The following is a 72,089-nucleotide window of genomic DNA, read 5'->3' as shown; positions in this document are numbered from 1 at the left end:
GCTGTCGCCCTTCGGGACGATGAGTCCGCCACGCTACGCGAAGAAACGCTGCGCTGTCTACGGATGCAAGAGCAACATGTGTGCAAAGTTTGTGTGCACGTTGAATTGTTATGCTACTTTTGATTTCTGTGTTATATATTTTGGGGTAATATCCTATTCAACTGCAATATTTCGCCAATAAAATACACCTTATTTATCAAATCTGTCTTTTTCGTCTTCCCGTTATCTTGCAGGCTTCCATTATGGAGCCGTCATGGTGATAAGAAAAAGAACGTGCAGCTATAAAAAAAAGTAAGAAGAGGCGCCCTGTCAAAAAATTTCATAATTTCGCGCCCATCGCGTTAAAACGTGACGTCATTTCCGCTTCCGGTTGTGACGTCATCTTTTTCTTTTTTTAAATTCTGTTTGTCCCCTCCTCACATAGATGGCGACTGTTGCAACAACTAGCCACCGGCTTGACACGTGGGCTTCTACGGAAGTTACGCTACCAGTTTACATATACCTTGCATGCAGTGTGCGCCCGGCGCAGCGACGGATAAGGGTGGTAGCTGTGAATCAGTAAATGCATTGTGCGCTTAACGATTTTAAGTTAGTCGTTTATTAAACGTTATTTTCCGAGTTTTGACACCAGCGGCTGCCTCCCGTCCTTGGCCAGACGGCCCGAACCCAACCAGCGCCCAATCTACTGCCACCAAAATAGGCCTGCCTGGCTACCCAGGCGGCGCTGCGAAAGCGGTGCTAAAAAGCGCCCCCTACGATAAGTTCGTTGGTTTCGAGTAGGCAGACTGGCGGCCGCATGCAGCACTAAGCTCAGATGCACAATGGAGCCGCCGCTGTCGGTTGTGCTGCGCTTTGGATTTCGGGCAATTTCTGGCGTGGCTGAGTTCTTCAGGCCAAGCAATCTGCGTAAAGGCAAGAAGCTCGTCAACGTCAAGTATGTTTACGACGTGTAGGAGATTGAAGGAACCGTTTCGGCGCGCTGCAACTCGCAAGTGCAGCGAATCTCATACGACGTTGAACTCGAGGTAAGTTCTACGAGGCATGCTTGCGCGATTAGCGACAGTGCATAAACGAAAAGATTGCTGTTAAGAAAACCAAAATGATGTGCATTACACGACGAAACGGAATTAAGAAAGGCCCAGTGACGAAGACTAGCCGCCGGCGGCCCGAATGAGCGCATTCGCGCCGTGTGCCATTTTCTGCCGCATTCAGTCACAAACACACTTTCGCGCGATGCACGGTCGTAATTTTAAACATTTGCTTCCAGGGAATTCGTCAAATTCTGTCACCATGAGCTGGCGGTCGAGGAGCGACGGGGCGCAATGTTTGTTGTGTGGCGAAGCTTCGCTTCGAAGGGGGACCTGGACCTCTCAAGTCCAGTTGAGGGGTCAGCTGGAAACGGCCGGCTGTAAGCTGCCGGAAAAATCGTAGGCACATAATTTCCAGGGTGATTCATGGCATCGTTTTTCTCGTTTCCCACGAAGTGCGGGCTGCATATCATCGTGTTCACCGTCGGCAGCCACGGCGTGCCGTCAGGACAGTACACAGGGAATATATAATTATATAGAACGCGTGCAAGAAAAGTAATCAGCACGTTACGCAGCAGACCGCGTTTTTCTCGCGCACTCACTTCACGCGTCGGATGGCACGTATCCAGCGGTTCCATCGCTCCACTTCGTACGGCTTTCAGGGGAACTGGTAGAATCGCGCATTAGGATCCTTACCCTCATGTTCGTGGCAATTAACCACGCAACATTAACGGCGGCGACCGCGCTTCGGGACCGCGCGCTGCTTAGAGCCATCGCCCGCCTGCTTTCGGCACGGTTTCTTGACGCACGGATCGCTTGTCAAACATGTCAGGCTTTGCAGGCATAGCGGACAAGTTCCTGCGTACGTTTAAGCATTTTTTAAGCAAGTGAAAACTGTGTAACTCACCGGTCGGCGTCCGTTTTTGACTACCCAACCAACTTCGGCGCACGCCACCAGGCTCCGCCACAGTACTCAAAACTCCAGCGCGTCAGCCCTATAGAGGCCGCACTGCACGTTCGATCACACTTGCCAGCTCCGCGTCATTTTTTTAGCTAAACTATGGAGCTCGAGAATCAGTTGTCAGATTAGCTCTGTATAAATTATGCACACTGTTTTAATTTTACTGTAATTTATGCCATCCCCTTTGTGTACCCTGCTCTGCAGAATCGCGGGAGGAGTTAGAAAACAAGAAAACCAGCAAAAGAGTGTCCATACCAAAAAATTAAATGGACAAGAACTCTGACGATGATAGGCCTCCCAGCAAAAAGCGAGACCATAAGGAGGTATGCAACCACCCTGACATGAACTTGACATGTGGATTTATAGGCATTGCCTTCTGAACTGGTTTTACCAACACACTTTTCCTGCTTTTCACCAGGCATCACAAAAGCGCAAAAATGCGCAAGCTCGTGCGAAATCTGATGCATATTCAAAAATGCTCGCCAAGCACGTAGCAGACACACAGAAGAAAGCCAAGGTTGATTCTCGTAACCAGTCAAGCTCCTGAAGCCCTGTAAGTGTGTTAGCTGTACATTGTATTAATTTCCTCTTGATAATGTTTGAATTATTCTAATTTTTCAGAGCCCGAAGAAACAATGCTGGAATAAGGATGCATCATCACCATCAAACGATGATGAATCTTTAGTCGCCCGATCAGAGCTTCGGAGAGAGATAGCTGATAAGAAAATGTGGCGAAAGAGAGCCGAGAGGCCGGAAGCACAAAATGACATTTTGCTTGAACAGGAGCAGTCATTGCAGCACTGCCTGGAAAGCAAAATATTTCAAGGTAAGGAAAATCATCTCAGCTTTAAATGTATAATCCTGCCAAGAGTGTGTAAAAGACATGCTATAAGAAATTGTAATGTATGCTTTGTCAACTATCATATTTATAGTGCGGTAATTATTGGCTATGCCTTAACTATAGCAATATAATTGAAATATATTCTTGCAGCAGAAGTCATTGAGAGTCGTGGCCATAGCATGCAAGGTAAGCTTTCCCCTTCTCAAGTTCAAAGGCTAAAACCACCATTTCTTAATTATCAAATATATGTCATACAAATGACTTGTTTTTATGATGAGTTGTGCATAACAGCTTTTATAATACTTCTAAACTTGCATCCTATATTGGAAGGAACATGGGCAGCAGATGTCCAAGAAAAAAACCATGGCAGGATAGGTGAGTTGTTTCAAGTGCCCTTAAGTTTTTTGGTTTCAAAGCAGATGCGGGACTACTCTTTAATAATTTAAAACTACTTCATTGCAGACAACCCCACTTTTGCCAGGAAAGGTATGTACATAGAAAACTGGGATTAAGCAGAAAGCTTCTTGCTTTTCTTTGTGGGACAGAACGATTTTGACAATATTAGGCAAAGTTTAACTAGTAATATGAAACCACTTTACTGCAGCAACCGTCTCACCAGCAGCAGCAGCACCTTTCTCATCAGTGGCAGCCACTGAGTGATAACTGTCACAGAAGGTGAGTGCTCTCAGCGTCTTTCATGTGAATCTAAAAACACGCCAAAGTAGTTTTCAGCTAGCTATTTGTAGCAATCTGTGCCTGTCACAAGGGGCACCTTGAATGGCAGTTTAGTTCATAACATTAGAAAGTTTCGCACCTTATAACCTCACAGGAGCTGTAATTTCGCCACTTTGCAAAACTCCTTGAATATCTTTTTATTGGCAGCAAGTGACGTACACTTAGTAATGTTTATGCAGTGCCATCGCCCATTTATGGTAGAATTAATTACTGACCTTTTGAATCTCGCAGGGAGACTGCAGAAATCTGCATGCTTACTTGAAAACTGGCATATGTACAAAAATGCATTAAAGTGCCCTGTCATGGCTTGTCAAGAGCCTGCCTTTCCACTTGTTGCTGTAGAGGCAGTAAAGACTAATTTTAAGAATGCAACGTGGTGACACTGAAGCAGTAGTGAGCAGCCGACTACAATACCATTGTTAATGCCTCCATCACAAAGTACCAATGCTTTCCACAAGGGGGTGCAAAATTACCATTTCTTGCCTCATTCTGTGCCAATATCAAATTATAATTTTTGAAGTTGCAAACAGCATGATCACTATCAAAATAACTTATTCATTTTATTTTCCGCCAACATCTCATGATACATTCAGGGTGGTTGTTTTGCATTTCAAGGCTCCCCCAGGTAATTGTAATCAATGCAAGAGGAACCATGTACTATGGTGTCCCCCTACTTGACTCACTGATGTTTCAATAGTTAAACCTTCTTTCAGGTTCAACCTTATCAACTCAGAGTTGCTACTTTTATTCAATTAGCATGCCCTTTGATATTACAGACGATCCACTGACGGACGATGGCTTGGAGGTGGACAAACCTCACTGCATAACAGGTATGTTTCTCCGTTTATTTTTTAACAATGAATTTATGTCATGTTTACACTGAAATACTCTTGATGCCAAGCCTGTCTTACATTACCTTTGTACAGATTTAAATGTGCTTTTATTCTATCTAGTGCCCGAGAGAGACTTTGTTCACCTTTCTGATGGATCGGTGAGTACCATACACACGATGTCCACACCACTATTGGTGTAGGGTTGTTGAAGAAATATTAGCATGCTAGTCTCTTAAACAGCCCATTAATTTATGGTTAACTGTGATACTAAAGCAAATGTAAACATACATCCAGATAAAACAGCACATAAGCATGAGAGTGCAGGAGTTGTATGTCGGTAGTTTTCATTTAAGTTATGGTTACACTGATTCTCCTGTAACTCAATTAGAATGTCTTTATGCATGCTTTATACATTTATTCAAGTGCTTTTTTTAAAGCCTTGCTGTATTTTCAGGCAATAAAACCACTGTATCGAACTGCACTTTCTGATAAGGCACCTTTTATGCTTAGCAGTATTTAATTTTGTTAGTGTGGATGTTCTTTTCTGTGGTTCTTTTTTCAGTTTCACCTGGCAAAAGGTGTCGTTATTACTGCAAGCCAGGCGGCAAAGGTACTCAAAAACAAGAAGGCTGCAATAGACTGCAAGGACACCGCCCAGGCCATCTGGGGCACGGAGCTCCTTTCAGAACGAAGTGTGTATGGGGTTGCTGCACCAAAGGCAAGAGCCACTGGGCAGTTGCCGAAGCAGCTCCTCACACCAACAAAGGCGGACGTTGTCACCGGTATTGCAGTTGAGAAGATGCGTCTAAAATTACATATAATGTGCCAAGTTCTGGCTTTCTTTACCCGCGGAATTGACCATGTTCATCAATTGTATTTTACAGCCACAGTCCGCCACTGGGGCACCATCAAGGGGGAAGACGTCTCTGCAGCAATTGCGAACATCACAAAAGTCCTCTCCGAGAAAATCCAAGATGCGCGCAAGTCGACGAAGCGGCTTGCTGCAATGAGCAAGACAAATAAATAAACTTCTTAACCAGCTCAATTGTCTTTGTTTAGCATCAGCGTGCATGCATGGTTGCTTGTGGGCACCTTGTATGGCACTGGTGCCAGCATTTCTACTAGTTCAAGCTGCAGCTGGTACCAACTGGTCCCAGTTGAGACTGGTACCAACTGGTCCCAGCAGAGAATGGTGCCAACTTGTCCCAGTCCCAACTGGGAATTTCACCATAAACCAGTTCAACGGGGACCAATTGGAATCAACTGGGACCACTTGGGCTATTTTCACCTGGGTAGCGTCCCCCTCAAGATCCACTGTTTGGCTGCCTACCACGAGTGAACATAAAGCGTGCATGGAGTACCATGCCTTCCTTCTGGCCCGCGGGGAGGAAGTCACCCCCAGAACACACATATACGCTTAGGGCCATTGTTCCCATTTTGGAAGACTTTATTTTGTAAACTGCTGATTCCAGTGAACTAATATTTATTTTCGGTGCACAACTCTACCATCTAGCCAGGCTGAAATAGCTTGTTTCATTTTTGCTGCGTCACATCTAGTAGCGGCGTTTAATATGTTAACAGTGCATTCAATCACTACTTTTTGCATATATACTTTTTTAGTTTTTTTGCCGACTGCGGATTTCCACAGTGTAGATTGCACGCACGTGCAACTAAAGCCTTCTCGGGACCTCAAGCCCCTATATAGGTGCAGGAAGGGCCTGTACTCGATAAATGTCCAGGCCATTTGCAGTGCAGGGGGTGTCGTAACCTAGATAACCTCAAAGTGCCCAGGAAACGCACACGACAGCTTTAGTTAGACAAACTGTGCCTTCTGTGAGAGTTTCGAGGGCAGAGAACTACCCGGTTGCTGGTTGATAGGTTTGTTTCCTCAATATGTATAAGTGAAAGTAAACACTAGTCAACGTGCACACCTTCAGAGCCTAAAATTGTTTTATCAGTGGTTGATTGTATTCTCACACAGTGATGTGATTTGATCAATTATTAGGAAGCAAGCTACTAGATAACTGGCAAAAGTCAGGAGTCTGGAGACTGAGCTTACAAATGTGACTAGGTACCAGTGGGACAGGAAAGCTTTTGATCTTCAACTAGCAGAAATACTTTGATTTCTCAATGAGCTCTTGAGCGTGTGAATTGTGAGCTTGTGACTCTAGAGCATGTATATAGAAAATGAGCGTAAGTAGAGAATTAATGGAATGAAAGTTCACTGATGTCGTAATGAAGAAATATAAGTGTGTATCCTGATGCTGAAGTGGGCAAAGGTTCCTGCCTTGAACTTGAGCAGAAATGAATGCATGTACACCTGGGCAAATTAAACTGATGTGGTAATGCAGTGCAACGCAAAACCTGAGAATTTGGTTAGATGATGACACAATTAGCATATGTGAACAACCGCATTAGTGATTAGAGCAGATAACATTGAAACCAGCGTTCTTATTTCATACTTATTCGTTCCAGCAACTCCGAAAAAAAGAAGGCTAAAAAACTGACACGTAAGCAAGTACCCATTTTGGACCAATTAGCTTATTGGGGTGTGCTGAAAGAGTACGAATTTTTTTATTCTTTCGTTTTATGTTAATCATGAAGTGTTCACATCATAGAACAAATTTTAGGGCATTAATTATTCACCTTATTTTGTGCAGAACTGCTCCAAGTCTACATGGGCGAGCCACCTGCCGAAGATGCCGCCAAACGGGTCAAGGCCGTCAGAAAGCACCTGTGCGAGAAACTTGTCGATATGCAAAGAAAAAGACAAATAAATGTGCCTTTCTTGCGCAAAATATACTGTGGTACTCTTTTTGTCCTTTACACTTTAGGTAACCCTGTTTCATGTATAGGTTGCGCTGTATTTGCCACAGTAGCAACCACCTAAAAACATCACCTCCATTACCGAAACTGTATGGTTCATCACAGCTTAATTCATTTCACATGACACGAGTGGAGTGGTGGACGAGAGAGACAGCTTAGCCAGTGCCAGCAGGCCAGTGCCAAGAGACCAACACCAACATGCCCAAATTATGTATTGCCTCAGACCAACAAGCTGTTGGAATTTTCAATAGGGACACACATTTGCATTGACCCAATCCAATTGAAATAGCTTTTACTGTTCTAATGCTTCTTTCTGCTACAGGTTCACCTTGGCCTAGGCTACAGAATGCCAGCACTCAAATGGCAATTTGTCATGAAAGCGGCTAGTGACGCCAAGTGCACCTTAAATGTAGCAAAGCATCTTTGGCCAGGTGCGGAAGCGTCCCAGCGAAGACCGACTGGTCAGGCTTGCCGGACCCTTGAGAACTCTATGGTAAAGGCACCGGCAACGTCAGAAAAGGTGGATGTCGTAAAGGGTGAGTGTAGCTTTTACTATTCTAACCTTTATGCTTCTTTTTGCTGCAGGTTCACCTTGGCCTAGGCTACAGAATGCCAGCACTCAAATGGCAATTTGTCATGAAAGCGGCTAGTGACGCCAAGTGCACCTTAAATGTAGCAAAGCATCTTTGGCCAGCTGCGGAAGCGTCCCAGCGAAGACCGACTGGTCAGGCTTGCCGGACCCTTGAGAACTCTATGGTAAAGGCACCGGCAACGTCAGAAAAGGTGGATGTCGTAAAGGGTGGGTGAAGTGACCTGCTTTCAGAAATGTGATTACATGCGTTAAGGTAACCTGGATGAGCTGTCAGCACTGACATACTACAGACGTTAAATAATGCTAGACAAATGATGAGTGGCTACTGCGTGCATCTTTTTCCTGCATGTGCATTTGCGTATTATGTCTTCTTTTTGTATGGAACAGGAGCACAGAAATAATTTGGGGTATTGTTGTATCGGCAAGAACTCCAAGTTCTTTCATATTAATTTGAATGAAATGCCCCCGAGAATGACATAGACAAATATGCCTCAATGTGGGCATCAATTGTCATGCAGCTTCAATAGCGCTCATTGTTTCAAAGGTGTGAATTATCAGTACCTCACTGTTTTTGAAGTGTCATGCACAGTTTACTTGCTTGATCATTTATTTATGCTACAGTTACTGCTGTCATTAAATAAACATATTGAAGACATCGATTTTCATTTAACAGCCTAATGACTGATAAAGCTTTCAGAATGCCTTTATAATGCTCGGTGTGGATATTATTTGCTGAATTATATTACGTGGGATTCACAGCTGTATGATTTTTTTTAACTTCCACTCTCAAATTTCTAATATGTGGCCTATGAGCATGATCTGCATACTGTGGCATACTTTCAGTAATTTAACGTTTGGCAAGGAAAAATGTTCGATTACAGGAAGGTCTTCGTACATAAGTGGCATGATAGCTGAGCTACTGTTCTGCTCAAGGCACCCAGTAGACTTTCGCATGTGTATTGGTGCCCAAAAAGCAGCGCGGGACATTGCACACTCGCTGCCTCTCTGTGGGGTCTAGAACAGAATGAATGTTAGCAGCTTCCTTTCTGCGCTGTTCGATTTAGTTTTATGGCAGAAAACGAACTTGACACAAACAGCATTGGCTGCAAGTGGTGAATTGGCCTGTTTTATTTTACAGTGTTTTTGCAGTTTCTAAAATCAGAAAGGGCTAGCTGGCTAAAGTTCAACAAAGAAGCAATGTAGGGTTCGAAAAGCATGCATACTGCCATTATTTGCAGCAAACAGAACTTGTAAATAGGGCTGTGCGAATAGCAAAATTTTGGGTGCGGAGTGCATTCGAATATTTGAACTGCACAAGGGGAGAAATTCGGCCTTGTTGGTAAGACATTAGGAAAATTTTGCAGCGCAAAAAAAACACAGGGACGAGAAGGGAGGACACACACGAGCGCACGTGTTGTGTCCTCCCTTCTCGTCCCTGTGTTTTTTTGCGCTGCAAAATTTTCCCAATTTTTCGAATATTTAAGTACGAGTGCAAATCGAATAAAATATTTTTCGAATACTTCTAGAATATTTTTCGAATACTTCGAAGTGAAATTGCAGAAAAAAGTTGAAGGGGATTCGTAAGCATATACTTATCAGATAGCAACATGAAAGTGTTTCTTTTCGCTAGGGGTGGTGTTTGATAGTTGTTTTATTAAGAATGAGGTAATGCAGAGGCCGAATTGTATTTATGTACATAATTCGGTGCCACCAAAGTGCTGCCGACAACATTTCACACGTGAAAGGCAAAGATGCTATTTTTCCAGCCTCTCTGCCTCTCTCAAGTTTTCGGAAGCCCATCTAATGCGGTGGACCAGGGTCTGCTCCTTTCAAGTCTGAAGTTCCAAATCTCCTTCGCAGACGTCAATATATTAAAACATCTGAAATTTTGGATGCTGAAAATTTTCGGCGTCCAATTTTTCGGACTTCCTGCCTAAATTCCAGGTCCAAAACAGCATTACTTGAGCTTCCATCTCTGCCACATCTATCATCTCCATGTTGTAACCAGCGTTTTCTTGAGTCAATACATTTGCAACCACAGCGGAGCGTGAAAGGCAGCTTTGCCGCAGTATGAGCGTGATGCGGTGAAGAATACTGAAAATCTGAAGGGGTCACTTTCAATCGGACGTTGACTGTATGTCTATGGGAAGTTCGAATAGTAAAATTCCCAGTACGAATTGAATAGCAAACACTATTAGAAAAATATGCGAAATTTCGAATATTCACACACCCCTCCTTGTAAACCAACCGTTTCAGAGCAGAATCTGGCAGATGTTTCGGGGAGCATATGCTGTTAGTATGTATTTGCTTCATATTCTAGAAAAACAACTTATTTTGTATTATTGTTTTGTTCTTTTAGCCTGCCTGCAAAAGTACAGCGACATCCAACCAATGGGAACGCCTGCGCCACCACCAGAGTGATCTGTGGCTTCCGTAAGGAAGTACTGGATGCGGCTTGTTTTGGAAAAATCGTGTCCGAGAAAAGCGAGTACTTCACGGCGGTAAGTTAACAGGCAGTTTCAAAGGATCCAAATGGTGCAATTTACCTGTATGCTGTATTACAGGTGCACAAAAAATGAAAAGCGGAGACGCCGCGCTTTTTCTGTAAGTACTACCGGATGACGCCAGAGACATTCGAGAAGCTACACAGCTTGGTCAAGTTTCGACGAGAATGATTGTCCAGAAAACCAATATCCTCATGATGTGTCTGAGGTGAGTAAGACTTCTCTCACCTTAATTCCTGCCTCTTCAATTATTAAGCACGCTTTTCAGGTATTTGACGGTTATGTCGCAGTGGTACCTTTCTGTTTTGGATATTGAAGGACACTCCTATGCATTTTAGTTGCATCACCGATGGTTTTGTTCTCTGTATGCTATTCTGAAAACGCCTTCACACTCACCCTGCGTCTGCCTTACACTAGCGGCTACCTACATGCAGTCGCTGCAGCCTGTTACTACGTCTCTTTCAGGCACCTGGCCTAAGGAATGTCCTTTCTCGATGTTGCCATGGCATTCCGCATAGGGATAGAGGCTACCAGATTAGCGATTCATTGTACGTACCACGTGATATCGGATGTCTCCACTGCCCATGAGCGCAGGTGAATGTTGTCAGAAATTACGACCATGTACATGAAAAGTGTCGCCTTTGTCATTTGGTGTAACGTGAAAAAAGATTGTGCAGTGTCGCCTTAAAGTTAAGAGCGTCATAGGATACTGGAGCACAACTTTTGCTCCAGTATCCCATACACAGCCAATAAACCATTTGGACAAGTAATGAAAATAATTGAACGAGTTCACTGAAAGAGCACACTGTTTTCTTTGTGATGTCTGCCTATAAGACGGCATACACCAACTACAGAACAGCCTTCTTTACTCTAACTAACGTCTACCCAAGTGAACCAAAAGTTTAGCAAATGCTAGTGCCTCGCGTCAATAAAGACATGTGGCAGCTCCCGCAAACTTTCTTTTTTCAGTTTGAGAGCCTGTATTCCATGATGTCATGCCACTACCGTTATTGCTATTTATGAATGTAATGCCGGCAATGTTTGGGTCAATGGAGGAGTGCTTGTAAATATTATAACAGAAGCAAACTACTGTCAAGAGGATTATATTTAATAAATTAATTCATATTGCTCGTAGCATTTGTCACACATACGATAAGGTTGAAAAGAGCGCCAAAAGTACGTTATGTTGTATCAAAGGACAGCACGTGTTCTAATCACACAGTTCCTTAGTGTTCATCAAAATATACACATGACCAAGGTGGTAATTGTCGTGTACACTCACGTTAACCGACACACGGCCACTCCAGGTGTCGTGCCTCGCTTGCTGGTCCTGCCCTAAGCACGCGCGCGAGGCGCATTCCTTTCTACTCTCGACCCCAACTCCTGCATCACGTGTTCCTCTTGTACGTTCGCTATAAGCGCCTCTCGTTCATTTCTAAAGAAAGCCAATAAACACAGTCTCCCACCAGCCGCTGTCTCACGTGGTTCCTGCGCCGCGGCGCTCCGATCTCCCAACACAACAGTGGCGACGAGAAGTGGAATTTATGCAATCTCTTGATCACATCAATTGTGGTGCATTCAGCAGTTCTGTAGTATAAGTATATAGGACAATGCAGTCATGTAGTGTACCACATGCACTGCATGTAGTTTCTAAGTTACTATGTAGCATAATATTTGTGTTATATTTCATGATTTTTTTTCCTTTTTATGTACCTCAAAATTAAACAATTTGTGGACTGGCATGCAAGCCGTGTGAAAACCAACTGCAGAGCCTCTTGGTGTGCGGTGAACCGTGGTGAAGCCTGTGCCTCGTCAGGGTTCTTATGAAGCGGGCTATTGGATCCAGTGTACTGTTGAGAATTCTCATTTTTGGATCCTGCAATGTGTGTTTGAATGACGATAAAAGTGTTTATCTGCTTTACTGTGTAGTCGGCTAAGTGCAGTGCGGCATTTTTCATTGACAGCATTTTGGCACGTTACTTGAGCGATTCAGAAGACGTACTGTAACTACGCACTTTATACGGTTCTTGCTTCACCACCGGTAAGCCTGCGCGGTTCTGGGTTTTTTTTTTATGAGCAGTTCTGAAAACTCTGTGCTCGGAAACGAAATGCACGTGTGAACAGTGGTGCTGTGTTGACATTTCGATGACTTTAAAAGAGACTGCAGCCGTGTGTCAGAAGATCAATAAGCAATGTTGATGACTGCGTATTATATAAGTAATTTCTAGTTTATAGCCTACCAAAGCTACAGTGAAACTTTGCGTGAAACAAGAATTTGACACCATGCTTCGACTTTTCTCTTTGAACACGTCGATTCTCCTGCTTCTAACGGCAACACTAACATCGTATTGTGCAGAACCCGAAGTGGCGCGCCGATACATACTGCTATACATGCAGGTGCTAAGGAAGCCTGCTTTGACTGTTCATTGTTTAAACCACGGAGTTCTACCTGGCAGTCACCACATATGAATGTCATGCTTCCGTCTGGAGAAAATGTACGTTCTGCCACGGACTTGCCTTGAATGATGTCGTACACCAACATATACGTTAGTGCAGGTTTTCAAGACTACATATCCTGTCCCTTTGCACGACACTGGGGCCTCAACTACAGTGGCCCACAGCTAATTGGTGGACATACAAATGCTGCTTGCTTTCCGTTTCTACACAAGTGACAGCTTCCAGTCTACAGCAGGAGACAAGGTTGGCATTATCAGAGTGTCGCGCATGGCACAAGTGATTGACGCCTTTAACTTGCTGGCTACAGAACACATTCGCTTACCAGCGACACTGACGGCTGCTAATGCTTCTGCCATTGGCGAGTTAAACTTGCGCGACTAATTTCATTGCTATTTATGCAGCACTATCAGGCTTGTAATGTCTTAAGGCCACCAGATGTAATGTTAACACTTCTTAAGCACCAGCAGGAAAAATATACCACTACCGATCTCCTGGCTGACGTGTGCGGACGCGCTCCTATTGGCTCCGTCGTTTTCAATGTTCTCAAGCGTTTTTGGTCACCAACCATTGAACTTTTATCATCACCGTATCGGCCTGAACACCAAGAACCCGTGGATACCCAGTCTTCGACTTGTCTGCCAGCGTCGAGCAGTCACCAAGTTAAGCCTGGGCACTCGCGCCAACTGAGCGCAGGTGTTCGCAACAGCTGCAGAACGCACAGTGCATTCCATCTCTTCGCCTTCGTGTAACCACTTGCGCCATGTCTATGCAAGTTGCGGTAGACGGAGAGGATGTTTCTCCTGAGGAACTTCAATCTCTTGGTCGGACCACGGCTGTTAATCGACGGAAAGTCAAAAGCGTACCCGACGCCACGGGCAAGGCGCCGAGCGCGAAGCCCGGCGTGGCGACGGTGTCGCAGCCTCGTCGGTTGCTCACGAACGTCAAAAAGCAAGACATAGCCATGTCAAGAATGCCACAGCTTTCGAAAGATCATTTGCGGGTGATTGTCCATCCACGCAATGGCCTCGACATGAGGCATGTTAGCCAAATCAAGTTTGCATGCGCCCTCGCCAAGGCGGCGAGTCTGGGCGAGGAAGAAATCGCCGAGGACATCGTTTGTCCCAACGTCATGCAAAACATTGCGGTGGTGAGCACTCCGACGGAGAAGAACGCCAGGGCGTATGCCAGCATATCCAGTGTTGCCTTGGGCAGTGTGGAGTAAGAAGTCAATGCATATATGGCTGCCCGGACGACACTTGCAAAGGGGTCATATGAGGGGCAGACCTCGACATCGACCCGGTGAAACTTCAGTGGCTGATTGTTGATGACAGGCACGCAACGGCTCTTGAAGCAAAGCGAATCAAAAACTCGAAAGCGATGGTGATTCTGTTCGACGGACTCAAAGTTCCCAATCATGTTATTTGAGGTGCGAGCATGTTTTGCTGCACATTGTTCAGAAGGCAGACCGACGTTTGCTACGCCCGTGGCAAGGTCGGACATCGCGCTGACGTATGTCCTACGCCAGGTGACGTCATATGCAGAGGATGCTGCAAGACATCCCCATTGGATGAACACGAGTGCCGATGTGCAAACTTTGCGGAGGCGCACACGTAACAGCAGACAGAAAATACAAGCAGCGCTTCCAGATCCCGTATGTTCTGCGTCACAGGAGAAAGGAGAGACAGAGGCGACTCCAATCTGGGTTTTCAGTGAGCCTACAGCGCGGAAGACTTCCCACCACTGCACACAGACAAGCCAGGGGGTACCAGTGCGACACAGCGCGGCCGATCCCGATCTAAGGGAAAGCGATCACGATCCAGAGGGCGATCAGCCTCCATGGCAAGATCCCTATCTAGGACTTCTTCGGTTCGCATCACAACGCAAGGGGCTGACAAGCGACCGTGGGCCACCAAGGCCAAGAAGACGTCACAGCCGCAGGTAAAGGGGGGTGCTGACTCGGAGCATGTTAGTTTCGAGCTAGTTAGTAGTATCCAAAAGGAGAATGCTACTCTCAGAAGCATTGCCGAACAGCTCAAGGCTGAAATAGCAGAAATCAAGGGAGCTAAGGTGGTGAAGGCCGCTCCTCCATCGCGGCCGTACGGGCCCGTCGAGAATATAGGGGAGTCGCCAATAGCTGAGGTTCCAATGGATACCCATTCTGAGGTTAGGCCGGCAAAGAGAAGGGCCAATACTGAGCACATCAGGAACGAGGAGCTCGATTTTCAGGTGCAAACCACAGATTCTTTGGCGGAGATTAAGGGGACTCTAGGCAACTGACCGAGGTGATGGCCTCTCTTGGCACTAGGACTTCCAAGCTTGAAAAAGGCTCAGCAAACTGAGAGCCAAGAAGGGCGTGAAATCGCTGGTTAAGCGTAGGGCTACTTCCTTGGGGGAGACTTATGGTAGCACCCAGGCCGGATCAGCCGACATCACCAATGATGGCTGTGAGTAACGGCATACTGAACTTCACGATTTGGCAATAGAACTGTTGGGGCTTCTCTCAAGAAAGGGCGGCCTTACAGCAGTTCCTCAGATCGAGAGCATCGCGACCGCAGATTATCGTATTGCAAGAGGTATTGACGGATAGTTTCTCTGTCGGGCTACACATCATACGTAAACAGAGGGCTGAAGGGTAGGGGGGGTCTCCACCCTGGTCTCTAACAAACACACTTTTATCGAGCATGACAAAGATAGGTAGGTGCACAAATGAATACCTTTTTGGTGAGGTTATCACGAGCAGCAAGCTCAAAAATAGCGTATTCATACTCAACGTGTACACTTCCCCTAGAGAGGGGCAGCATCGCTTCACTTCGTTGTTGGCTAAGGCATTTCTGTAGCAGGCAGGGCCAGGGCACCCATTGCTGTGGCCGGGGACTTTAATGCCCACCATCAGGCTTGGGGTTACCCACACACCACACACAAAGGCGTGAACCTCTGGCAGGCAGCGGCGTATCTTGGCCTCACGTTAATCCCCTATTCCAACTTTCCCACCAGGATTGGCAACTCTGTGTCACAGGATTCGACTCCGGATCTCACATTCGTGGGGTCGGCAGGGAAGTTTTCCTGGGCTAACTTGGAAGTAGAATTAGGGAGTGATCGTTATATTGTCAGTACAGAGTTGCAGGTAGGCAGGAAGCCTCCCAGGACATTCAAATACATAGACTGGGATCACTTCCGCAAGATCAGGGAGGAAATAGGAGGTGAATCATCGGAGAACTTCCAAGATTGGATGGCTAGCGTCAGAGGGGATGTAGAAGAACCGACCAAGTTGATACACACAGAGCTGGAGGTCAGTCAGATGGATAGCAGACTAGCACACTTAATAGAGGCCAATGATTTTCTGCTGTCTTGGTGGAAAACGCAGAAGCTCAATCGTAGGCTTAGAAAGAGGCTAGCCGTGCTAAACAAGGAAATTATGACACATTACCAAATACTCGAGAGACAGCAATGGCAGGAGGTGTGTAACATGGTGGATGGGCAGATGCGAATAGGTGGGAAATGGAACCTACTCACGCACCTGCTCCACGGAAATGAGACCAAAACCAGTAAGGATCGGGCGGTGGATAGAATTCTACATGAGGAAAGGCAGCACCAAGGGAATGACGAAATCGCCACGCGCTTGGCACGGAGGTATCTTCCCTCGGCGGACTGGGCCCCCGGGGCCTGCCTGGTGACGATACAAGGGCAAATCAGCCGTGCGCCTTGATAGGCCGTTTCAGGAGGCGGACGTTCAAGAAACACTACAAAAAATTGGGGGACCCTTAAGCTTCGCCTTTAAGAGTTGAACGCGATAGCGAAATACATGTAAACCGCTGTATATGTATTCATTTTGTACGATATGGTATTCTGTTTTGCTTGTTGATTTGCTCGCCATTGCACCGGACTGCTTGTTGTTACTGCCCTGTATAGTTTGGTCGTTGGATCCCGTCAAGCTACTTATGTAGCTTTTAACCCAACGCAACCATCCAGCATGTATATGCTGGAAAATAAAATTGAATTGAATTGAATTGAAATCCGGCCCCCAGTGCGCACTTCAACCACTAAGTGCATACTTATTAATGTGTATTGTTACACACACACACACGCACGCACGCGCGCGAATTGTACAGGCTTTCGATCTAAAGCAAGAGTCGCATGGCCTCCAAGATATACGCCGCACGCCTGCCCTCTCGGATGCCATGAAAAGGCCAGACATATGTCTCACAATGCCTCACAGATGGCAGCACATTATCTAGGGTTTGCTGCGTTGGCTTGATATGTTTTCCGCTAGATGGACATAGTTGTCCGTTTTTAGAGCTGTTTGAAAGTTCGTGTGTGTATTTAGCGGCGATGGCTGCACTATCCCGGCCTTTTTCGACGTAGTTTGATGACCTCGCGATTGCGCCTACAAATCCCCATATGGGCTCGTTTTCGTCGTGACACCTGCCGAACAAAATGCGTTGAGACTCTTTCACTACATGACATTTATGTAGTGTTTTTTCCGAAGCAGCTGCAAGTAACATTGTGGCTTTGTGGTAAGACACCTGCCTGCCACGCAAGCGGCCCGGGTTCGATCCTCATTGGGACCGAAGATTTTATCGTTTATTTTATTTGCAACTTTCTCGATTTTTCGCTCACGGATGATATTTCGCTCACAACCAACGGTGCCGACGCCGACACCGGAATTTCTGCGACACGAGCTCTCTAACGCTATCGCGTTAAAAGGTGAATGGCCGGTCAGCCCCGGGACCCGATGGCGTAACTAACAAAATGCTGCGCAATTTAGACGACAGGTCGATAAGGTCATAACGGCAGAGATCAACCGCATATGGGAATCGGGTGTCTTTCCAGATGAGTGAAAGGCTGCGTCTGTGATTCTTATTCCCAAGCCTGGGCGCAGGCCCGGGGCTGAGAACCTCCGGCCATTCTCCCTCACGTCTCACACCAGTGCACCAAAAACACACAAATGAAGTGCCAGGTGTGTAGCGTCCCCCTCAACATCCACTGTTTGGCTGTCTACCATGAGTGAACATGAAGCGCGCATGGAGTACCACGCCTTCCTTCTGACCCGCGGGGAGGAAGTCGACCCCGCACACATATACAGTCGAGTCCACTTATAACAATACCGGTTTTAACAATATGTCGGATATAACAATGGACAGCCGCGGCACCGTCAGCTTTTCATTGTATTCTATGGCAAAATAAACCGCTTATAACAATGCTGTCATGATTCAATATCGGTTATAACTATTAAATGTGGGCACTGGAGCCAACCCTGAACGAAACAAAAATGCAAAAACGCTGCGACAATGCCACCCCAACCCCGCCTATTACGCAAAAGGGCATGAGAGCATACGCGCGGCGGCCAGGCGATAGCGCACTTGGCCTCGCACGCGGCGAGTGCGCGCCGAAGGGGCTCGCATGCCACCGCTGCTTCCGCCTACCGCGGCGACGCGGAGGAGGGGGAGGAGGACCGGATGGGCGCCTCTACGGGCAGTGGGGCAGTCCATTCGGAGGGTGCGCCACCGTAGAAAAAGCACCGGGGCGCCTAAGCCGCCACAGCAGCAGCGCCGTGTGCACTGTGCCGACCTCCCCTATTCTTCGCTAATTTGGCCACGTCTCCAGCTTCGCCCGTTTGCACGTGATCCGAGTCTGGTGCTTACTAGCGTCGTTTTCCTTGCCTGTTGTCACTGTTCCTGTTCTGTGGTCACTGTCGCCTCGATCCTCCTGTCCCCGCTCAAAGGCGATGCCTGTAAGGGCGGCAAACAGAGCAAAGTGCGAGTGACAGTTTTTTTCTGTGCTAACATGGACGGCAGCGACAAGTGCCCCGCCTTTGTGATAGGCAAGTCGAGGAATCCTCGCTGTTTTCGTGGTGCCGCGAGGATACCTGTTCGCTACCGCCACAACATGAAAGCGTGGATGACGCGCGAACCAACGTTACTAGAACAAACTCAGTTTCAAAGCTCCGTATCTCCGCCAGCGGAGGAGGGTGGTCCGAACGGCGGTCGCGAGAACTAGCGGCGCTGCAGTTCCGTCTTGCGCCACTATCGGCGCGTCGTCTGCTGCCACGGCATAACGCTGCGGTCCGCCGCGCAGTTGCCGCGAGCAAGTGCGCGGCAACTTTCTTATTGTACAATAGTTAGGTGGATACTTAGGTGGATATGCATAAGGTCGTCCGTATGCATTGGCCCGCGTGCGTTGTTCATTGATTGGCTAAGAATCGATGTTCGATCTATATTGCCACGCCCACTTCTTGTTTATTTTGATGTATTCGGGTTTTGACCAGCAAGGACGGTTATCAACGCTCGACGCTGTCCGCGAAGCAGTGTTCGAGAAGCTTCGCGATTGTAGTAGATCGTTTTGTTAAGATTGCGCGCCGCACGCGAATGTTCTAGCTTTGTCGAAGATAACGCCGCCACCAGCGATATCGCTGGAAAGTTCGATAGCGCCTGTATAAAAGCCGACGCGCTTGATCGCTTGTCAGTTGATCGACGGTCGACGCTCTGTTCGCCGCTATCAGTGTATTGCTGTAGTTTGACTTTCAGTTTCCCGGCCACAAGTTCGGCCAAATAAAGAGTTTCATCTCGGACCTGCTGACTGCTGCCTTCGTCGACGTCACGACCCTGTGACAATATTTCAGCTGTCTACATTGCGCTTAACTTCCAAGCATAAGTTTCTAAGCGAATGAGGGTTTTCAGCGTAATTTTTATAACTACCACCACAATTTTAGCCGCTGCCGTCTTATCTAGACCAAGAACAACCCAACACGTTTGTGAAAGCCTTTGAAGTGTACAAAGAAGCGTACTTACTCGAGATAGAAAAACGCTCTAGAAAAACAGTACTCATGTTTCTACAGTTTATTGAAAAAAACTTCCTCGAAAAACATCACCAATGCTTTGCAATGTTTACAAGACACGCTTTCGCGACGGTTAAAGGGATACGGACCCAAAATCGGAAAATTTACGAGAACTCGGTAAATGAAATCTCAGCGTGCGATTAGATCGAATATATGTCGTCTCTGAGCAATTTTTTCAGCGGATAGTTGTATTTTTCGGTGTCTCATCTTTCTACGTCGCATCCTTCTACAGTGCCTTAAACAATTCGAACAGATCGGCCGTGATGTGAGCACCGAGCAGTTATTCGCGCGTACTCTGTCGCTAGAAGAGTCGTCAGTATTCAACTTCAGTTTTTCAACTTCACCGAGCAGATGTTCCATGCCCACAGCACTACTTACACTATACGACAGCCGTTTGCGTTTCGTGCAGTAGCCGTTCACTACGCAGCTAAACTGCTCGTCAACTACAACTATATTTTGCACAAGTAGTCTCCGTTCCCGAAGCAAAGTGTGGGATTGGGCTAGTTGGTATTCCATTATTAAACTGTTCAAGCGCAAAAAATTGACACGGTACACATAGAAAAGACGAGGACCAGCGCTGGTCCTCGTCTTTTCTATGTGTACCGTGTCAAATTTTGCTCTGAGCAGCCCGTTCCCGAGCCGGCGAACTGTAAAATATTCCGCACATCTTGTTCGATACCCTCGTCGTAATATCTCTCGAAAATCCACTGCTTTGAAGGCATAGCGACAGCTGACAACTGATCGAATGTCAGTGTGATGCAACTCCCAGTCTCGGTAGCGTATATAGGTAATCGCCTGCCTTTCGTTTTGCTGTTCTATTTCTGGCGGCTCCTCCAAACTAGGCACTGGGCTTTCGCGGGACGCCGGGCGTTTTGGGGGGGATTTGCGCCTAAACCCCGAACATTTTGGCTTTGAAATGTGGAGTGGAAGTGCTGGAACAAGCGCGGCATGGCACCGGGCGCGAGTTCCCACTTTCCACGTGGGATCAAACTTCTTGTCCCGCAACGACACGACGATAGTGCTTTACAATGTCGTCACTCTCAAAATGAACGCACAGACCTTGCATTTCTCAGTAAGCTTCCTATCTTTGCGATGCGAAGCTTGAATGGCGTAGGACCTTTTGGAGGTCCGAAGTGTCATGAAGCGGAGTCGTCGTTGCGGTAGCCGCTCTTGCAGCCCGGCGCAAAGCAAGTCGGCATACCGCACTGTGAATCTGTTCGCCCTCGTTACGCTTCGTACATCATGCACGTGCCTTCGTACAAGACACTAAGCCTGGTCAAGAACAGTCGCAAAAATGACGAGCTAACAAAGCGCAGACGACGCTGTAACCCACGTGCGCTCGTGCATCGGCGGCGCAGATCACAAGCGCCAGCCGCGGGAGCTAGATGTGACTGCAGCGCCACTAGTTCTCACGACCGCCACGCGGACCGCCTCTCCGGCGGAGCTTTTAAACTGAGTTTGTTCTAGTAACGTTGGCGCGAACTTCTCCGTGAGTGGCTGGTCGAGTTCGACGAGAGGATGCAGCGCGAAGGCAGGAAAGTGGCGCTGGTGCTCGACAGCTGCACCGCCCATCATACCGCCCACAAGCTGTCGAACGTGGAGATTTTTTTCCTCCCTCCCAACACCACTGCGGGCTTGCAACCCATGGGCGCAGGAGTCATTGCTTGCTTCAAGGCGCTGTATCGGCGTTCTGTTTTGAGCAGGCTGGCGCTGAACCTGGACATCTCCATACGTGAACGCCGACCTGCGCCGGACTTCAAGGTTTCGCTCCTGATGGCCGTGCAGTTCATTTTTGCGGCATCGGTAGAAGTCGGCTCCTCCACCATCGCGAATTGCTTCTGTAAGGTGGGCTTTGCTGGGAATTCCAGTGAGGCGGAAGTGGAAGGCCGCGACGCTCCTGCCGACGCAGAAATGACCGAACTTTGGTCGTCGGTGAACGGTGGTGGAGACGCGTCGGGACTTTATGAGTTTTTGCACGCCGACGGCGCAGTAGCAATAAATGAGGACCTCACCGACGAGGCGATTGTCGCTGCGGACATCGGCGCGGAAGACGACAGCAGTGACGACGAGGGGGAACCGGAACCCATGCAGGTTGTGTCGCATCAGGAAGAGTTGCAAATGATCGACTCCCTGCGCGATTTTGTGTTTGCTAAAACCTTCCGCTCGCCACGCGCCGGTTGATGCTTTGCAAAAAGATGTCAATAAGATGGCCAGTAAGCAGTCGAAGCTGACTGCTTACGGTTTTCTGCCTGATAAAAAGTGAAAAGTGTAAGCAACTTCCCCCTCATTAAGTGCTCTTGTTTATTATGTTCCGCTCATTAAATGCTCTTGTTTGTCACGTTTTCTTTATTTTCGGCATAACCCCCTTACAACAAAAATCGGTTATAACAATGATATTTTCATGGCACCTCAATATTTTTGTAAGTGGACTCGACTGTATATGCTTAAGGCCATTGTTCCAATTTGGGCACACACTCTACTTTGTAAACTACTGATTCCAGTGAAACAACATTTATTTTCAGTCTACAACTCTACCCTCTAGACAAGCTGGAATAGTTCTGTTTTGTTTTTGCTGCGTCACATCTACCAGTGGTGTTTACTGAGTTAACAGTGCTTTCAATCACTGCTTTTTGCAAATATCCTTTTCTAGCTTTTTGCGGATTGCAGGTTTCCACAGGGTAGATTACACGCAGATGCAAATAAAGCCTCCTCGGGAGCTGAAGCACGTACACAGGTGCAGGAAAGGCCTGTGCTCCATAAATGTATGGCCATTTGCAGTGCAGAGGGTGTCGTCACCTAGATAACCTCAATGTGGCCAGGAAGCACTCATGACGGCTTCATTTAGACAAACTGTGCATTGCATAGGAAATTCGAAGGCAAAGACCTGCCCAGTGGCTGGCTGATAAGTTTATTTCCTTAAAACATCAAAGCGAAAGCGAACACTAGTTAACGTGCACACCTTCACAACCTAAATGTTTTTTACCAGTGGTTGATTGTATCATTCCCACACAACGATGCAAACTCAGGGTGTCTACCGAGTTGACATTTCTAAATTCCCTGAGTTTTCCAGGTTTTCCCTGAGTGTTTTTGCTAAAATTCCCTGAGTGAAACAGAACTTTGTTTTATGTCAAGATGGGTAGAGACCATATCGCTCGGTGATGTCACTCTCTAATACGCATGTTAGAAAATGAAAACGACTTAATCTCATTTGAATGGTACACAGAACAGATAAACGTCAATATAGCGAAGTTGGTAAAAGCGGCAACTCACTTCGTTATATCGAAACTTCGTTAAACTGAAATTCGACCTTTCATGCAAGGCATAGTTACTGAAGGATTAATCTTAAACTGAAAATGCCACAAGAATGCTCGACTAATATGGCAACATAAAAAAACTTTTTATTTTTTGCGTGAAAAAAAAATCAATTTTGTTGAGCCTCAGATGCAGCAATCACAATTAGATGTCTTGCCAGAGTGTCCCATGTAAAGACGAAACAAATGCGGGTTTAATGTACTGTGTAATTGCGCTTGTTCTGCTGCTGCGGGTTGTTGTCAAATCCTCGCGCGTTGCCCAGAGCAATGCAACGCCTTTGCTATCATGTTGGCCAACCGAACCGTTTGCTCTCCACGAACGCACAACATCGAAAACCATCCCACGTTAGAAAAAAAGTCACAGTTTCACCGCGAGAGCAAAATAGTAAATCCGATGGCAACAAAGAGGAATTTTATATGAATATAGGCTAGCAGCTCGCTCCTTCAGGAAACGCAGCCGCTGCACTAAGAGAAGTGCCCTATCTATGGCTCAGGGGCGGATTCAGGTACATAAAGGGGGGGAGGGGGGGTACAAAGGCTGAAGCCAACGCTCAGCAGTGCATTTTGGTGGGTCACGCATATTTACAACAGCCCAGAGGGGATTATGGCGGCGCCTAGAAAGCCTTCGTTGGAAATGTGCATAGGGAAGCTGGAAAGGGTAGAGCAATGAGAGGTAGAGAGCAGGGACAAGATTCTCTTTACCCCTTTTGGACAATGGCAGGCAAAGCAACCTGACAAAGGGGGCAGACTCGACAAGCAGCCTGACAAAGGAGGTGGGCGACAGGCACTGAAGGGAGGGGGCGGGGGCTAGCTTAGGGGGGGGGGGGCGAGCGCCGCTACTGCCCCCCCCCCCCCCCCCCCGGGGATCTGCCACTGCTATGGCTTCAACGGAAGTTTTGCAATTAGAGCACAACACCTACAAAGGTATGAGCCGTCTGCTGATCCCCACTAAAGATACCGCTGAGCACGCGACCACGCCCGCTGGTACAAAGTACGCACTTCCTGTCGGACTCACGCAGCCCCCCCCCCCCCCCCAACCTTCCCAACGCGCTGGCTCCTATCTCCATGTGCTCATCGCGCGAATGAGACGGTCGGCTTGTTTCATCTCTGCTTAAGCCCCGTTCGTCGGCAGCGCTCGCGCACTTTCACTCGCACATGGAGCATACGACGCGCGGGGTGATGTAATCGCGATTTGGACTTGAGAAGGAAGATCATGGCGAAGGCGAAAAATTCGCGGAGTGTCTATATAATTGCTATCGCAAAAAAAAAGCAATATAGCTGCGGGCTAAGATCGCATGAAAGCACGGCAACAGCCTGAATTACGGCACATCCGATTATGGTGGAAACGTTACTGTTTTCCGTTATCGCCCGCCGGATCGAGCAAATGGGACCTGTGCTGGTGTCGCGAATTTCGGTCGCTGTTATGCCTTGACTCTGAAAAGTTTTGTAATTCGGCTTTGTAGCAAACATCCACGTGGTGTGGCTGGTAATTGAGAGCTGCAGCCCCCAAAAATTTCAGTCGACTGCCTAAAACTTGTTTCAGCAGTGCCCTCATCGGGAAACAAAGAAAGAAAAGAGCTTTCACTTGCTGTGAATGGGCCCGTTAGTTACGCTAGCTCTCGCCTGGAAATTTATTCTATTCTTCACGGAGTCCTAAATAGCATCTTTGAAGCTCGGGATCAAAGCGAGTGAGCTCTCCGATAACAGCCGACAAGCGTCTTTTTTCTCGCCGATCGGGATGGCTTGCCAGATACGAGCCTTCTCGAAGACATCCGCTTCCTGCACGATCGCGATCGCTTGCAAGATAACTCAAGCTCGTTACATCTACTGCTACCGCTTCTACAACTAATCATGCTTGTTACTTGACACGCGGCGATCACAAAAACACCATATCGGGCGCTAACGCACAGCACGCGCGAGAAAGATTACAGAACTACACCGCGTACTCACAGAACACCCTGACAACATTGCGCGATACGATGTGTCGTGGTTCGCGGTTCCCGCATGCCACGCATTAGCCAGATTCTCTCCCACTTCACCGCTCCGAAGGCGATGACTGCATCGAGGTGCGCCACTTCCCCGTAGCCGCAGCGGCCGTTTGATTTGAAAAATGCGTTCACAAAATATCGAGCAAGCGCTACCGCGACTTTCGTCGCCTTTCAATAAAGTTACTGTGGATTTTCCCTGATGGGAGCACAATTTCCCTGAGTTTTCCCTGAGAATTTCCAGACTACCCAAAATCCCTGAGAATTCCCGGTTTTCCCGGTTTTCCCGGTCGGTAGACACCCTGAAACTGCATAATTAAGAAGTAAACTGAGAGATAACTGGCAAAAGCCTGAAACTGTTGAACACAAAATTCTGAGAAGAGGTAGAAGCAGAATGTTTGTATATGGTCCCCAGCCAGCCCGGAGAAAATGGTCCTTTCTCTAGCCTCTCGGGCGAGCTAGGAACGCGTCCCCCTGGCTGTAACCTGACACCGCAGGGCAGCTGAGGGTAAAGGAAACGAGGGCAACGGACAATGCTGTGACCACTGGGGAAGAAGGGAAAACGAAGACGACGCGGTGACGGCTTCAGACGCAAATCGCCGTGCCGAGAAGTATTTAACTCATTTTGTATTCGTGCCACCTTTTTTGTTTGTAATTAAAAGGTTATTTTGTTACCGGAACAAACGCATCAGTGTTCATTTTAACGAACGTGAACGACTAACTTTCTGGCGCCGAAACCCGGGACTCATCCTGCCATGGACATTACAGTGTACTTCCAACACCAACGACTCCACGCGGGAACGTCCCTGTGATGACCGCCTGATGCCGTCCTTCCGGTGAGCTTACTAACGAACTATTCAGTGAACATGGAACGCGGACGCAAGAAACGAATGGTCATCCGGGCACAAGCCACGCGTCTTATTAACGAATGTGAACAGGGCAGGCAAATTAGCCTCACACCAAACGAAGCAGGTGTGTTGCATGCCCCGTTGATATCTATACGGACAGAGCTCGACGCTGTCAACAACGAGATTGAGGCCTTGGTTTCCGAAGACGACCTAGAGGAAGAGTACATGCAAGTGATAGAGTATAATGACCGTATCGTGCAATGCTTGACACGGCTGGAGCAGTGAATGAACGGCGGCTCAAAACAAGCCTCTCCAGCTCTAACATCCCAGACTCAACCAGCTCAACAAATTGACGGTGACGTAACCGAAACGACGATGTCACAAAAAATGAAAGTCAAATTGCCAAGGCTTGAGCTGGTCAAGTTCAGTGGGCGACAGCAGGAGCGGCAGCCCTTCTGGGAGTTGTACGAACAGGTGGTAGACAACATCGATCAACTTTCCACACTGGATAAGTTCCATTACCTGAGGGCATCTCTCACAGGTGTTGCAGCTTCTGTGCTTACCGATCTACCCCCAACGTCCCGGAGCTACAACGATGCGAAGCAGCTTCTGAAAAAATGCTTCGGAAACGAAGAGCTTCCAATCCAGGAGCACACGAAGCTCATCAACATCACACCTGTGTGCGTATCGGACGATGTGCGCGGACTTCGGCGTCTGTACGACACTGTTTCAGCGCATATCAGGGGACTCGAGACTCTCGGCCGGAAGCTCGACAGTTTCAGCTCCATGCTGCTCCCCATCGTGCATCGTGCTTAAGTCGAGCAGGGAGATCCTGCTCGACTTAAGCTGTAAGTGCGTAGTGGAGACAAGCGGCCCCATCGACTGTCAATAGGCCGCCACCGAGGGTTCATCGCTAACGACAGAGCAAGGAGCCAGAGGTACCGTAAACACATTTTCGAGACTCTTGTCTTTTCTCCGAGTGGAAGTAGAAAGCCGTGCACACAGCCATACAATTTGTACAAATTATTAAGAAGCAAACTACGAGAGAATCGACAAAATAAAAAGTGTAAAGACTGAGCTTACAAATATGACTATGTACCAGTGGGAATGAAAAGATTTTGCTTTTAAAGTACAGCACAAATACTTTGATTACTCAATGAGCTCTCAAGCTTGTGACTTGTGACTCTGGGGCCCGTATTCACAAACCAACCTTATCTTAACGCTATAAGGCGGCCTTTTGTAAGGAAGGGAAAAGTGTAAGGATAAGTAAAGGTGAGAGTGCGTTTCATAAGCTCGCCTTATTCGGTTTTAAGGCAGCCTTACGGAAGTCGGCCTCTTCGTCATAAGGAACGAGCATGGGAGCGACGCTATGAACTTTTACTTGCTCATTGTTGGTTTATTACCAAGAAAAAAGAGCCGTATGCTTCACAAAACAATAAGAAAAATGTAGGAACGCATACCCGTGCAACTTTCGGTAAGAACGCGCCTCGTCTGGCCGCGCCTTTTGCTCCTTTTCTTTGTTAACGTTTGACCGTTGTCATAGCAACCGGCGGCTCGCGTAGACGCGCCGGCACCTGCGGAAACAGACGCGCCGGTCCACGAAGCGCTGGTTTCTACGAGGGCACCGACGGGCGCGTGAAGTTGCGAGCGGATTTTGTCCGTCTGCCTGCGTGTGTGCGTGTGTAGCTGTTTGCGTGGATCATACAAACGCTTGTTACTGAGTGCAACAGAAAGGCGAAAATTGAATTTCACTGAAGATCCGGCGCTGCTCATCGACTTGAGAGCGTCGCATTGTGATAGCGAAAAATTGTGATAGCACGCGGTGTTCGTGAATAACAACATGAGAAAGTGGGAGCAGCTCAAAGCAGCAAGAGCGATGTGCGGCTGCGCACAGAGCAGCAGCAACGTGAGTCCAAAATGGGTAAAAAGTGTTCCATCCTGCAGTGAAACGCGCCGACTTCCGCGCCGTACCCTCACTGATTTTTTCACACGTTTAACAATGCGGGGCAATGTGGAAGTCGCCATTCACAATTTAGAAAGTGCCTGCGCCGTAGAAGCAAAGTGCCACCAGCAGCTGAAGGAGCGGTGGCACGGGAAAACCGACGTAGTGGGGACCGTTTCCAGCGGCAAGGTCGGGGACATGAAGTGCTCGCTTCAAGAAGCGGAATCTGCTCAGCAGAACATCGTCGCTGAACTATTCCATGGAATGTTGATGGTTGCCGAGCACTCGCAGCGTTAATTGCGCACATATGGACGCCAGTCGCGTACGTCAGCTTTTCTTCAATGACATTGTAAAGCTTCTTGCGTAATCAGCCATAGCGCGCCGCATAAGTGGCGCCTCAAGGTACCTGCCGGGCTACCTTATCGAACGCCACCTTTTCACGGCGATAAGGTAAAGGAAAGGCTGGATTGCGGCATAAGGTTTGTTTATGAAACGCGTTAAGGGGCCGAAAAGGTAAGGAGGGCGAAAGTTAAGGATAAGGTCGGTTTGTGAATACGGGCCTGGGGCATGTATATAAAAAATGAGTAGAAGTAGAGAAGAAATTAATGGAATGGAAGTTCACAGGTGTCGTAGTGAACAAACTGATGAGCGCATTCCGATACCGAAGCGAGCAATGGTTCCTGCCGTGAATTGGAGCAGAAACTAACCCGAGTATAACTGGGCAAATTTAACTGATGGGGTAATGCAAAGTAAGGTAAAGTTTAGAGCTCCATATGAGGGTTTTTAGTCAAAACTTCAGCACCATCCCCGATGACTAAATACTTACGCATATCATCATACAGACAGGCAACTATGCAAAGCGGAAAAATTCTCTTCCCACAATTTAGGTGATCTGAAGAGGTTCACTGGTATTCTTTGGCTGCTTGGCTACCATTGTCTTCCCTGTCAGAAGCTTTACTCGTGAGTTGTCGAAGATGTTCGGGTGCAATATGTAGCCGAGTGCACAGTCCCAAATAGGTTACTTGATGTAAAAACAGTTCTTACACCCTACCGATGATGACTCGATCGGGGAAACAAGTTAACAGATGCACAGAACATACGATCATGAACCTGCTGAACTAGATTTCCGTGTCCACTCCTCATCTTCGTATGTGTTTTTCGCGCTGTTATCCACGATGAATAGAGGTTTCAGTTGAATGGAATCTTTCACCAAAACCTTTCAATAGATAAATTTATGGTTTCAATAGATAAGTTTATGGTGAAATACTTAGGCACAATGTTTGGAGACAATTTATGCACGACATACCTGTTCATTCAGGCTATAAAAATTAGATATTTAGTGCTGACGGTTATTGTTGCGCTTTTGATGCATACCGAGGGAAAATCGCTCTCTCTGTTTCAAGCCGAATCCAATCCTGGTGAAAGCAGCATCTTTGTGGCATGCTTTCGCTTGCCTGCCTACACTACGGTACTGGCGAAACTCTGTCGCAGCTGTGGTGTTACTGCCCACCGTATGCTGCTCCAAGAAAACAGTCGTATCCACATAAACCGTACCAGCCCGTTACTTATGTATCGGTTAACACGTGGTGCTTCCGCTTCAACAAAGAGAAAAGTACATATACAGAAGGTTCTTGCTTCTTTGTTGTTTCGACACCATATCAGGAAACGTTTCATCCCTCGACCCAAAGACCGCGCACCTGCGGAAAGAGTGCAAGACGTTGCGTACAAGATCGTGTGCTCCGACTGCCCCCCCTCGTACATTGGGGAAACAAAGAACTTTTGAGAAAGAATGCGGCAGCACAAGAACTATCTCAGTCAAATGAACAGCGAACGGAGTGCAGTGGCGGAGCACTGCGAGAAGTTTCTCGACCGCATAAGTTCTGACGATGCGGTGATCCTGGAACAAGAAAGCAGGTTGCACCGGTGGCTCCTCCTCGAGTCGTGGCATATACAACAGACAGCGGGAAACATCAACCGCACAACGGGGCCATTGCCCTCCCTCTACTGCCAAGGCTTGCAACAAGTTTCAGCAAGAAGGCGTACATAAGTGCCATGTGTCCCGGGCCGTCTCACCCCTGAAGAAGCCGGCGAGGCTTCGAAACGTCGGGTATCCTAAAATAAATTTCTGGTTTAAGTACAAGCCACAAAGTATGGCTGTTTCTTGCGCGAGGAAATAACGAGGGAAGGGTTCCAGGGGAGCGCAAACTTTCGACTGTTTATTCAAGAGACAGTGCAACCAAATATATAGGCACAAACATGCGCAGCAAACTACGCACACAGCGAGCGCATACCACCCTAATCACAACCTGTGGCCTATGAACTTGCGCTCTGCCTGCGAAAGAGACAATGAAGTGTCACTGATACACATGGAACCTCGTGCTCCCCTGGAACCCTTCCCTCGTTATTTCCTCGCGCAAGAAACAGCCATACTTTGTGGCTTGTACTTAGACATGATCCGACTAGCCCAGCAACGTGTACTTCTAAATTTCTGGTTGGAGTTTTCTCTTCTCTGCGGTTGTGGTGTAGTGCTAAGCCTCGCGTCATGCCAAAGCTCAGATAAAAACACCAGGTTCTCGGAGTATGAGAAAAATTCGGCATTGTTCGTGGTATCAAAAATGGCAAGAAGTTGGCACTGGTATGCAAATACCATGCACCGCTTAATACGGTACGTGGCACTTGGGATGCAAAAGAGAAGTTGCTCGGTAGTGCTGCCACAACTGCGAAAAGATGTCTACAAGGTTCACCTTTTTCGGGCGTGACCAGGGACCGCTGGTCAATTAGAGCAGCGCGGTCAAACAACCTGCCTGTTAGCAGAACCCTACATGTATAGAAGGTCCTGGTTTTTGCTTCACAGCTGAACCACTTTTCATGCCGCCATGGCTGGACGGCGAGATATGGCATAAACGCGAGGACCGTTCCAGAAGTGGCGATAGCGACATGAATGGTGCAGAACAAGTGCAAAATGGCCAGCTGAGGCACATCTTGACGGACTACACGCCGACAAAATGTTTACCATGGATGAGTCTGCACTGTTCTTCAAGCGGTTGTCAGACAGAACTATGGCCTCGCCGTAGTGCAATATGATGAAAGGATGCATTGCCATCTCCAGGTGCGCGCCTTCACAACAATGGATCAATGCCGCAAGGTGTAAAGTGCTCCAGCATCACAGCCCTGGGTCTCCCATTCGCCGAAAGTGACGCCACCTGCTTCGGCCCACCGCTTGGACAAAAATGACATCACTCACCCCAGTCCGTGATTCGCTAAATGTGACGTGATGTAAGGCTTTATAAGCCGGCCCACCATCAAAGACTGGTCGTCTTCTCCTAGCCATGGGCTGCAGTGTACCATTTACTGCCGCCCGAAACGATGGGCCTCTGTGGTCATTCCACCAAGTTCTCTTACTGTACCAAATGTAAATAAACCCAAGTTTTTCTCCTACGTCCGCATTTTTCTCAGCCAGCTCCCGTACTCCCCCTCCCCCCCAACAGCAAGATCCAATAATACCAACCAACCCAGTCACGCAAATGAAGCCACAGCTTCTCGCATGATGTTCCTTTAAGTACGCCGACATAGAATGCAAACGAGCCATGCAATGTGCTAGTATGGAAGAGGTGCCCGATTATTGAATTTGCGTCACTAAGAAGAGTCAAGACTGCAGAAGCCTTGGTTGTGCTAGGATTCAATGAGGGTGCACCAGGAGTCTGCTCGACAACCTGGAAATAGAACATGAAGTCCATATGAAGTACGTCAAGGAAGCAACCAAGGACAGCATTTCACGAGCTAAGACAAAAGCAACCAACAGTTTGAACGCTGCAAAACGAAAAGAAAAATGATTTGAAGCCACTACCAGAGAACCGCGTCATGTCAAAGAAGAGGGTCCAACGTATTCCTGTTCCGGTGAATAAAAAAAATGCTAAGGGAAGCATTATGACGATGTGGAGGTGGTAAAAGCAGCTTAAGAAAGCGCCACTGGGCAGTATCAGAGTTGAAGACCTCCAGACATGCTAACAGTGGGAAAAAAGGTTTGACAAGTGCATCGCACCTAATGGAGAGTACTTTGAAGGTGACTGAAGGAATTTCATAAAAAGGCTCATGAATAAATTTTTATAACAAAAATCCAGCTTTTTTTCGTCGTCCCCCTCGTAATGGCACTTACGGCACAACAATGGCACAATGAGTAACATTAGATTTGATTTTTCCATCAATAGTGCCGGGTTCCAACCAAAGGAATGAGCAATACAGTGAGTCCCTTTATTGTGACATGCAGCAGGTAACACCTGTATGAATATGAAGGCCTCATGCCTATTTCTTTGTGGTTTGTGGGGTTCCTGGCCGCAGTTGGCCAGGAAACCCGTCAGAGTGAAGACCAGGACACCAACCGACACGTCTTTACTCTTTGAGAGCTCCTCAGCCATGACTGCCTGTCAGCAGTCGCTTAGCGCGAGGCGCGAGCACGCCATCATTCCTCGGTCTCCTCTTCCACCGAGCACTCCCACACTGCCCCCTCCCCTCCGGTGAAAAAGTGGAGGAGGACACGGCAACCACCCTTCGCCACGGCGGACCGCACATGGCACACAGAACATCGCAGCGCCATCAGTCAAGATGTGGGACCTCATCGAGGCCCGCGTGCCGAGCGGCTGCTGCGGGCGGCGTGATGCCTCGCGCAGGGGAACCAGCTCTGCCGCCGCCGCCCGGAGACGGAAGCGCACCAGACTCACTCGGGTTGGTGACTACGGTCGTCAGTGGGAACATGATGGGACGCCAGTGCTCCTGGTGCAGAACCGGTTTCACTGAGCTAGCGAGCCCAGAGTAGTCGAAGTAGGCCTCCTGGCGCTGACGCTGTTGCATAGCACTGTTGTCATAGTAGACGTCTCGCTCTGTCATGTTTTGCCGCTGTAGTCGCCCGGACCATTCACGTCTGGGTGGCAGCCACTCCTCCAGGTAGTAGTCGTTGAAAGCTGGTGACCTCGGCAGCCATGGAAGTGTGACGTCCCCATAGAAGCTCTGACTACATATGCCTCTGGCGCTCACTTCTCCGCCCTCGCTGATGTTGATACCAGATCGTCTCTGATACTGTATCTCAACATAGTTTTGGTCAACGAGGACAGCCAACTTGCGCTCCAAGTAAGACACGCTGGTGCAGTTGCTCGCGTTGGCCGCAGCTTCCTTCTCTAACTACTGCACCTTTTCTGTCGCCCTCTCCAGGGATTCATTCCTGCAGCTGCGTCACATCCTCTTCCGGCCTGCATAATTGTTTATCCGCTTGCTGCTGTCTTGCTTCAAGATCCTCCATCAGCTGCTTGTTCTCCATCTCAGCCGAGGCCTGCACCTGCTTCAGCTTTGCAAGCTCTTCTTTCATGGTCTTTAGTTCAGCCTCACTCTTGAGGCTGTGCTTGAGGGTTGCCTCAGAGTGCGACACAAGACTGAGCTGGTTCTCTAGTTTGGAGGCCTTTACCGAAAAAGTCTGCTGGCCGGCCTCGAGCCCCTGGGTCCACTCCTGGCTCTTCTTGCACTTGGCCTCCTTCTAGTTCCGTTCCATAATTCATGCCTGCACTTGACTGGCCTCTCGGTTGCGGTCTCCCTGGCCCCGGGTGAGCTGCGCACGGAGGTCAGCTGCCTGCATTCGTAGCTCGTCCAGCTGAGTCTTGGAGTACACGCTGAAGCTGCTCTTCTTCGTGGCTGTGCCGCATGCTTGCCAGTTCAGTGTCCCTGTCCAGCAACTGCCCTTCGAACTTGGCAGACTGCTGCTGCTGATCCTTGAGGCGCTGCTTGGCATCTGCAAGCAGCTTCTCCAGAGTATGAACCTAGTCTTCCAGGTCAAAAATGTGGCGGCCCTTCTCGTCAATCGTGGCGGCTGCCTTGTACCTGTAGACATTGTGCATGTGCTTGAGACTATCATGTTCATCAGTCAAGCTTCCCAGCTCACACTCCAGCTGGCCGATGCGGGTAGCGTGTTGAACTGTGTCCTGCTTAAGACGATCCACTTCAGCTTCGAGGGCAGCCTTGTCCCTCTCGAAGTCATGCGCGCGAGCTTGAAGGGTAGTCAGGACAGTTGCACGGGCTACCGGCACGAAGTAGCCCATGTACTTCTCCCCCACTTTTCCCGAAGGGAGGGGGCAGTGTGGGAGCGCTCGGTGGCTACAAGCGCGCCCAATGTAGAAGAGAACGATGAACGATGGCGAGCTCGCGGCTCGCGCTCAGCAGCAGCTGACGAACAGTCGTGGCCGAGCTCTCCATCAGTAAAGTCGTGTTCCTTGGAGTCTCGGCCTTCACCTCAAAGGGTTTCCGGGCTGCGGTCGGCCCAGAACCCTACAGGGTACAGGCTCCGAGTGGACAGCAAGGGAGACCAAGCTCTTACTATATTATCATGAGCAATACTTTGCCGAGATAGGACCAATGAAAAAACTCTAAAAGAAAAAGCGAATGTTCACTCAAATTGCAGCCAATATATCAAAGGCACTGGGAATTTCCAAACCAGTGAACAGTGCTGTGGCCGCTATAAAACTGATAATGCGGTACCAACTAGCCCACCTAGCTCTTTAGTTACAATTCGATTTAAAGAAACAGAAGCGCTGCAGCACACAATAACAAGTCCGGAAATTCCCCATGTGAAGTGTCTTTTGAAAACAACATAGCAAAAATACGCCAACTAGATGACAGCCTTGAGCCCAAAGAGCTCAGGGACAGCTCTGGCATTGCTGCTGTCAAAGGCCAGCCAGCTAGGTGTCGGCCAACCAAGCATCAGACAGCCTAGAGCAGACAACCAAGCATTAACAAAGAAACCTATGCAGACGCTGCCGGCGAGGAAACCAGCAAACGCACACATTGCAAGGGCCTCATGCTCAACATTGCAGCATACTGGCTCCTTGCTGAATGAACTGTCTCAACACAGTGACATGACAGAAGAACACTGTGCATTGTTTTGTCTGCTAAATGAGCAAATTGCTTTCACTGCCCCCATTCATCGCTACAGTGCTGAAACATTAGTGTTTTCTAGCATCCTAAACTCAATTTTTCTTCACGCCTATAACTTTGCTAGATCAGCATCGATGTTGACGGCACTCCATCCTTAACTCTGCGCCGTGTTTGTTTCAATATGGAGGTGATCCACTAAAGGAGAAGAACGAGGCCAACTTTCTTTCCTATTCGAGAAGAGTGAAGTGCGTGCAGCCGCACGAAAAGACGGTAACGGTAATGGCTGGTGAAATCCATATCAAGCCATACTTATAAAGGAGACAGCATAATAGGATCTGCGGCTAATTCAAGAGGCAGCCATAACAGCTCATGTTTTCATGGTTGAGTAGCTCCTGTCATCAAACAAAGAGGTGGTTCACATTCTTCCCGTTTCTAAAATGACTGCCGAAATCCTACACGAGTTCTGCAAGAAGATAATTTTATAAGTATACAATCTATCAGCCCCCGCGTCGTTGGCGTGGTTACTGACAGCAATTCACTCAAGCGGACAATAATGTGATTTTTCGCAGAGACCCATGAAGTAAGCATTGCGTGTGCTCATCCAGCCGACAAAAATCGGCCGATTTTTTATGTCGTCAAACCTGTGCACCATACTCAAATGCATTAGGAACCAGTGGACAAATCAGAAAAACCAAGCAACACGCTTCTACTTTCCTGAAATGAGCCTGTCGTGAATATTGCCCTGGTTAAAATACAATTCGAAAAGGAATTTTTTCAGAAAGAGTCTGATCAAGTGTCTATGCTAAGTAGCAGTCTTCAGTTGACCATGACAAGACACTTGGCAGTACCCTTCCCAGAACCCATGTTAGAAGCACACTGCACAAGACGAAGTGTTCGAAAAGTACAGTACTACAGAAGCTAGAATAGGAGCTGTGGGGGCAGTGGAAAGTGTGTCTGTGTAAGTGTAAAAGACAAATGTAGATGCAGCAGTTCAGTAGCCAACAATGCTACACGCAATGAAAACACTGCAAAGGATGGCAATGCATGGCAAGGGGGTGTTCATAACAGTTAGGCTCTGAAACAAGAACAGTTGCCACGTGGAATGTGCCGTTAAAGTGAAATTTCCCATGAAATGTACCATTTCTAGCTCTCCCATGCTCCAGTGGATGTTGGTTATCATCTGCAATCTGATTAATTACATTCCAGAAGGCCAGAAAAAAGAACACTCATCAAATGTGAAGAACTGAGATGCAAGGGAACAGCTGGCACAAGAGCACTTGAACTGGACACAAGTGGAAACATGTGGTCTGGTTGAATGAACCCAACTTTCCATTAGTGAGCCATGGCATTCAGCGTATATGTGGCTCGAAATTTAATACGTTCTATTTGCCAATATTCGTCTTTTCCTGTATCCCAAACTCTCGTTAAGGGAGAGAAGTTGCGCACTGCAAAAAAGAAAAAGCTAATGGAAAAACAGATCAGCAGCGGTGTTTTGCGAACAATACACAGCGCGTTGCCACAAACCGTATAATATCTGAATCCCAATGGCCGCGGACACACAATCGGCTCCTGTATTGCAGCAACACTAGCAAGAAAAGAGTTGCAACAGCAGAACCACAGCACTCTTCCATCTTTGTTTCCAAGAGCAGACGCGATAAGCAGCCCCACGTCGTGAGCAATACAAGTGGGAAAGCGCCCTCGCGTGTTGGCGCTCATACTGCTTTTCACAGACCATCGCTTCCATTTGCGCCAATTCTGTATGTATAATGCCGCACCAGTTATCTGCTGTATGAGTAACAGGTGCTACACAGCTCCATTTGTCTGTCTTCATTGAAACACATCAGCTTTTGCTATGTATTACACACTGCTCTTGTGTTTTCAAAAAAAAAAGAAAAACAATCTTACAAAATAGAATACATCGTGTGATTAATATGTTATTATAAATTTATCTTTACTAGATTTTTTTTACCTATGCTGCATGAACTAACTGATCATTTTAGTACTACAGTTTTCATTCTGTGATGTGGTGCACAATGCTGTTCATGCATTTTGTGCATTCAAAGTATAACGGATTCTCACTTTTAACACTGCCCCCCTTGCACAATGCCATATCTGAGGGCTGTAAGGTATATTTCAATGTACGTTACTGTTGTATTCAGTTTTGGTTTTGTTCCTTCATCCCCCAGGGGGCGCATTTAATCATTGCCATGTAGTGACAACATCGTGTTAGCAAGCGCGAACCGAGCGTGCCCTTGTGCTTTCTTCTACTGTGCCCCACTCTTTTCTGTTTGTTCGGTTTTCTTCCCCCTTGCTGGGCCCGTCCATTGGGAGGGGTTGGTTTTTTTGTTTTTGTGTTTTTTTTTTCATATCCGTGTGCTAGGGTGTCATTACAACCATAATTACACCCGCCCTTTAAAAAGGGAACAGCAGCAAATCATCATCACCATCACCATATAAACCATGTATCATAGTCAATAAAGGCAGTTGTTCCATTCATCGTGACGGCTGGAGTCTGACTCCCTTCCTCAGATATTACATTGGCGACGAGGATGTCGTAAAAGTACCCTGCGCACCGTCCGCGCCCGCCCCAACATGAGTGTCCCCGGGCTCGCTCCGCCGCCGTTCTTCCTTGCGACGCCCGGCCGGCCGCCACTACCATGGGAGCAGTGGGAGCAGCTGTCCAACGTCTACCTGGTGGCGTCCGGGGCCGCCGAGTTCACGCCAGCACGACGCAAGGCTATCCTTTTGCATTGTTTGGGGCCGGAGGGCCAGCGTATTTATCAGACCTTACCTGCAGGGTCGACCGCCGCAACACAACCAGTGCCAAGCGCCGCAGCGCTCGTCGTTAAGGACGGGGATAAGTCTGCCGCAGCCACTTCTGACGAATACGAAACTGCACTCGTGGCATTACGGCACCACTTTTCGACGTCCTGCAACGTTGTCGTCGAGCGTCATCGTTTTCACCGCCGCCAACACTCAGGTGAGTCCGTTCATGACTTTGTTGCCGCCCTACGGGAGCTAGCGTCGCACTGTTCGTTCGTTTCTCAGGATGATCCTCTGCGGGATCAAATTGTTGCCAGCATAGCTTCCAACCGCGTACGTGAACGGTTATTGCTTGAGGGCCCCTCACTTTCGTTCGAAGGCTCGGTGCGAATTGCGCTCTAATTTGAGCAAGCAGCTGAAGAGCTAAAGGAATTTTCTCCTTCGGTCGACCAAGTTTCAATGCAGCGTCGTCGTAAGACACCATTGCATTCATCGCAAAAGAGCAATTCACAGCCGTGCAGCCCACTTTCAGCAGAAGCTAACGAAGAGCGCCAGCGGCTCACGTGCGCCGCAGGGGCACCGCCCCCTGAACGGAACCGAGAACACAGTAGGCGCTCCGCGTCGCCGCACTGCTTCCGATGCGGCTCGCGGCATCACTTCGCATCAGATATGCAGTGCCCAGCGCATGGGAAAAGTTGTTTGTTTTGCGGTCCGAAGGCCACTTTCAAAATGTATGCAACCGCAAACGAGCTCAAGTGCAAGGCAGGGTCCGCGAAGTAGAATGTGATGGACGATGTATCGTCGTGTAGTAGTACTGAAAAAGTGTTGCCTGTGGAACGTTCCGCTCGTAAGGGAATTCACGTAGAAGTGCTGGTTGCGAACGTCAGGCTTACACTTCTTGTTGATTCAGGGTCATCTGTTTCAATTTTGTCAGGCAAAGCATTCCGTCGACATTTTCTGAGCATTTCGCTTCTGCCTGCCCCGCACGTCATATTGTTTGACTATTCCCAACGTCCCATTTGCGTGCTAGGTTGTTTCACGGCAGATGTACAGTTCAAAGGGCGCACCGCGTCACTCTGTTTTTATGTTGTTCGCCGAGGAACTTGTCTTATCGGCCTTGACGGCATTAAAGCCTTAAGTCTCCGCACTGAGGGTTCTACTCTCAAGTGCTTACATACGACTACATCTGTTCCTCCGTCGACATGTGTCAATGACACGGTACCTCGTACCACTTCCGTTCCACTTGCCAACATTTCCGCACTGTCCAACACGCAACCCTGTCCAGAAAATCTTCCGCCATCCTTGGCAAGCGAGTTCGCTTCACTTTTCAGTTCCAACTTGGGCCTTGCTAAAGGGTTCGCGCATCGGGTTAAGACGCGTCGGGGCGTGCAGCCTGTAACTTCCAAACTTCGCCGTCTGCAATATTCTCTCCGTGCGCCAGTATCAAATGAGCTTCAAAGGTTACTAAGCCTTGACATCATCGAGCGCATCGACGCTTCCGAATGGGTGTCCCCCATTGTCGTTGTTGACAAGATGGCACCATCAGGATCTGCGTAGATTTCCGAGAGCCGAATAAGGCTATTGTTCCAGATAGTTTCCCGTTTCCTCACACAGAAGAGCTTCTCCATGCTTTGGTAGGCGCTACACATTTCTCAAAACTCGACTTGGCTTCCGCTTACCATCAGGTTCTCTTGCACCCTGACAGCAGGGACCTAAATGCCTTCATCACTCACGATGGACTTTTTCGATTCAAGAGAGTATGCTTTGGGTTAACTTCTGCCCCAGCGGCATTTCAGATGATGATGGCAGTAATCCTTGACCGTTGCCCTGGTGTGTTGTTCTACATTGACGATGTGATCGTCTTTGGCAAGACTGCAGAAGAACACCTCTTGAACCTGAAAACAGCCCTGCAGAAGATCAAGGATGCAGGCTTGAAACTGAACAGCACATGCGTCTTTGACGTTCCAGAGCTCGCATTTATAGGGCACAAGGTCACTGCACGTGGTATCTCGCCACTTCCTGAGAAGATTGATTCCATAGTTAACAACCCCGTGCCAACCGATGTTGCTGCCCTCCGTTCGTTCTTGGGTCTTGTAGAGTACTACTCGAAATTTGTTCCACGTTTGGCACAAGTGGTCGAGCCTATGAGAGTCTTGCTTCGCAAAAATGAGCCATTCATCTGGTCAGCCGAAGCAGACTACAGTTTCAGAAGGGTAAAAAAATGCTTTCGTCGAGCACAGTCCTTCAAATGTTCGATACGGCGCTTCCAGTCATTGTATCGACAGAGGCTTCCGACTGTGGGCTGGGAGCAGTCCTCCAGCAACAAAATGGCCAAGAACTTCGCACAGTCGCTTTCGCATCTCGTACACTGTCCCCAGCGGAGAGAAAGTATTCAGTCGGGGAACGAGAAGCACTGGCATGTATTTGGGCATGTAAGCGATGGCACACGTACCTTTGGGGTCGCCATTTTAAAATTCGAACAGACCACCAGGCGCTTGTCTCCTTGCTTGCTGACCCGAAAGTCGCGGGATCGAATCCCGGCCGCGGCGGCTGCATTTTCGATGGAGGCGAAAATGTTTGAGGCCCGTGTACTTAGATTTAGGTGCACGTTAAAGAACCCCAGGTGGTCGAAATTTCCGGAGCCCTCCACTACGGCGTCTCTCATAATCATATTGTGGTTTTGGGACGTTAAACCCCAGATATTATTATTATTATTGTCTCCTTGCTGTCGTCACAAGGACGTGGAAGACGCCCCTTAGAATCGCACGCTGGAGCGCACGACTGCTTTGTTACAACTTCACTGTTGAATACCGCAGGGGGTCCACGAACACTGTTGCAGATGCACTTTCTCGGCTGCCAGCACCTACCTCAGAAGCAGAGCTTGCAAAAGTGGAAGAAATTGTGTCGCTCGTTGAGCCAGCCTGTGTGGCAAAGGAGAAGTTCAGACAGGCCGTCCTTGACGATGGTTGTCTAGAAACCGTCAAGTCCTTTGCGCTTTGTGCTGGCCGCCACAAAAGTCCTTACCAGAAGAGGTGAAGCCGTTCTACCTTATTAGAGAGGAACTTTCTGTTGTCGATGATCTTCTACTGCGAGCATAGCGCCTCGTGTTTCCGTCCTCTCTCACTGCCCAGTTCATTTACACTGCACATGAGACACATCCTGGTATCACGCGCACGAAAGCGCGAATTCGTGAGCGGTTCTTGTGGCCGCGAATGGATAAGGAAGTAGAAACAGCAGTGAAAAACTGCCACATAGCACTGCCACGAGGCAGATAAATCTGCCAAGACAACACCAGCGCCACTGCAACCTATTGAATGGCCTGAACGACCATGGCAAAGCTTGCCTTAGACATTGCTGGCCCTTTGGAGCGCGCACCTCACAAAAGTAGATTTGCTATAACACTTGTTGATTACCACTCCAAGTGGCCAGAGGTATATTTTTGCCGTGAGGTATCCACGAGCACAGAGAAAGACTTTTTAACTAGTGTTTTTGCCTGCGAAGGCTACCCCGAGGGTATCGTTTGTGACAACGGGCCTCAGTTCACTTCCCGGGAATTCATCACCTTTCTGAAAGCAGGGCCATCCGTCTTTCGCATTCATCGGTGTACTACCCCCAGGCGAATGGCCAAATTGAACGATTCAACAGGACATTCAAAAACTTTGTTCAAGTTTCACTTCTCAAACGACGACCCCTCCGACAAGCAGTCATGGACTATCTTGCTATTTACAGGGCTACTCCACAGGCAACCACTGGGGTTGCCCCTGCTGTTCTACTGCATGGTAGAATGCCCCGAACCAGGCTGGACGTCGTTGGCTTCTCAGCACCAGCATTCGCTAAAGACCAGGCTAAGGAATTGGCGCAACTACATCGTAGGGTCCGGTGTCAACAGCGGAGCAGCAAGCTGTACACAGACAGGAGGAGAGCTGCCAAGGAACCTGGGATAGCTGCAGGCGACATTGTTCTGTCAGGAAACCATCCATTCGCTTTAAGGGCTACTGCTCTTTCTCTTCACCAACTAAAGTGTAGGAAAGGAAGGGACCTGCTTCTTACAGGCTTGAAGACGGCCGCACGTGCAATGCCTCCAAGCTTTCCAGGGTTCCATAGGGGGGTGATTGCCACCAGTCGCAGCTACCTGTGCCGAAGTTTCCAGTTCCGGTGCCACAGCCTGCCGGGCTACAACCTGCCGTATCGGATCCGCCACCTGCTGGCGTACTGCAACCTGCCGTGCCGCAGCCGCCGTCTCCTGGCGTAATCAACCTGCCGAGCCGCAGCCGCTGCCCCCTGGCGTAGTGCAGTCTCCTGTGCTGCAGCACCAGTGAAGCATAAGGGGAGCGGTATTCGCCCGCTCGGCGAGGCGGAGTCAGTCGCAGGTTTCCGAAACGTTTTTAGCGATTTCCAGTTAACTATTGCGATTACTTCTTGGTTATTCCTGTTAATTCTGACAGGAAAAGGGACGCTCTCCTGTGAGCACTGCAATGCGTCATTCTCGCACAAACATCACCTCGTGGAACACATGCGCACCCACACAGGAGAGCGTCCCTTTTCCTGTACTGCAATGCATCCTTTTCACGAAAACGCCATCTCATGAACCAAGTGTCCCGTCTTCATGCAAACAAGAAGCCATAAAAATTGGCCGCGTATCTGCGTGCTACGCTGCAAATCCCGCCGAAAGACGATAGACGAGCGCTGCGTGATATATCAGCGCCATCTGGCATACGTCGGGAAACATGAGCTTGTACAGAGGGCTTCCTTCTTCCGTGGCAGAGGGCGTTCGTCGCCGTCTTGTATTTTCAACGCCGCACTTTCAGCGCAGCCGCTATTTTAAGCGCAGCTTAAGAAAGTAGGGTCCTTAGAATTACGTATCTATGTATTTTCTGGTAAAGGAACACACTACCTAATACTTACGTAGTGATGTTGCACCTCAGTTATGCGTAAAGTTTGCCTTTTGATCGACAACGTACACAAGTATGAACCTACAAACCAGTTCAAGATGGCTGGCCCTTGGGCAAGTGGTTCAACTTTTGCCGGGTGGCTGAACCGGGTGACAGACAGACAAACAGACAGACCAAAATTTCTGCGTTTAAGTTCCCCAAAAAAGACTATCGTCTTTAAAAAGTTCCTTGTCTTCGGCATCCCAGCAGTACCACTCACTCGTGTCCGTACAAGGCGGACTGCATTCCTGTCGTCAGTGCACCTATGTGACCACGGACAGCCGAAGCACGAAAAGACACCTACACTCCTTGAAGTTTGGGACAAGAACTAGTTTATTTTCCAAGAAAAACAGGCTTCGAAAGCGACAACACAAAGGGGCGTGGCTGCGTATCTCCCGCGGCACGCCGGAGATAACGTGATGCATGTTGGCCACATGCGCATCTGCATACGAAGTGGTATGCGCACACAAAAATTATCGCGATCACCGGCATCAACGCCCGCTACAATGTTATTTTATACAGTTCGCTTCAACCCAGTTTTGAGCATTGCTAGCCTTGTTATGGCCTGATTGAGCGCTTTGCTGTGAGCATGATCACACCACATGAGATGCATGGATGCATGACAAGCCGGGCCCCTAAAGTGCTCCGCACTTAAAACGCGCTCAGGCCACCGGCTTCCGTTCGTCAGAGCAAGGTGGCATCACGTGATCCAACTTAGCACAGCCCAACGACTGCAGCGCCCGTGTCTCTAGTGGGGGGCCTCGTGCGTAATAACACTACATATTACCATCACACTCATGCCATTCTTATTGTGAACTGATCTTTAACCAACCAGAAAATAGCAAAAAACTGTAGTATATATTGGCCTTCTAATTCGCCGAGAGCAATGCGATTCGTGATGACATCGCTTCAGCACCGAATCTGGGGCGAGAGAAATTGAGTAAGAGATATTCGGTCTTTGCTTACAAATATCTCCACTAATAAGCTATCTGCTCACTGCCAACAAAAACTGCATGCATTCCTTGAATGCCCCTGTTAATTCCAGCTCAACTTCATATTTCTCGTTAGTGTCCCTTAAAGGTCCCTAACTGGCTATGCGTATGGGACGCGCAAGCGGGAGAGTTGCACCAGAAAAGATCTGTACGCACATGTTTGACCCACTACCTCGGAAGAGAAGGCAGATCAAGAACATCGACTTCATTGTCGGCTTCAATTACGCGGTAAGCTACCACGATACTTCCTTTTCTGCCAATACGGCTCAAGATTTCGTGTTTGACGTTTCACGTAAATGTGTTATGGTGGCTACATGAGATGGCATCAGCGTCATCTGGTCGATAAAGACTCCGGATGAGGCATAAAACACAAGAAAATAAGCCGAGGGCACTGCAAGTGAAGTAGATAGGGAGTGTATTCTCCCGGCAGCCGCGGCCTCATTCGTTATAAGTTTATATATATATATATATATATATATATATATATATATATATATATATATATATATATGGATGCGACATCAGCCCATAGACGTCGCCCCCACACATCAGATGTACTTCCGGATGCCGGCATTGTGCAAAAGAACCTGACAAAGCGGTTTCCGAACTCGAGAAGCTGGAAAAAAATTTTTTTAATGTGCGTATACAGCAAGATGGCAAGTTGGGCCAGTTGGTTTACGTTCACGTTTGAAAGGTGCGCTGTTGAACGGTTTTTGGTGCGCTTCAACCATATTTTCAAACATGTACGTATACAGGCATGCCAACTGTTTCATCTTGTCTGGGAGACTCCTAAATTTGAGTCCTCTTGCACTAGTTTAAGTATGGCCACGAATATCCCCAAGAACACCAAGCTGCAAGCATACGCATAGGTGTTCTGTGTTGTGCTTGTGTGTGCCTAAGAGTTGGTGTACTCCAGCTACTGCTGCCGCTCCTCAAGGAGCAACCAACATCTCCGCAGGCACCATAAGCAGTTTCCCGCATCACCTTTATTATTCGAACCAGTACTTTTTTTCTTAAGTAATGCTGATTTTGTCTATTCCTCATGTTGCTGGACACATTGCCAGAAACATGACTGGCTCGGATGCTGACAGAGCTACCCACATTGTTGCATGTTTTGAGAGGGTGAGGGTCAACCTGATTGACATGATTTCAGGCATAACCACACTTATTGCAGTTTACTGGGTTTTTTATGTAAAGCACAGCGGCACTAACAAGAAAACATTAGCTATTACGGAGCATTTTTAATTGCGAGAAGAACCACCTCCTTCTTTGCAGGTGGAGGAGACTTCTCAACTTGATGAAATTCGGCTGAGTGCAGGACTTGCACTTGACCAGACCACTGGCACTGTTATTCGGAGGCCGGCTATACCGCTGGCAGTGGCAACACATGGCCTATTTTTCATGCTAGGTAGAGCTTTTGAACAGACTGGAAACTTGTTCAGCAGTGCTTCAATTAGGGAAAGTTCAATTGGAATTATTCAAGAATGTGAAAAAATTGGTGTACGTATAATGCTATCATTAGCGACATGGCTAGTGGAAACATGACCCTGTGAAGAGAATTCGGCACAGTTATTAGAAAGTATGCGGTATCAAGACTTTGTTGCTCCCAACCTTGTGACCAAAATCTAAGCATCATTTTATGCAGATGCCACACATTTATTGAAGAAGGTAAGGAACCATCTCACATGCGGCCAGTCGATCTTCCTTCCTGCAAATGTGGTGGAGAAACATAAGCTGCCTTGTACTGAACTAAAAGCTAAGCTCTTTCAGAAGCTTGTAGATATTAACTCTTGTTCTCAATTAGATCTAGCACCACACTTAAATGAATCTGGTTTTCGATTTGGGACCTACTGGAGAATTCCACGGGGAAATATTGCGTGGGTTTTCTTGCTCCGAGGCGGAGAAGTTGAATCACACTGGTAGATCCGGAGCAAGTACGAGTTTTCGACTGGTTGATTCGGAGCAACTCGCAAGGCAACAGAGCGCTCCATTGCTGATCCACCTCGTAACGCCGGATTTTGCCGGAACTCCGACAACACGGTGCCATCAGTTCCAGTGCAGTCGGGCATCTCAGTGGTCTTCAGCGTTTTTTGAGGCACCCGATTACCCGGTACACTTCTTTACATTCCTAAGATGGCATCGTTTTAACCTTGCTGGATTGCTTTTCAGTCTGAGTGATAGTGAAGCCCAACTTCTGAAAGTAGTAGCGGCAATGATGACAATGAGTGCAAATGCCCTAAAATCATCGGCTATGTCGAAAGGGTGCCCGTTGCGAGAGCCAAGCCCAGCGCTGGCGAGTGTCAAAGCGACATGTGCTGCGCACTGGCAATGCGTGTGGCCTTCTCACTCGCCTCAAAAGGAGCAGCTGACGCGCTGCTGAATGGAGTCAGCTAGGGACGCGCAGCAAACGTGGCCAACACAGTGTACGAGTGCGTTTTATGTGCCCCGCCGTAAATAGGGCTAGTGCGCGAGTGTCGTGGCCCCAAAGGTTGTATATTTCGCGTTTAACCTTAACCTTCGTTTCTTAAGAAATTCTCTTTGTTGAACTTTCAATTGGAGGCTTCAGCGGTTTCTTGGAGCAGACGGCCCGAACCCCACAACGTGCACTCGGAGGAACAGGCACGTATACGTTAGCGTGATGCATAATGTTACCATCGTTGGCAAGGCAAGTGTAGGTAACCGGATGCGTGCGACAACTTCCGCGCTGCTGCCAGCTGAAGCGAGTTTGTTTTTCGCTGGTCAATCTAGATCAGGCCTCTCTGCGCCGGATTTCGTTGCTCCCTCGTGGAAACGGCACGTCACTCGAGATCTACCAGTGTAATTCACCATGTGAAAATATGAAAGTGGGGCTTGCATATTGATTGCCTAATGATGACACAGCAGCCACACTTCATTTTCTTCCCAAAAGGGTCATTTCCTAAAGAAGCCCTGACAACAGCATGATTTACAGAAGTCATTTATCAATAGTTTGAAGTATTCAAACAAGACACGACAAAGCTTCCGACCAGCAAATTAAGTGATCATAAGTACGAGATCACACAGAATTTTTTAATGACATGCCCACTCTATCTGAAGACCTAAGCTCGGCTCCCAAACACCTCTGGAAGCTTGTGCAGACTGGTATCGTTTTAGTGTGCTAAGTTGCTTTGTAGCTTCTAAATTATCCGAATTTTAAAAGGGTTACTTTCTTTTTCTTTCACGTTTTCTTTTCTGCTTAGCAGATTTCGCCAAGATGCACCAGAGATTTGGTTCTGGATACTGAGGTCAAAGAACACAGTGCCAAGAGCTCTGGAATTTCGTAGTGCAATTTGACCTACTTTTAGCACAGTTCTTCATGGCTAAGTAAAAGTGGAAGCTATGAAATCAATGACACCCCCTCCACTAGATCAAATTAGACATGGTCATACAAAAACACCAAACAGCAATGACATAGAAGCTGCTGCCTTTGCCTATGACCTTCTTAATATCAGTGGGAGTGAGCATGAGTCTTTCATTTACTTAGCGAGATTTGTAGTGAATAATGTAACCAAGCATAAAAGCCTTTGTGAGCAGTGCAAAGCTGCCATTGTGCCAGACAAGGCAAGTGCGCTCGGGAAATTGAAATCCTATGCTGACAACTGTCAACGGATATCACCAGCTGTTGTTCATTTGCTTGAAATCGCTGAAAACATGTTTTGAGCAAATCGTAGGAAGAAGCTCCTGTGAAATGAAGCAACCATTGCTCAGCCAGTGGCCACCAGTAGTGATAGTGTGCAATCTAATTTGTCTTCTGTATTGCCAGGACATTAAAGAGAGGTTGCTAACAGCATTTTTTACCACTGGAATTAGCTTTTTTCTGCAGAAGGACAACCTACCGGACAACCTAGAGGAGTGTGTAAGCGACACATGCATTGTGCTGTGCAATGCAGAAATTAAATTTCTTTCGCGCCTTTTCTTATATTTTTTTTCCTCCATTAGTCGTGACGATGCGCCTGCACAGCTTGTCGATATATAAACCTGTGGATTGGCTTCAATAAAATCGGTTGTTAGTTTGCAGCTGTGCTCGTCTGCTCTTTCCTGTTGTCCTGTCTCGCTGCGCTACTCAAAATGGTTTATATGTCCAAATACGAACTCGCCCAACAGTCAACTCTTTTAGCCTACTGCGTACAACTGATGAAGCGAAAAATGCAAAATGTTGCAGTCATAGCACTTGGAAAGCGATCCACTACTACAAATGTAAACTACTGTATTTGTATGTCTCGCTGGGTGTCATCTTTCATTCTAATCCCAATGCTGCCATCATCCATGGAATTGTAACGCTTGTTGCTTTCTTCAGACTGACAAGCACCTTTTCTATGGAAGGTGTCATTTCGTTTGAGTTTCCCATAGAAGAGAGCACAGAGTTTGCTTATGTCTTCACAGTCAATTCACGTTAGTCCTGGAAGTTGAAATGAGAAGCGGTGGAAAAGCTTCAAGTGAAACATACAAGTCACTTCATGACGTACTAACCGATCAAAATGGTATCGGAAATGCTAGAGTATGGAAACAATTACACTGCAAACCGTTTCACAGCTAAAAGGGTAAAGTGACGATGATTACACCCTCCAAACACAATTTTTTCTGGCAATTTTTTTTTCTAAGGGGTGTGTTGTCACAAAATGCACCCTTCCCACACCCATACTTAGATAAGCAAGTGCCTCTGTAACATCGACAGCCACTGGACCAAACAAGCGCAGCTGTGCATTTTTGGGGTACAACTCTCCGATGCAGAGAATGGATGTTTTTCTCGAACTGTGCGGTGTCAACGCAAGCGTCTTTTCTATGTTACTGTCTGTGCTTTCATCCACTGCTGTGAGAGAGGTGGATGTGCCAATTTCTCAGAAGTTGTCCATATTCTCGATGAAGATGAAACTAGGGGTTTCATTCGCCAGCATTGCAGTGCTTTTCGGCCTCCATCGCACAACAGTTAGCCACATATTCTACTTTGTATTAATTAATCTGTTGCATGCAATGAAGAAGATACCGGAACCACCGCTTAGAGCCGTACAAGCCACAATGCCCTATGTTTTAAGATGCACTACCCGCGCTGCCGCTACATGATTGTACCGAGCTCCGCACGGAAGACCCACCCACCAAAGAACAGAAACGTGCCCTGTATTCACACTACAAAGGTGGCTTTGAAGTTTTTTTGCCAAATGGAACAGTCACCTTTGTATCACAGTCGTATGGTGGCTGCACCTCATACACTCACATTACGCTGGAATCAGGGTTTCTAGATCGTGAATGGCCAGGAGACGTTGTTTTAGCGGGCAAAGGTTCCCCTGGAATCAAAGCACCCGCTGAAAGCCAGAACGGCATTATTGTGCTGCCACCGTTTTCAAACGGGAATGTTCATTTCACCCATGAAGAATCAGAACAAACCTATCATGTCGCAGAAGTGCGTATGCACGTCGAAAGAGTGATACAGAGACTAAAAATGTTTGGCATAGTGAATTCAAGGGTGCCTATTGAACCGGTTCCTCACATGACTAACATTATGCGTATGTGTTGCATTCTTGTCAATTATTAATGAGCCAAGTGATCCAGACGCGGAACTTGTTTGAATGCTCATGTTGACAAATTTGTTGAGTCAAAAAGCAGCATTTTGAATATGCTTGGCCGAGGCTGACTTGACTGAATGTTCCTCTACCGTGCTTAGTGGTAACGCTTCTAAAAGAGAAATTCCGGTTGTTCATTCAGTGGCTAAGCCAAGTTTTTCTGCAATGTTTGAGCTGCTGATGATGATTGCACATACACTTTGCCTAGTGGGGAATCAGCATAGCAGTGCTAGCGTGGTGTTTTTGTGTACCAAGTCAGTACATGAGTGAAGAATGGCCAATAAAAACACATGTTAAAGCACAATTTTCTGCAGTTCATTGCAAGTCTAAAAAATGTCACCTTTTTTTTTAAGGAACAGTAATTGTACAACAGCCACATTGACACAGAACTGTGAAACTAAAATAAATATCCAGCACAATGTTACTGCCAAGGTGTGTTGATAATCCAGCGCATGAATGACACGCATGTTGCTGTATTAGTTTTTAATTGCAAAGTAGCACGGTACCCACTTTCCAGAGCCCACCACTACGGCGTCCCTCATAATCATATCTGGTTTCGGGACGTAAAACCCCAGATACTATTAAAAAAATATTACGGCCTGTGAAACTTACTTTGAGAAACCATGGACTAGAGCAATATCACTGGTACAGTACTCACGGGTTCAAACACATCAATAATCGACCACTGCGTACTAAGTAATGCGCTCAATCGATGTACTAACAGCGCTGGAAAACTAAAAGACAGACAATTCATGCGGTCTTTTTTCCGCTGCTAATGTGTCATTTCAACCATCCTTTCTGCTAATGCGTGGCGGCGATGCGCCAGACTGGTGCTAAAGAGTAATTACTATCGCATGCCAAGGAAAATGTTCACTCAGATACTCACCTCTAAACGCACGTCGTACTCAACGCTCTTCATCTGGGCGACACATTTGCCGAAGATCTCGGACGGGCCGACGGCCCTCTGGGGCTCTTTTCTCACGCTGTACACGTGGTTAGCGGCGTACAAATCGTCCACGCGAAGCAAACTGCTTCCTCTGAAGTATTCCTCGACGTTTGTAATTCATTTGTAGTCGCAAGAAAACATACGGAGCACGTTTTGCGTTAGTCATTTCCCTGCACCGACGTTCACCGCGCACAACTTCGCGCCGCGCGCCGGGAAGGGAACAGGGACAAAATGCGCGATGTGGCAGCATTGGCGCCATCAAGTGAGCGCACAAGGACTATTGGGGCAGTTGCAAGTGGCGATGAAACAGCTAACAGATTTGCAGGAGCAAAATATGAAGGAGAAGCTAAAGGGACTTGATATACCGTCAGCAAAGCTGCTTTTGCTAGAAGAATGTGTATCAGTGGCAAGGTGAGCATCAAAAACAAGTCCTTGTGTATTATACGCGTTGTTCACGTCCCCACAAAAACAAGCAGACGGTACACAGACGATTGGATCTTGTTGTGCCTCTTGCTGCACAAACGGGGCCCGGCCACCTACTGTTTCTTGAGAAACAACGATATACTGTCTTTGTGGTGTGTTACCACAGTGCAAAAGTACATAAGCATGGTTGGTCCGAAGTGCCATTTTGTCGAAAACTTCTTCGAAGCCCTCAAGATAAAGGTTGCCGCAAAGGCTGCATTCCAGCAGCAGGGAATCGTGATCTCGGACAAAATTCAAGGAAGAAAGAAAATGGCTGTCAACTCGCTGACAATGACATACACTGGTTCTTATTGATCGCAGAGAGAAAAATAATCAAAGCAAGGGACTCGCAGATCATGGCCTCGTCATTGCATTTGCTCCGTTTGGTGACACCTACTTACAGCCAGTAGCAGTGTTTGCGTCCAAAGGACCAACTAAAAGAACGCTGCTTTCGCAACTCCAGATCCAGTGCATCGTACACCTATAAAAAGCCTGCTTGTTCGTAGACTGAGTAGTGTGTGATGGTGCATCCGCCAATCACGCGATTTGGAAGCAGCTCGACATCACTGGCGCACTGGGTCACGTTTGTAATTCCTTTGAGCACCCAATGGACAGCTCTAGAAACGTCTATGTGCTGTCTGATACACCTCATACTTTGAAGTGCATCGGAAACAGGCTACTGGACAACAAGGTTCTTAAAAAAGAACGGAAAGCTAATAAGATGGTCGTGCCATGATGCCCTGTTCGTTGCAGACAGCGGGAACAAAGCAGAGCTAAAAGTGTGCTCTAAACTAACATTCAACCACATCAACCCTTCCAAGATGCTGAGGATGAGGGTGAAGATTGCCGCATCTTTAGCAACTCTGTAGCCAAAGGTATTCTTTTCTGTGCAAAGACAGGCGCGTCCCCTCTAACCAATGTTGAGCCAACGGTCAGGTTCATGCTTTTCTAAATCACCTGTTTGACGCTTTAAACAGACATTTTCCAGCAGAAGGCTTAAAACTGGAAGGCAAAGATTTTTGTGTTTTAGAATCTGCATCCGAGTGCCTGGAATCGTGGAAGAAACAGGTCGTGAGCAGTGAAATTCACAAGGACCTTCTTCTGATGCAGTCGACTGCAGATGGCCTACGCGTAACCCTGAAATCAGTGCCGGAGCTTGAAGGACTTCAACTCCTTCAAGTAAGTATGATTTCAAGTATGTATTAACAACAAAGATGAACCAAGACCCGCTGGAGCGCTTCTTTAGCAAATTAGGAAAGCTGGTGGACAAAATGAGCACCCGACGTTCCCTACGTTCCAACAGCTGTACCACATGCTCAGCTTATATTCTTTGGTAAAAATGCCAAAGTTTGGGAACTGTTCGCTGCCTGATAAAAGACAAACAGCCGTTGCGAATTTGCCTGACATCAGGGAAACATATAAGGGCGGGAAGGCAACTCCTGGCCTACCTCCAAAATAAGTTCTCCGATTATCAACCAAAGAGAGTGCACGCTGCCGTCAGAGCTTCGAGAACGCCTCATCGTTCCCCCGCTCCCACGTAACATGCACCCGAAATACAACCCCGGCCGACGTAAGGTCAGAGAGCCGCCCTCCTCAAAACGGCTGCTGCAATGCCCGATTCGGTAGCTTTCGTAGACGCCGCTCAATACGTCAAATTTAAGCACTTTGTCGCAGCCGTTACGTCGCTGCAAGGCGAACATCTCACTTCTCTAACACTCCCCAACACGGATGCAGACCGCGCAGATCTGCGCATTAGCTCTGGCGACCACGGATCGCATAAGTCTACACAGAGTCCAAAGCCGCAGCACAGGCCTTTCGCGCCGGCTCGGTTTGTAAAGAGGCAGCCCGCGTGCTCTCGCGTTCAACGTGGGCCGATACTAAACACTTGATCTGGTTCCCCGGCCACGTGGGCCAAGATGCTCACCCCCTCGTCCCCAACGCGAACGAGCTAGCTCACTCCCAGGCACGAGACCTTACTCGCCGCGCCAGGAAAGAGGGCGGCCCGAGGCCCAAGGGCGAGCCATGACAGCGGGACCCGCTCCTAACGTACAACGAAATTTGTCAGCACTACCGCCTTGAGCGCAGAAAGTTTCCTCTACGTCACCCTCATCTAACGAGACCGCAAACTCTCACTTTACGATTGTTACAAACAGCTGCTTACCTTTCACCTATCATTTTTATTCGCGATTCATGGGTGAAATAAAGCCGGGTTGCCTTCAATGTGGGCTCCCGAGATGTAATTTACAACATATGCTGTGGCAATGCCCCATGCTGCGCGCGGCTGCAAGGTCTCCAGCCACTCAAGAAGAATGGACTACTCTCCTCACCAGTCCCCAAGAGGACGACCAACTTCGGGCTGTCCAGAGAGCCCACGACCTGGCCGTCGAGTTTAACCTCCCGGTCCCGTCGTGGACGCGGCCCGCGGACGAGCCCTGATTCGATCTTCTCAGGACCAAATAAAGCTCAGTTCAGTTCAGCCGTGCAACCCGCAGGAAAGTTGGATGAACTAAAGCAAAGGCTCGACAAGTTCATCAACGAAGGAAGCTGGGAGTGCGACGATGTCTTCGATTTCGATGACCCTCACACAGATGCAACAATAGTCGAATACATCACAGGTTTTGTGTCCAGAAAATTTCGAAATGGAACAGCCTGTTCCATTTGCAAGAATGCTCTTCAAGGAAAAAAAAGTCTCGCAAGCGTGCCCGAAGCTGATCTCGTGAACTGCAAAACCAGGGGCTGGCTCACGCATCCAAGCATGCACCTCTTCCGACTTTTTCAAATACACCGAGGAAAAGTTTGCCAAGTATGCAGGTGACAGGGATGCATACGACAAAACTACTGATGCCGTGTTGGAGAATTTCCACTTCACATTTCCTCGTAGGATTCAAGTACCTCTCAACATCACGTCTCAGTCAAGAGCCGCCAGAGAAGCTTTTTGGTGTAATAAGGCAGTTCTCGGGTTTTCGTATTCCTCTATGTGTATAGATTTTCTTTATTAAAAAGGCTAATTTAGTCACTGCCACATTGTCGTGTAATCATTCATGTGTCCCCTTGCCTTTCCACGGTGTCGCATGCTATACTAATCAAAACCAACCAGTTCACCTCACTGTGTTGCTGTTGTATATACACAACATTTGCACTGTAGCTTATACTGCAATTCCTCACAGTTAAAAAAATTACGAGCCATTTATGTATTCATATTTGTGAGTTGTAATTGATTACTGTTTCACCCTGCTTTCGTGTGTCCATTTCATGTTTGAAACTGTGTTGTTTCACGGCAACATGTTCTCGATTATACGATGCCCATATTATTTTACATCTTTACATCGGGTATTAGGCATGGTACAGATGAAATGCTGTAGGCGCTTCTAGCTGTCTGAGGGGCGCACATAGTTGCTGCTGCTGCTTCCCTTGCTGCTACTTCCGCCTCCAGAGCCGTTAATGTTGTATCGTGATGTTTGCTTGTGCTAGTTTCGGTTTCGTCGCCAAGTTGATGAGTGGCGCATTATTGGGCAACGATGACATGTATGCGCCGCTAGGGGCGCTTAAGGCTTAGATATACTAGAGATACTGTATATGCTACCTTTAGGTAGCAGAGTTGCGCCACTATTTTCCGGACGCCGCTCGCTCTGCCTTCAATGATTCCAGCAACGCTATTCGCCGAGCGCCGTCACGTGGTCATAGGTGGCTCCTTTTACACTGCGGAGAAGCCAACACTGCCAACACTTCGCAGGCGACGCCGACACTCCGTAGATTCCGGCGGCTCAAGGGCGGTTGACATCGGCGCTGTTGTCATTAGACATTAGACAGTTATTAGTTTAGCGTTAGCGTGATAGCGGGGGTTAAGGGAATATCGTAACCGTGCAGCAAACGTTCGTTGTGGATAATGTGTTTTAGTTTAGCGGAATAGCGCTTACGTGCACAAGCTGGGACGGTGGCGCCACCTAGAGGAGGGTGAATGCGTTAAAAAAAGTGAACAGAAAATACTGAGTATTCTCGCCTGTATACCTGCACGACGCAATATTACTACTTTTTTGTATATTTGCTTGCGTTCACTGCTTTAGAATGTGACGAGTGCAATAAAAGCCCCATGAAGATCTGTTTAAATCAATACTGTTACTCTGTCGCGCGAGCGCCGGCTCCTACGCGGGTGGTGAGTGGCTTTCCCGCAAGACTTCGGAGCCCAAGATGGCGTACCTTGGCGCAACTCTGCTACCTAAAGGTAGCATATACAGTAACTCTAAGATATACATGGCTTGCACTGACGTCACGCCTAGGAATCCTGGGATACGATTCCGCCGTGCTGGTGCAGCAGGCCAGCGGCCGCGGCGGCGCAGTCAGTGCAGTTTGGATCTTGGCAGAACGTTCGACGCCTCACTAGGGTTATCTGCGCTGTTGGTTTTTTTAACCGTACTTGTTGGCCGAAATCCAACTAACACTACTAAATTTTTCAGTCTCCCAATGACCATCGAAAATCAATGTGACCATGCGAAAGAGTTAAGCGCAAAACGACGGGGATTGCGAATGGCCCGGATAGGACGCGCCGATCTGAACACTGATAGGAAACGCATTTCTTTGTGCGCAGAACGTTTGAGAGAAGAAGTCAGATAGGACAGAGATCTCTGTCTTATCCGACTTCTTTTCTCAAGCGTTCTGCGCACAAAGAAAGTATTTTCCTTTTAGAATGCAATACCAACCAGTCCAAGTAGCCACCCTGTTGCAGTAATTTTTGTTGCATGGTGTACTGCTGTGCCAGCATCCTTATCTGGTTTCCTTGGACAGCGCTCCCATCCTCCCCCCATTCCTGTGTTAGCATTGCTTTTTTTTCTTTTTGGAAAACGTGATTAACTGCACAAAAAAAATGTATTTGTTGCAGGATCTGCAGGGCAGACAGACATAACGATGGGTGACATTGAAGCACTGGAGAGGGAGTGTGTGCCACTTAATGAATGTCTTGACACATCACGGAATGAAAACAAACTGCTGGAGCTTACAGAAGATGCATTCAAGTGTAGCGACACGAGGGTTACACATTATACTGGCATGGCAAACTTCACAATTCTCTCTGCAGTGTTCAGTGTGATTGAGGGACTTGCGTCACACAGCGCAAATAATTGTTTGCTGAAGTTCCAGGAATTCCTTCTCTTCATGATGAAATTGAAGTTAAACTTGCGTATTAGTGACCTTGCCTTCAGATTTAGCGTGTCTGATGCCACGGTGTCACGCATATTTGACAAGTGGCTGAATGCTGCCACTTGTCAAATAATAGGAGTTTTCTCCACCAAAGGCAACATAAAAGGAGATCTACTTTTCAAAATAATAATTGAAGCTGTGATATTGTCTGAAAAGGCTGGCTTGTTTGTGGACCACATTTCATGCGACGGAGCCACATGGAACCGAAAGATGTGGCCTTCTGCAAACAAAGTTGTGTGCAAGACGGAGCATCCTGTCGGCAGCAAAGGAGCCTTGTATTTTGTGTCAGACTTCCCGCACTTCATCAAATGCTTCAGAAACGGGCTGCTCAAGACTGGCTTCACAACACCAGATGGACATGCAAGTCAAATGTTTTGGGCTCTTGAAATTACAACCATGCCTTGCATAACTCGCATGTTCCCCTTTTTATTCACTATATATAGGTGTCGATTCAGAGTGTGCGGGAAGCATTTCTATGTGATTGCAACGTGCGGGCACTCAAGGTGATGCCCGGTTTAACTGAGACTCACCTAGATCCAAACTCTTTTGAAAAGCTGAGCGTTTGTCTTGCCTTCCAACTGTTCGGAACGGGTTTTAAGAGGAATGGCATTCTATAAAGCTGACATTGAAAAAAGTATGTGGCAGCATCACTGCAACTCAGGAGTTCTTTGCATAAGTTGTTGTTTCTTATTTGTCGTGTTTACTTGCAACTAAAATGAATGCCACAACAGTTAGATGTTCTAAATATTTTTGCAGGAAGATCAACAAGGTCATCACTGCCATGACCTCAAGATTTCCTGCTGGGGCACTCAGACCAGGCTCCACAGCTGTAGCCACCTTTGTCAGTTTCCTTGAGTACATCAAGTGGGAGGCATGCAGAGGGGCATTTCTCAGGAACTCAACAGCTACAGGTCTCCAAGTTACTATCTCAAGCACGCTTTCTCTGCTTGAATACCTCAACAAGTCAGTCGGCTATAGGTACCTAATGACCTCAAGTCTGAGCACCGACCCCTTGGAAAACTTTATCGGCGTTGTTCGCCAGTCTAGCAGTTGCAATGCCCATCCCTCTCCAGAACAATTTGTCACTGTAAACTTGCTTTCTTTTTACAACCTAGCAAGGAGTGTGGAAAACGCAAATCCAGATGTTGTAAGTGCTCTCATAAGTGTTGATGACCAAGTAGATGTGCCCGTAAAACCTAAAGGAATTCATGAAATGCTTGCAGAAGGTATGCTCGATGAAGCCGAAGTATCTCTGGAGAAAGCTAACGGTAGTGCGCAACACTTCTTTGTTGTTGAAAAGAGTGATTCGAGATTAATATATTATGTTGCCGGCTATGTGGCCCGAAAATGTGTGCTTCAGGTCAAATGCACATTGTACAAAGATAACCTACTTGTAGAATCGGCAAAAGCTGCTGCTGAGGGCCTTCCTTCTAGCCACACAGAGCACTGCGACTGGGGTGGGTTGTACCACTCCGGTGAGCTGCACAACTTCATCTCCTGTCTAGGGAATATTTTCACTGAGTGCTTTAGCTTGAACGAATTGCAAGCGAATAGTGAGACCCCAGTCCTCATACTGAGACCCCAGGCAGCACACAATAATCCAACTTGCTCTCGGTGTATTCGCACCTAAAACGAAATCCAGGGGGCGCTGCAAAGTTAGGCAACACTGGCTAGGATGGCGGCGGCAAGGAGGTACATGTGTGGATTGTCGCTGCTGGAAATACCATGTTGCCTAGGTTGCGATGTGAACACATGGTGTTTTGTCGAAGGTGAGAGTGTACTTGGTGCCGACTACCTCATTTTGGTTGTAGCGAAGGACAACATCGACGATAAAATAAATGTTGTTGCACTGTTCGTGTAAACGTGTGGCGTGAATTCGAACACACAAGAAATCCCAGTGCGGTTGTAAGTGTTTTTGTTGAGCCTGTGATCTCCGACGCCCAATCCTCCTGCACTACTGGCTTTTTAGTGAAGTGCCAACGCGTATCAGCTGTTCTCATCTACTTCTAGGTAAGTGCTGCTGCGCTGTCACGGGCCGTGTCAATCGGCAAGGCAGACAAACTGTCCGGCAGCGTTTTGAAGGCAAGTAGTCTAATGCACTCGGTAGTTGCCAGTGGGTATCGTTTGTCAAATGCTGATTGCCTAGAGCATCACGGCGACACGTCAGCATTTTGCACAAACTTGGTCAGCCGGTTGCTTCGTCGCGTCCTTGAATAAATGTGTGCATATCCAAAGAATGAGGCGGTGATGGTACACCAAGCGAAATAACGTTGCATGTACAAGAACAGGCGGAAAGACACAATGACTACTAACTGCTGACGATATGATAGCAGGAAACTTGTTCAATATTTTTTTCTCAGTGAGCAGAGCTTTATTGATTTGTCTGTTTGTGCGTGTGTGTAAGCTGATCCGCATATGTGAGCGCAATTGTGGTGCCCGCAAATGCTTCTGCTTACCAGCTGCTACAGCAGTGTATCGTTATAGCTAGGTTAAATTGGCACTTTCCTAGCTCCCTGAACCCTACGATGAGACATCAGGCAGGCAATACCAACGTTACTAGATTATGTTGGGCTATACCGCTTACGCGTGTCCACAAATCATTGAAATCGAGCGCGCAACATCTAAAGAGCAAGGCTCAAAGCTACTATACGTCATAATATAGCAAGCAAGCTAACATCAACACTACGAAGATTTCAATTTTGCCCGCCGCTGTGGCAAAACGCTGGAAAGACACCGTGTCGATTCCCGTTGTGGCGGTCGCATTTTGATGGGGGTGAAATGCTAGATGCATGCGTACTGTGCAATTTCAGAACCCCAGCTGGTCGAGATTACCAGGAGCCTTCCACTATATGGCGTCTCTCACAGCTTGTATCGCTTCGCGACAGTCCCACGAATCGATTCCGATTCATTCCAGCTGTGTTACACTCATTGATGCCGTTCGAAGAGTGCAACAAAATTTTAGCAGACGGCGTAATACCTGTTGCTGAAGTGCCGACAAGCAATCACAGTCAGAGTAACTTTGCTGATGCGGCGGTTGGTTATTTATGCCGTTCTTCACGGTTCACTCAAAGAATGGAAACTCGTGAAAAGATACTCTCCCGCCTTTCCGCCTCGCTGATGTGCATATCGAAACACAGAAAAACTGCCTCACAACGCATTTTTTTCTTTGCTGACGACGAATCCATCCACCGGAAGCGCTACCCCACATGCGAAACTGAATGTTGTTCGCTGCGTGGACCTGAATAGCCTGTTTCGCGCTCTCTCTGCTAGGTGGCGTATTGACTCAAATTATTCGCGAATAATTGCAACTTGCCTTACTATGTTCATGGGAAAGACTGCTAGTGCAATAGAAAGGTCAAGCATGAAAGAACTTCCATGAAGACATTGTATGATCATTTATTATAAAGAGCTGAAATAATAAATAGGAAGCACGTGATGATGCAGAAATGAAATGCTACACTCTGAGGCTGTTAATGAAAAGTATACATGAAATGCAACAGCCATAAGTGTTGTACATTCATAAAAACAATTATGTATAGAAAGGACAACTTGTATGACAAATTAAATACAAATAAGCAAGCACTGCGAAGTGCTATATAGCAATAAAATAAGTCAACTGACAACTCAAAGGTACTTCAGTCATGGTTCATAAAAAGCACTAAAAAACAAATCAAACGACTGCAAAAGAAACCTGCTAATTCACTTTACATTGACGGCCTAAGCACAAAAAACTAAGAGAAAGCAAGCCTTGAGTGTACTGACCGTCTGCCGCCGGCCCCCGCACATCAGTCCCATGCAAACAAAGGAAGGCACAACACCCTTACCACCAAAGAAGGCGCACCTTCTGTCACTCCCCCAACCTGGTCTATGTAAGAAGTTGAAGGTTGCAGTTGAACATCTTCGTTGTCATTCTCCCTGACAAAGGAATTGAGTTGATTCCAAACTGTCTGGAAATAAACCAATTTTTCCATTGGAGCCTTTCAAAAGTCGTAATTAGGTAACCTAACAAGCAATTCTGTCAATATGTCTAGCCGTAATAAAAAAAAAGGAAAGCATTGCATATCAGTGACACGATATCTTCGAATAAGTTAAAAGAAATAAGAAGAGAATAGTACATATTCATGTATATATTCATATTATGCTAATTGGTACACTGTCCTCCGCAGGTGATAGTGCATATCAGGTGCAGCCTTGGCTGCTAAACGCCATCACTGGAACTCATCCTGCAGGATCCCCTGCTGCCCGATTGAACCGCAGCCACTCATCACTGTGTGCATTGTATAAACACGCATAGGAGTCCTCAAGGCCCGCTTTCGGTGCCTGCAGAGGTACAGAGCATTGTACTATGGCCCACTCTTCACGTCGAAGATCTTTGCAGTTTGCGTGGTGCTTGACAATTTCGGTGTTTGGCAGCAGCTGTCTGAGCCAGACGACATCCCTTGCACTGAAGAACTCGAGTGAGAAGATGCAGACCTTTACAACAATAGCGACGACCCGGCAACAGTAGGCATGTACCAGGCGGGTAGGCAAAGGCGGGATCACACTCTTGCAGTGATTCACAGCTGGGCACCGCTCGATGTGATAAGGTTTACATTCCTGCGAAATGTGCACAGAACCATGAAGCACAAAAAGCTCTTTTCTTTTCTCATGGCAATGTAAGCCACTTGCATTGTGTTCATTTCCCGTGTACTTGTGTTCCTGCAGGAATTGTATTCTGACAAAAGCTTCCTTGTGTTCGTTTACTGAGAGCATGCTAATTGTACCAGGCAGTTAGGCAACAGAGCGCTCAGCTTTTGCCGTGAATCATAGCAGGACTAGTTTGTTGAGGCCACAGTAACTCTGGAAAAGGCCTGTGTTATTTTGCCGCTGAGCTTTTGTTTTTGTGTTGAGTGCTCAGGGCGAGAGCAGTTTCACACCAAGGGGCGAACTGCGAGGTTGAGAGGGTCGGATTTCGGAGCAGGGACATGTGCCGTACACCACCTCCCACTGCGCTCGAGTGCATTGCGGGCAGTTGCACGCCGCCTCCCCTCTGGTGTGAGGTCTGGGCCACGGCCACCACGGTCGTTCTTGAACTCCGGGAAGGTGCCGCTTCCGGTCAGGAGACAGACCACACTGCGTGGGTCTGAAGCACAAGTGGCGCTGTTTGATGACATCGGCCAGCGAAGGGAACTCGCTGCAGAGGCGAAACCCCAGTAGCCTGGTTTGCGTCAAGTTGGAGGCGACGGCCCTTTTACTGGCCAACAATGCCGCTGAAGCGCAGAATGGGTGAGCAATAAATTCCACACGTGGCATCAGCTCCCGACACTGTGCGTGACTACATGTCGACGAGAAAGAAGGAAAACTGTTGTTTTTCGTAATATCTTGGTTTTCCGTTTAGGCCCTACCCGGTGGGCTGTGGGCTACGAGTATTTACACTCTGGTTAGCCGCCATGGTCAAGGGAGTAATAAAGGGATGGCACCACCCTTTTCCTTTTTTTGTTGCAGTAGATATTCACCTGCACGTGAGTGGAACGTCAGTCTGGGCTGTAATCAGCACTGCTGACAGATCAGTGAGGCTCCATACACTGTACGCAAAGCTAGCCTGGGCTGTAATCATAGCGCTGTTAGATCACTGTGGCTAGTGGCAATTGCAAGTTAGGACAATCTGGGCTCTAACTTTGTTAACAAGTATAAGAGTGAGACTGTACATTCGTCCTGTTTTAATCTTTGTATCTTCATAAGCACAGTTGTATGTATCATTTCCCGCTATCATAAACAACTTCATCCATCTGACTTCTGCTGCTGCCTGTGTGTGAGTTCATCATCACTGCCACTCACCGTCTAAGATCTTCGTGATCAACGACGAAGAACCATCGAAAACTTTACTGCATCTTTACATCACAACACATCAGCGCTTACGCCTGATCAACTTCATAACAGAGTTTTATCTCGTCAACAAGCTATGAAGCAGTACGTGGACGATCATCAAGGTGCTAAGCCACCCAATGTTCGAATTCGCGATACAGTCAAGGTTCGCGTGCCAGGGAAACGTCCCAAGTATTGGGGTCCATACAAAGTCTTAGAACAGGTTAGCCCAACTTCTCTTCGGCTAAGTGATGGCAACATATGGAACGCTTTGCGCATCATTATCTTTCATACAGATTCGGCTTCAACACCTAAATTGCCTGCCCATCACTTTTCTTCAATGTCTTCTAGTTACACACCTGACTACTACATGAGGCCTCCATGTACAGATCCTTCTTTCGCAAGGGGGAGGACTTTCCAGTGGGTGTAGCTGGTACATCTGCACCAAGCGAAGCAGTTCATATTGAACCTTCACACGCGGCTGAGGCCGTTGAACCGGACTCCGATCTGCAAAGTCATGTCGCAAAGCTCAGGTGATGAGGCTGCGAGTTTAAGTGCTGCGTTAGGGACATCACCTCTTCCAATCACTCTTGATGCTTCGTCTCAGAGTCCAGGTAATCAGGAAGCGCAATCACCTATTTCTCAGAGGCGCCGCTCCAGGAGGAAGCGGAAAATGCCAAGCCGCTTTACAGATTATGTTACATATTAGTATTAGTATTAGACAGGTTGCATTCTTGATGACGTGCGAGTTCTTGTGCCTTATTTAGTCTTTTCATGTGTATGAACAGTGAGAGCACTGTGAACTTTCTTGTACATCCTGCCCATGTGCGTGCAGAGAACTGTTTAAGTTTTCATGTGCTTGTGCAGTGTTCCTGTTCGGGAGCGGTGGATGTACTGTCTGTCCACTTCTTCGACATCCTTCAAAATGTCTTCAGTGAACTGGGAATTGTCTTGTGCTTAATGCAGCATGTAATGTTCATAAATAGAGTGCACTGCGAATTTTTATGTATCCTGCACCTGCGTGTGTAGTGAACTGTGAATTCTTATCCCTGTAAAATTATAATGTCTTTAATCAGTTAGGCACTGCCAAATTGTCTAAAGCATCCTGTGAGCGGTGCAGGATGTTCTTCCTTCAAGGAGGGGGATGATGTTGTATCGTGATGTTTGCTTGTACTAGTTTCAGTTTCGTCACCAAGTTGCTGAGTGGTGCCTCACTCGGCAACGATGAGATGTATGCGCCGCTAGGGGCGCTTAAGAGGAGACTTGTAAAATAAAGTTTGGGAGAGTTTGTGACAAGCAGTTGAGGCGCTCGGTTGTGTTTCTTTGGCACTCCGTGCCACGCAGTGCCCGTGGCTGGCGGGAATCCCCGCCGGCAGCGTCGGCCGTCCGCTGCCGCGTTTCTCCTTCGTTGGGGCCGCCTAGCCACGACACTACAGTTACGCTTCGGGAATAATGTGGCAGAGAATTGGGTTCGGTTCAAGTAGCGAGTGAAGCTGTACTTCACTGCCACAGAGTCCTTGGAACCGGAAAAGCAACGCAGCCCTGCCCAGAAAGCCGCCACCTTGCTTCACCTGGCACGCCAAGAGGTGATCAATGTTTGCAACACTTCCGACCTCACTGGAGGAGGAAAGCTGGACTACAACAAGTCAATCCAAGCATTCAAGGCCTACTGCTTACCTCAGCAACGAAATCTTCGAGTGCTACATGTTCCGGAGCCGCACGCGGGCCAAAGGTGAGCCTTTCAAGCAGTTCTATCGGGACTTGCAACTGAAATCGAAGAGCTGCAACTTTGAGAACCTCCGAGTCGATGCTGCGTTACCAAATGGTGTACGGCACATCTAGTCAAGCGTTGAGAGAAAAGCTTCTAGCCAAAAAACGACTCGACACCCAGCAAAGCTGTTGAGTGGGCCAAGGCTGAAAAAATCGCTGCCGCACAAAGCAAACCGTAGAGTGAAAACGAGCATATATGCAGTGGAACAAGAAAGAAGCAAGTACCAGCAACACAGGAACGACTCGCTGGGCACAACAAAGGGAGACATCAAACAAGAAATGCGGCTATTACGACCACTCACATTGGCCTCGCAAGTGTCCAGCATATGGGAAATATTGTGCTAGGTGCGGAAAGCAGAATCATTTCGCAGGTTGCTGCAAAGCAAGAGCAACGCATGCAAACGGCATCGCTGAGCAGCATGACGATGATGACGGTGACGCCTTTACTGTGCTGCACATATCTACGGCAGCCCTTGCTCCCACTATTGGCGATGATACTGTATGCGCTTCTAGCTGTCTGGAGGGCACGCATATAGTTCCTTGCTGCTGCTGTTGATCTTGCGGTCACTGCAGGAGGGTCAACACTCATGAATGCCCATTCTGCTTCAGTTGCTCCCTGCAGTCCTGAATGACTCCCCACGCCTTCAGTGCTGAGTCCTGTAAGATGAAGCTGCTGTGGTTCTGAGTTGCAAGAATATTATGTTTTCCGTAAGTCTTGGCGGTTCCTTCTAAATTCGCTCCCATCCTCTGTTAGCACAGTACAGTCTGGGGCCACAAGGTCCAAAACCTTAGCTTTCGTGCCCCACTTGTTTCCAGACCAAATACGAATATTGTCTCCAGGGTGGAGTGGCGGGAGCTGCTGTCCTGTGTTCATATTTTGCTTGTGGTTTCGGGGGTGTAATAGCTGGTGAGGTGAATCCAAACAAAGGTCTGGGAATGGCGTTCTGCTGTTACGACCCATTAGATACTGGGATGGTCAGACAGAGTCTTCCAGTGGAGCTGCACGGTAGTTGAGGAGGCCAAGTCAAAACTCTTCCTTTGATGTCCCTGCCTCCTTGAGGAGCCCCTTGATGACTTGTACTCCTTTCTCCGTGAGTCCATTCGATTTCAGATAATAGGGGCTAGAGATTATGTGCTCAAAGTCAAACATCACTGTAAAGTTTTTAAATTCCTTGGCTGTGAACTGGGGACCACCATCAGTGCAGAGCTCATGAGGGATGCCATAACGTGCAAATACCCGCGACAGTGTGTTTATGACTTCATTTGTTGTGGTGCCATGCAACTCCTCAACCTCCAAAGAATTCGAGCATGTAGGGTACACAACTAGGCAATGCTTGCAAGTATGGTCACAAAAGTCTGCTCCTACCCTGTACCAGTGCTGATTTGGTGAGTTGGGAATGTCACCGAGTCCTTTCTTTGAGTTAGATATCAATGGACTGTGATCAATCTCTACCATAATTCTTCGACCTAAGACAAACTCATTAAAGGGGTGGTGCCATCAAATTTCGAGGCTATAACAAGCCTGCTGTGGGTTCCCTTTGTATGCAAGGACACTCCACACGAAGGGTCGGACACGGCAAACGTTTAGAATACATTTTAATTCACTTCCAAAATGTACCTAAATGCCCATTCTCCCAATCGAAACCCATCGCTAGCGCGCCAACTCTGACGTACATCTATAGGAGGGGCAACGAAAGTTGTAGTGACATCACACCAGATCTGCTGTAGAAACGTGAGTGACCTCCGGACCTCCGCCACCTTCGCAACGTACGTACCGGCTGTAGTGAACTAGAATATATTCTAGTTCACTATAGTACCGGCAAAGCATTGGTTGCTACATCACTCGCCGAATTTCGATCGCTTCCTGGCTAAGTGCGTCACAGCCTTGTGTGGTCACATGACCAAGCCTCCTACACTTCTACGTCACTGCTCAACCTCGGCGCCCAGAAACTGAAACCGAAAGTTGTCCATATCAAAAGGCGATATTAAATTATTTAGCGAGAATACATGAATCTTGGTGCGTGCATCATGCTTCATGGAGCTATAGGAAACGCTTACAGCAAAGAACGCACAAGACACAAATTTGGTGGCACCGCCCCTTTAAACTTCTCACAGGCAAACACTATTCCAAGGGCTTCCTTCTGAATCTTGTGGGGATTCGAGGCACGCCCGTAGCCTTTGCGCGGGGATTTGCCGTCTGCTAACCCATTTTCTCCCCGTTTCCTCCCGCGGCGGCAATGTGGCGCCATCTTGCGCCATGCGCCGCCGGGTTCTCGTGGTGGCGCTGTACGCGATCTCGGAATTCGCGAGATTCGGTTAGGGTGGCTAATTCGGTGCATGCTGGGACGGCTCTCTCTCGCTCTCCTGGGCCAGCGAACGGTGAGGTCACGTTTTCGTTGCGCTCCGACGTCACCTTTGGGAATCGCCGGACTGTAGCCTGCCTTGGCATCCTTGGCGGGCGTGTCTACCGCTGCGCTAGTTTCTGTTCCGTACACTAAGCCAAAGGCAGTGCCAAGTGTTCGTGCGTGGTCGTACCACGCTGAGCCGCACTTGCCGGAGGCCCACGTGTGCGGAGATTTGCCCAAACTCTCGCGACCAGGCCCAGTGGTCATCGCGAGAGTGCGCAGCATAACCGCTCAGGACCGTTTCCCGAGCGGCGTGTCAAAGCTCGCCATTGCGAGCTGCGACGTGCTTCGCGGAACCCCTTTGTGTATTCCGTCCGCCTGCGGGGGCCCTTTGCTCCCCGAGTCCCGGGAGCGGACGTTGTGCTTCGTTGGGGTGCCGCCGAAAAGCAAATAAAGTGTTTGTGTGTTGTATTTCATTGAACACTGTGTTTCTGTCGCGCGGCGTTCGGCGCCCTCGTTAGCTGAACGCGCGCGGAGCGGTGCGCGTACGTAAGCAGGCAACGGCACACGCGGCCCTGTGGCTCGCTAAGCCTGAACCCGCGGTGGTCTCTACTCCGGTGAGTTTTGAGGCTACCACAATCTGTGCACATCATGTATGAAACAAGACCGACACGTACAGTGGCCATGGAAGAACTGATGTCTATTGCTTGCGCACCAGAAGTGCTGGAGCGTGTTGCCAGACTGGTTGGCGTACATGGACGGTCTTAGCGGTAACTGATACACTAATAAAGTTGGAAGGCTCGCGATTCTCGATGTGCTTTCAAGCCGAACACAAGCGATAGGAGTTGCTGCAGAAATCAATGACTCAACACAATGCAACAGATGGCCACACACCCACATCGTCCACTTGTGCCCTTGGAATGGATCACTGCATCGCGCTCTCCAAACTCAAGCGCACGGTACGCAGCATCTCCGCACTCGTCAACAGAATCGCGCGTGGCAAGGAGGGAATGACGGAGGCGGACACCTTGCGATTGGTACAAGCCTTCGTCATTAGTCGCATAAGTTACGCGCTACCCTTTCAAGCCACGCGCCGCACCGAGACTGGCCAGGTGGACAAACTGATCCGAATCGCCTGCAAGGCGGCGCTCGGCCTTCCAGAGAGCACCAGCAAGGAGCGCCTACTGGAGCTACGGATGCACAACACCTACGAAGAACTCGCCGCAGCCACGATCATCGCTCAGCGAGAGCGACTCAACGCGTCGCCCCAGGGACGTTGTGTGTTGAGACGCCTACACTACCCCCTGGCGCCGCAGTTTTGCGGGGACGAGACTGAAATGCTACCACACGCACTGCGAACACGGCTACATGTAGACCCCATTCCACGCAACATGCACCCTACATACCATGCAAAACGAAGACGAGCTAGGGCGACAGCTCTGCTGAGGAGGCAGGACGACCCAGACACGTATTTTGCGGACGCAAGACTGTACCCGCGCACAGCAACACCGAGCCCCGCTTTCGCTGCGGTCGCGACAAATGGGGAGCGCACGGTTGCGGCTGCATCTGTACGCACCTCATCCATTGCAACGGCGGAAGCCGCGGCTGTCGCCCTGGCCCACGGAGCAAGAATTCTTGAGGAGGCGAAACTGCGCTCGCTCGGGCGCCCTAATAAAGTCACGAAATCGGGCACAGCGCTCACGCGCCCTCTGTCGTGAGCGTCCGCTAGCGGAGGAGGAAAAATGCGCGCGTCCCTCTCACCGCGCTCTCCAACGAAGCTCGTCGGTTCAAGGCCATTCGTCGCCGTTCGCGCTTCACGCCCGAATGGATGTGTTTTTGTGCGTCCTCGCCGGCTCCATCCGTTTCGCACAAATACCGGTGTCGGCGTCCGTGTTGGTGAGGCTAGCAAATGAGAAGGCGATGCGCACGGGGCCCGATTACGCTATCACGTTCTACTCTTAAAGGCGAAGCTCAAGCGCACTCCAAGTTTTTTCGGTAAATTAACGAGAAAAATGGCGTCACATGCAAAAAATTACCACCGTGATATTTTTTGTACAACGTGAAATCTATTATTCTTGATAACGTGAACTCAATGAGTTAGGTATATTCATTTCAACGAATGATGGGACTTACCCTGTATGCTATCAATTCAGAATTAAGTTGTTGCGTGAACTCAATTAGTTAGGTATATTCATTTCAACGAATGATGGGACTTACCCTATATGCTATCAATTCAGAATTAAGTTGTTGCGGCGGCCTCATTTAGATGGAGGCGAAATGCTAAAGGCCCGTGTGCTTACACTTAGGTGCACGTTACAAAACCCCAGGTGGTTGAAATTTCACATTGTCTTTTTTTTAGAACAGCAGACAAGTATCCGGAACAGCGCGCGGAAAGATTGAAGGCACGGCGTCTCGTAACAACACTGGCCGTTTCGGTTTGTCAAGGAGAACTTCGCCACCAAGTTCGCCATAATAGCACCGCCTGTCTATGGCACTGTCCGAGAAGTGCTTCTCGCAAACGTAGTCACGAGGCGTCAGCTGTCGGTCTTTTCTTGGTATGGCGCGAGCCCGCGCTTCCAACTTCACTGGGTCACTAGGAACTTCGAAGGTAATTACCTTGTCCTTGCAGGACGCGTAACCACTGCTGCAGCTCGGCACGACACATTTCCGCCCCATCCTGAAGAAGCACTGGTCGAAATCTGCAAAGCACTCTCCTTTGTCGCGGCGTGAAAAGCGCGCGCATACATCGAGGAGTCGGCGCCGCCGGAGCAACGCGCGGAAGCCACTGAGAGCGCTAAAGAGAAAGAAACCAGCAAAAGCGAAGGGAACTTTCCGTCCCAAGGCCACCTACGCATGCGCGCGCACAACATGCGAGCGAGGAGCGAGGAGCACGTGCATGCGGCGGCAGACGTCGTCTGCTCAGGGGCCACTACTAGCCGTTCGTTCCAAGCGCTGTACGGCCTATCATTCTGGCAGTATCGATTAGGAACTGCAGCTAAAATGTCTGTCATATGTACCGATTGATGTTACAGACAGAAATCTTATAAATTTTACAATGTACGAGGCGCTATCACGATTTTTATGCGTCGCGTCCATAGAAGAGCATGTAAAAGATGGCAACAGGCCGAAAGCGTCATCTGTCGTGCTTCGGCGTAACCGCATTCCGCCGTGACGCTATCGCGCCGCCCTCGCGAGCTGCTGCGGCCGAGAGATTCTCCTCCTCAAATACTTCTTTCTCCGTGCCCTGGCCATACGAGCCGCCGAAGCCAAGGAACAGTCGGCATATATACTTACAGACTCACAGGACGCATGCCGCCTATACCTGCGGGGAGTCTCGCCAGCCAGTGTCCTACGCATCCTGGGACCGACCCTCACACAGGACCACGGAATAACCTGGTGCCCAGCACATGCCGGAGTGGACGGCAACGAACGGGTGGACCGCCTGGCTCGAGGTATGACAGGCCGAGCCGCGGAGCACTCCGCCCCAACGAACGCCCCCACACCCGGCACGCCACGAGAAATTCTGGAGTTTCAGAGATTCGGACGAAGATCCAAGGCTCCTCCCCATCCCAAGCTCAAGAGGGGCCAGGCGAGAGATTGGCGCCGACTACAGACAAACACATTTCCTCACTTGCAACGACTACACAAGATGTACCCCGACAGACACGAAAATAAATGCCCTTGGTGTGAAGACACACCAACACTCCGCCACATCACATACGAATGCCAGATGTGCCCTGCAGGCGCCGTCTCGCCGCTAGTCAAAGACTCACTAACAAACTGGTCGTGGGAGGCGCGACTCACCGATCTGGACTTGGGAAGCCAGCTGGCAACCCTCGGCCAGGCCCGGCGAGCCGCAGAAGCCAGTGGGGCCCTGGAATAGGGGCTCCACCCATCTGCACCAGGATTACCTGTGCGCATTAATAAAGTTGTTCTTCCTTCCTGCTGCTGTCGACCTCTTATTGGAGTGCCAATCAAAAGAAGAGTTTCTGGAAGATGGGAAGAAAGTAGTGAACAACATTCCACCAACCTGCTGCGTTCCTTCCTGTCATGTCCCAGGCAGTTGTGTTTCGGTGAAGTTGCCGGTACCCCTGTCAGAATCACATATACTTCAGGGTTGTTAGCATTGTTTTCGGTGGCTATTTTGTTAGCTGAGATCAATGTATAACAAATACAGTTGCAGGCGTACAGGTTGATGTATCTACCAGAGCCTGGGACGCTGTACAACCATCCGGCACTGGGGCTAGCTGTTCCGATTGGGCGGGAAGCAGATCTGAAAACTGTGGAAGGATTGATCACCCACATAGAGGATCTTCTACACATGGAATCGCTGAAACGCCAGAAGTAAAACGAAAGCAAGACATAACTGTTAACCCACTCGCTGCTGCCCGCCGCACATTCGTGCGGGCCCTCCGTACCATGTGTTTTTCAGGAAATGGCACATGCAACACGCTTTGTCTCTGCGCCGTGAGTGCCTCAGCCAAAGTATTTTCTAGAAAAGGCACTAAAATACATTTATGTACACCCTTGCAATTTTTTAACAGTATCACGCGTGCGCTGAGCGTGGGATATGGTAGCGTCTATAGAACTTGCGTTTGGCCTAGTTGGTGCTTACTGTTTGACATTTTTACCGCACAAAAAGACGAGGACAGAGGGAGGTACGACGACACGGGCGGTAAACTTTCAACTCATTTTATTCATTGAAAGACGTACGTAGCAATATATAGCGAGTTTTGACATGCGCAGACACAGTTACACAGTGTCGTCGTACCTCCCTCTGTCCTCGTCTTTTTGTGCGGTCAAAATGTCAAACGGTAGCATCTAATATTCTTGAAAGGAAACGAGATCTGACGACGATGTCCAAGCACACTGAACTGCGAGCGCCGCCTGCTGCGATGTTTACTGCAACTAATCTTTCAGTAAACAGCGCCTTGCAATGAAGCACATCGGAGAAATGGCAGGAGTATGCACGTGCGCGCTATGCGCAGCCAAGTGCAAGTGTCCTCGGCTGTGCTGTTCTGCTAGGCGCATTCGATGCCGGGTGCTTTCTGCTGCGTTATCAGTCCCTTTGTTTTCTTATTTTTTTTATGAATGCCATACACAGCCACTTGAAAAGCATAAATTCCTGAGGACGCCGAGACACGCCCATTGATGTCGCTCTTTTTGGGCATACACGTTTTCAGGCTAGAAAATGTTTTCGAACAGATAAGAAATTACCTGCATTGCACCAGCTCGAATTCTAAGGCGGCGTTGTGATTGCAGCAGCCGGTTATAAATAATGCCTCTATCGCGCAATTCAGCAGTGACCTTTGCGCTGAATGATAGATATGCGTCCACGAGTACCAAAAGAAATCGGAGAGACAGTGACTCAAATGTCGCTGCAGGGGGCGAGCCAGAGGCGCATTGCAGAAATGTTGGATATAAGGCAAGGCACTTTTAACAGAATGCCGTTAACAGAATGCTGCAGCCAGAAGATTTGCAGCGTATAGACCGTGAAGCTCAAGGAAAACTTCAAGTACTTGCTTCAACTCCTGCTATTGATCAAAAATCGGACCTTCTGGATCGTGTTGACGCTGCTGCACCAACTAACAACGAGCTGGCTACGAGTTTCTTGATTGCAAGTTACGACTCGCTGAATACGCTGCTGGCGTCTATGAATTCCAAGTGCACGATTTGTGGTGGTAACGTCACAGTGGGAAAAGGTGAACGGGATTTTGGCCTTGCTGTGAAGTGGGCTGCCGAGTGTGCGATCTGCGGTGATGGTACGGAGGGGTGGAGCTCGCCGCGTGTAAGCGGCAAAGCAAAGGTCAGACCCTTTGTAGTAAATATTCTTGCGGCGCGTGCAATGCAGAGCACCGGAAATGGACAAACAGCAACGAATGATATTTTTGCAGCGATGAACGCATCGGAGAGAGGGATGCACAATAAAACGTGGCAGGGACACTTGAAGACGAAACTCGTGGCCACGGCAACCGGAGTGGCAGAAAAGTTGATGGAGACATGTGCGCAGTCAGTACGTAATTTGTACAGAGACTTGAAAATAAACAGCCCAGACAACATCGCTATACCGTATGACGGCTCGTGGATGACGCGCGGCCACTCATCCTATATCGGCGTCGCCACGGTGATTGAGCTATACACAGCGTTCATGCTCGATTATGTTGTGCTCAGCAATTTTTGTGCTGGGTGCACACGGGCACCAAAAGAGGTTGACCCAGCCTGCCAGGCTTGGAAAGAGGGTCATGCATGGCAGAAGAACACTGACAAGAAAGCTGGCGAGATGGAGGTGGAAGCTGCATTGACCCTCTCCCAAAGATCACTGCAGAAACACAAGCTGCTTTACACGACCTTGTTGTCGGATGGCGACAGCCGCGCTTATCTTGCCCTGCAATAAGTGAGAGTGTATGGCTACATACGCGTACAAAAGGAAGATTGTGTCAACCTTATTCATAAGAGTATGGGCACGGCACTACGTTATCTGATTTCTAAGCAGAAGTCCGCTGGTACAGAGAGCCTTGGTGGCAAAGGAAAACTAACTGGTGAACTTATCACCAAGCTAACCAGCTACTATGGTTGGGCCTTGAAATCGCACAAAGGTGACGTCGAGGACATGCATAAAGCAGCCATGGCCACCTACTACCACGTTACGTCAAA

At 48.2% G+C, this 72,089-nt stretch overlaps 1 protein-coding gene and 1 pseudogene across 1 annotated transcript; both read left to right on the top strand.

Annotated features, from left to right (window-relative positions):
* Window positions 1-21,130: 21,130 nt before the first annotated feature.
* LOC119374275 (uncharacterized) lies at window positions 21,131-21,793 on the top strand. The gene has a single exon (XM_037644354.1). The coding sequence runs from the start codon at window positions 21,131-21,133 to the stop codon at window positions 21,791-21,793; it is 663 nt and encodes a 220-aa protein (XP_037500282.1).
* Window positions 21,794-37,115: 15,322 nt separating this feature from the next.
* On the top strand, window positions 37,116-63,718 carry LOC119374273 (uncharacterized; annotated as a pseudogene).
* The last annotated feature ends 8,371 nt before the right edge of the window (window positions 63,719-72,089 follow it).

This window comes from Rhipicephalus sanguineus, chromosome 11 (assembly GCF_013339695.2).
Source record: "Rhipicephalus sanguineus isolate Rsan-2018 chromosome 11, BIME_Rsan_1.4, whole genome shotgun sequence".
NCBI lineage: Eukaryota > Metazoa > Arthropoda > Arachnida > Ixodida > Ixodidae > Rhipicephalus > Rhipicephalus sanguineus.
Note: the sequence above shows the minus strand (reverse complement) of the source record. Positions and strands in the feature narration are given on the sequence as shown.

Bases quoted from the DNA above. Each gene is read 5' to 3' on its own strand.
- LOC119374275 (XM_037644354.1), top strand. From the start codon at position 21,131: ATGCAGCGCGAAGGCAGGAAAGTGGCGCTGGTGCTCGACAGCTGCACC.